Source organism: Emys orbicularis, chromosome 20 (genome assembly GCF_028017835.1).
Source record: "Emys orbicularis isolate rEmyOrb1 chromosome 20, rEmyOrb1.hap1, whole genome shotgun sequence".
Lineage (NCBI taxonomy): Eukaryota > Metazoa > Chordata > Testudines > Emydidae > Emys > Emys orbicularis.
The window spans coordinates 21,694,083-21,765,211 of record NC_088702.1 but is presented as its reverse complement, the minus strand read 5'-3'; the positions used below and the strand labels follow the sequence as shown (position 1 = coordinate 21,765,211).

General features: G+C 47.9%; 4 protein-coding genes and 1 pseudogene across 4 annotated transcripts; 4 read left to right on the top strand and 1 right to left on the bottom strand.

Moving 5' to 3' along the window:
• Window positions 1-10,850: 10,850 nt before the first annotated feature.
• On the bottom strand, window positions 10,851-12,122 carry LOC135892744 (interferon-inducible GTPase 5-like). Its single transcript, XM_065420541.1, has one exon. It carries the CDS (start codon window positions 12,120-12,122, stop codon window positions 10,851-10,853), a length of 1,272 nt encoding a protein of 423 aa, XP_065276613.1.
• Window positions 12,123-24,677: 12,555 nt separating this feature from the next.
• LOC135892418 (interferon-inducible GTPase 5-like) lies at window positions 24,678-53,018 on the top strand (annotated as a pseudogene).
• LOC135892417 (chemerin-like receptor 1) lies at window positions 33,463-37,928 on the top strand. The gene is made up of 2 exons (XM_065420196.1): window positions 33,463-36,385; window positions 37,316-37,928. Exon 1 carries the CDS (start codon window positions 33,753-33,755, stop codon window positions 34,911-34,913), a length of 1,161 nt encoding a protein of 386 aa, XP_065276268.1. The 5' UTR covers window positions 33,463-33,752; the 3' UTR covers window positions 34,914-36,385; window positions 37,316-37,928.
• A 9,053-nt stretch (window positions 53,019-62,071) lies between the features above and the next one.
• Window positions 62,072-63,331, top strand: LOC135892369 (interferon-inducible GTPase 5-like). Its single transcript, XM_065420136.1, has one exon. It carries the CDS (start codon window positions 62,072-62,074, stop codon window positions 63,329-63,331), a length of 1,260 nt encoding a protein of 419 aa, XP_065276208.1.
• Window positions 63,332-66,877: 3,546 nt separating this feature from the next.
• On the top strand, window positions 66,878-68,104 carry LOC135892577 (interferon-inducible GTPase 5-like). Its single transcript, XM_065420374.1, has one exon. It carries the CDS (start codon window positions 66,878-66,880, stop codon window positions 68,102-68,104), a length of 1,227 nt encoding a protein of 408 aa, XP_065276446.1.
• Window positions 68,105-71,129: the final 3,025 nt, after the last annotated feature.

Sequence of the window (71,129 nt, the reverse complement as noted above, 5' to 3'; positions counted from 1 at the left end):
TTAGATCAACCTACCCACATTGCACAGGGCTGTGAAAAATGTCACACACAGACCCTGGGCACTGTGGTTAAGTCTCTAATCCCTGGTGTAGATGTGGCTAAATCGATGGAAGAATTCTTCTGTCAACCTAGCTGCTGTCTCCTGGAAAGGATGATTAATGACATCAGTGGAAAAACCCCTTTCGTTGATGTAGGAAGCATCTATTCTATGTTACTACTGCTGCAGTACTGGACCTACGGATCTGTCTGCACTATGGAGACTGTAGCTACATCGCTGTAGCTATGTCAGCATGGAAACAACCTCAGAATTCCAACGAGGCTGTGGAAACTTTGAACTTGCTCTTTAACCTCTTGGGGAACATGTGGCAGGGAAGCAAAACACACAGGCTTTGGCAAAGGAAATTCTTAACCACAGACACCAACCAGCAATCTGTGCTCCTATTGCGAAACTCTGCCCCCCACCCACTGTTTCATAGGGGTGGGCCAACCGTTAAGAGTCATTACAAAGCCAGTAGACAGCTCTCTGTTTTAGTGCTCTATGGGTTATGTGTTACGCTCCCCTCCCAGCAGGGGAGACATCTCGGTATTGCCTGACAACAGGCTGTCCATAAACTAGATTAAATTGGATTTCAGCCCAGGTAAACAGAATCCAACATGGAAGCCTGCAAACAAAATGGATGGTGTATAGCTGACACAGACATACAAAATGGCCGATATAACTTGGTTCAAAACTTCCACAATCCGTCACATCCATATTCTGAGCAGCAAGACGATAACAACTTGGGAGCTGTAGCCTGCTCAGTGACCCAGATGTCAGCTCTTGCTGCTTTAACGCAAGACCCTGAGCACAAGTCAGAGTCTGTCTACATTTGGAGCTAGGGGCGTGATGCCCAGCTCACAGAGACATCCTGACACTCACTTTCATGAAGCTAGCACACAAAATATAGTGGTGTAGCCACAGCAGCATGGAAAATGGTGGCATGGGCTAGATGTACTGAGTGCAAACCCGCCTGGACCCCCAGATCCAAGAGTAGATGTGGCCTGAAATGGATTCTCTGAGAAACTCCTGGGACCAGATCCCCAGCTGCTGTGAATGGATGTAGCTCCATTGATTCAATCCCATTTACACAGCTGAGAATCTGCTCTTCCATGCACAGCCATTTACCCAGCCTCTCCCTGGGGTTGGCTAAAGTTTCTGTACTCTAGCTATGGCACTGAAACTCAAGGCTGTTATTAACCCTGTAACGAAGTTGTACCCTGAGCAGGGTTTGGAAGCATCCGGCTGCTAAACCTGTATCAGAGGCTTAATAGTTAATGAGAATCTCACCTCTGCAATGGACAACCCTGAGCTGCGGTTTGAGCTACTGCTGTCGCATTTAATCCCTGATTTGCTTGATTGATGCTGAGTTTAGATTTGCCTGGGTGTCTGGGAACCACCGACCCCGCTCAGACTGAGCTGAGGTGCTGCGATTGTAATCACAGGGTGTTTGTTTCTCATGACAATTGGTTCATGTGATGCTATGTGTAGCGCCCCCTCTCCACCCGGTTACCTTCTTTAATGCCAATCTGCTTACAGGTTTTGATGGACAGGTCTGGGTTCTTCTGGATCCCGCCACCCACTCAGCAGGGTGTATCTTCTTTATTTTTTCCTATGAATTTATTTGGCAGTGCCTCCACCCCCCTTGCCCCTTCTTGGCAGGGTCATCAGGGCAGATTGGGAGGAAAATTCTAAACACAGGGTAACCCCCACCTACTCGCCAGATAGTTGGAGACTTCCAAGAAATAACCCAAACACCCACAGTATCTTCAACACAGTATTTTTATTAAACAGGTGATAAATAGAACAGAACAGGGTAAAACACTATTGTTAGGTTCGCCGGTGCCCACGCTGCTAATACCTGTGACTTTCCCTAGTCACGTGACTTGATGTAGCAAATGTTAGATTACTGTCTCATTGTTACACGTACTTTGTTGGGGCCCTTGATGACCTATGACCACAAAATTATTCTCTGCAGTGGTTTAGCCGTGTGGCTGACGGGTTCAGTACAGCCCAAAGGACTCACAAGTGGGAGGAGGTGGTAAGTCCCTCCACAGGTTTAATACGCAGCAGGTTATAAAATCCCCAAACCCTCAGTCCCTGGCTCGAGGACACAGTGCAGGGAGTAGGGGGTCCCCAAAACAATTTCCCCGACTGACTGACTAAAAGATGGTGCACTCACAAACTCCATGAATGATCCTCAGGTTCAGAGCTGACTCTGGACTCCTCAGTCACTGCAGAGGGGCTGATCTCTGCTGGCAGGGATCCTCTTCAGGCAGGAGTCAGGCTGCTTCTGGTCCCAGGATTTCCCCTCCCCACAAAGGGGTGCAGGGCTCAAGGTGCAGGTTACACAACTACACTAAAATCCAAACTGTCATCTCCTAGCCCAGCGTCCAGACACACTCCCAGCAGGCAGCAGCCCTGGACTAGCAGGCAGAGCAGAGCTGAACATGTGGGGACTGGTCTCCCCTAGGGAGCTTGGGGGTGAACTGAGCCTGGCTGGGGAAGTTTCCCAGCAAAACTCTACAAACTGGGAATCATCAGTGAAGATGGAAAAGCCCAGCTGAGGGATCTTGCTGTCAGGTCCCTAGAGGCCAGTTCTCAGGGGGAACCCTGCATGCAGGCCTGGGACTTATTTGCTGCCCACACAGCCAGTCCTGCCCTTGTCCTGGCTGGCTCCTGACTGACTCAAAAATGGCTTCTCCCCTTTCCTGAACTCCCTGGGTGGGGCATCTCACTCCCTATTGGTTGCTGGGCAGACTCTGAGTTTGCCTTGGCTCCCCCTCCCTACCAGGGACAGTGCCTCTCCCTGAGCTGCCAGCAGACAGAGTCCCAGGAATCTAGGTAATCTCTTTGGGGGTTACATATGTATCAACCTGTCGCTATTGATTTGCTCAATGTTCCATGTTTGATAACCAATGTAGATTCAATCTCACTGCTCCAAGTACTCATTGCTTGTGGTTTGATCATCATTCCAAACCTTGTAGAAGTGCATTTATCCTTCAATAAACTGCTGTAGAATTTAATCTGACACTTTGTGCATCTGAGCTTTATTGCTCTTAGGAAAACATGGATGAAGGGGCATAAACTGGATCCGTGCTTGGACTCCACTCCTGTAGGTTGGGTATTCAGATTGCATATTTATATCTTGGGAAGTGGGTGTGACCCAGTGTGCCTAGGACAGCCCTCTCTGAAAATTCCAAGCTCAGGGCAGGCTGCAAAAAGGAGAGCAGATTCTCTCAAAAACTGGTGGTTAATACTAAAGTTAGACTTGCCAACCAGTCACACACTGTACTCCTGATCCCCCACACTGGTTAGCAAGAAGCTAAAAAAGAAATCCCCCCACCCATTTTATTGCATTCCAGTTCTCTGGCTCCCAGTCATCAAACAGGTCCAGTACAGTGAGAAGTTATTTAAAAACTATGCTCACTATACAAAATGTTCTTCTGAAACCAAAGGGCCAGCCACATTACCAGGTCAATATTAGTTTGGATCTTACCCAAAATACCACGCTGCCAGGCAATCCGTTATTATCTAAAACTAAAGGTTTATTATAAAAGAAAGGAACAAAAAGGGAGTTGGTAAAATTGCCAAAGCAGTCAGATATATACATAAGAAGTCAAAATCCATATATCAGGTTTTTAGTAGTATTGGTGAGTTTAGTGGCTTGAAAGTCCCCCGGGAACAGATCCACAGTTTGGATGTGTCTTTCAGTCATTTGTTCAGAGCTTCAGTTTGTAGAAAAGTCACTTCAGAGGTAAGAAGCAGGAATGAAGACAAAATGGAGAAAATGCAGCTGCCCTTTATATTCCTTTTGCCATGTGGCTTGTGCTTCCTGTGTCCCAAACACAAGCTTCACAGCACATGGCATGGAAAAGTTCTCTGTCCTCTGGCCTGCCCCTACATGCCTTGCTGACTCATAGGGTGTATCGCCTGCTACCTTTCAATCGGTTCATTGTACAGCTGATGACTCTTGATGGACCATTGAACAGGCTAGGCAGTGCTGATGCCAGTCTGTCTGGGGGTGTCACCCAGAAACACAGCACAAGTTTGGAAATACAGACATACCCTACATATCTATTATTCACAATACAAAGGTGACACAGACATAGAAACAAGATTATCATACTTGGCAAACTATAACATTTTCACAGATACTTTACATGGCCTATCTGGTCAGATTCATTGCAATTTATAATATTGGTATCAATAATATCACAAAGTGTCCGACATATTCCATACAGCAGCATCACAGGGGGTTGGATGTTTAGTTGGATATAAAGAATAGCCAGAGTTGTCAGAAAGAATCATAATGAAAAATTTTGGTGGCGGCATTAAACTTCTAGCTTCGGAGTTTAAGCTGATCTCTAACTATTAGAGACTAAAGCATGGGTAGCCGGGGACAGATGATTCCACATTTGCTACTGTAGGTTCTTACCCTTCTTCTGGACCATCTGGTCCCATCCACGATCAGAGACAGGAGACTGCACTAGATGGACCTTGGGCTGGATCCAGTCTGGCAATTCCTACGTTCAGTGATGAATTTGGGTATCAGTGTATTTTATTCATTTATTTGATTCAAAGTGACACAAGAAGCCACTTCTCCCTGCACACAATGCAAATATAAACACAACAGTATTGCCAATTTCCATGAGTTCATCACGAGTCTCACAATGTTTGGTGTTTTCCTTAAAGTCCCAGTTCCAGGATCAGGTGATGATGTGAGAATCTTGGCTTTAATTTTTTTTTAAAGTAACTGTGGAGACAAGCTTGAACACATGGCCTATAATGGCTAAGGCACCAGAGAACAAATTAAAAGAACCTCACATTGATTATTTGTTTATCTCATGATTTTGGGGGCCCTGTCCCATTGTTTTTGAATGCAGGGATCTGGCAATACCCAGACAAGGATAAATCTTTAAAAAAAAACACCTCAGTGGCAATAATATGCACAGCAGAGTGCAGGAAAATCAATTAGTGAATGAAATTCCAGCTACATAACAGACTCTTTCCCTTCCCTTTTAATGACTGGAGGAGGTGGGGGGAGGTGCTGGTTTGGCAGCTCCTGAAGCCCAGCTGCTCTGTCTGACCCCAGAGCGGGGGCAGCAGTAAGTAGAACCCCCACACCAAAGAACGCCACGCCCCTCCCTCTTTCCCCCTGTGCCAACCTTCCTTGGAGGAACCCTTCTAGGAGAGAGAAGAGCATTCAGTCTTTGCAGCCTAGTCAGGCCTTGTGGCCCAGTTGATCACACTCCCTTCTCAGAGCTGGTGACAGAACCTAGGAGTCCCGTTTCCCAACCACTCTTCCCCCACTCTAGCCACTAGACTCCACTCCCCTCCAGTATCTGACTCCCAGCCCCTTCCCCACTCTAACTATGGAGACCACGCCAAGGAGGACTCTAACCACAGAGAGACCCCCACCTGAGCAGCACGGCAACCACAGAGACCCTGCCACAGAACGTCTGTAACCATGGAGCCACCCCCCACTACAGCAGGATGGTACCCACATTTACACAGCACCCCCACTCAGCAGGGTTTAATTTCTTTATTTCCTCCCATATTAATTTATTTGGCAGTGCCTCCACCCCGTAACTCCTTCCTGGCGGGTTCACCAGGGCAGTGTGGGAAGAAGATTCTAACCACAGGGTAACCCCCACTTACTTGCCAGAGAGTTGGAGACTCCCAAGAAATAACACAAACACCAACAGTATCTTCAACACAATATTTCTATTAAACAGGCGATAAATCAAACAGAACGGGGTCAAACACGACTCTCTGCGTCACTGGTGCCCACGCCGATAATACCCATGAATTTTCCCAGTCACGTGACCTGATATAGCAAATGGAAAGTTAGTGTCCCGTTGGCATGTGTACTTTGTAGGGACCCGTGATGACTGGTGACCATGATACCTTCTGTGCAGCAGCTAGTGATGTGGCTGCCTGGGTTCGGAACAGCCCAAAGGACTGACAAGTGGGATAAGTTGGTAAGGCCCTGCACAGGTTTAATAGGCAGCAGGTTATAAAATCCCCAAACTGTCACCTCTGGCCTGAGGACACAGTTCAGGGAGTTGGTGGTCTCCCAAACAACCTCCCTGATTGACTGACTAAAAGATGGTACACTCACGACTGTGAATGATCCTCAGGTTCAGAGCTGGCTCTGGGCCCCTCAGTCACTGCAGAGGGGCTGACGATCACTGATGGCAGGCGTTCTCTTCATGCAGGAGTCAGGTGCCAGGATTTTCCGTCCCCACCCAGGGGCGCAGGGCTCTGGATGCAGATTACAAAACTGTACTAAACTCCAAACATGGGCGGTGCATGGCTTCCGCCTTTTCAGAGGGTGGAGCCTGGACTGTAGCTCCGCCACCTGCTCAGTCCCAAAGCTCGCCCTCACTAGGCCTCCTCCCTGCAAAGCCCTGCCCATGCTCCACCCCTGTCTGACCCAGGCCCCGCTACCATTCGGCTCCCTCTTTGCCCCTCCCCGTCCTGCCGCTCATCGGCGTTGCTCACGCCTCTAATCCACTGTGGAGGAGAGGAGCGACTAAGCAAGCAACGGGTGGTGGGGCCCTGAGGGGGAATAGGCAGAGCGGGGACAGGGCCCAAGGGGAAGAGCAGGGGTGGAGCCCAGGAGTCCCTGCTCTCAAAGGCGGGGGGCCAGCAGCTGTTTGGGGAGGTTTAGCCTCCCCTGGCCTATTAAACCCACCACCCATAAATTCAAACCTTATTCTCCTTCCCCAGCACCCAGACACACTCCCAGCTGGACTAGCAGCCAGAGCAGTGGTGCCATGGGGTGACTCATCTCACCTAGGGAGCTGGGGAGCTCACTCAGCAGGGCTGGGGGGAATTTTCCCAGCCAAACTCTACAAACTGGGAGTCACCTTGGACTGGGAAAGGCTCAAGCTGCGGGATCTGGTTTTCGGGTCCCTATAGACCAGTTCTCAGGGGGGACTCTGCATGCAGGCCTTGGACTTCCCAGCCCCCCACACAGCCAGTCAACTCCCTCCCTGGCTGGCTCCAGACTGCTCCAAAACGGCTTCTCCCACACTCCTCAGCTCCCTGTGAGGGACATCTCTCTTCGCAGCCGAGCAGACTCGGAGTCTGCCTTGGCTCCCCCTCCTTCCCAGGGACAGCGCGTGCTTCTCTGTGAGCAACCAATGCACAGAGCCCCACTGCCTAGGGACCCAGATAAGCTCCTTGGGGGTTACAATGGGATAGCAGGAAATTAGATGTTGGGAAATGTAGCAAAAAATACTTCAAAAAATTTAAAAAATTCCACAGACCTCCCTCTATGTCAACAGGAGTTAAAAAACCGAAATCAACTGAGAGATATTTTGTGACACCTGCCCTAGAACTAAAAATGACAAATTGCAAGAACTTGGGAGAACAAGTGAGGTCGCTCTACTCCGAATACTTACTGGACACTGTGGCTTAACCAGTAACTTGGCTTTAATTAATAAACCCAGAGATGGGCTGTGAGAGACAGGCCGGGCCACAGAAATGGCTGATCACATCCTCTGGGAGTGCAGAGTGTCACACTGAGAGTGGGGATCTGTGTGACAAGCTCAGGCACCTAAAATACCTGCTAAGAGCATCAGGGCAATGGGGCACCATTCACAAAGCAATATTACAAATTTTAAAAATGCTGGGTGGGAATAAACGTTGGCTGAACAGAGACAGGGTCCCGGGATTGGCTCACGGAAGTACAGGGAGGGCCTGGGTTCCCTCACTGTAGGGATAATACCCCCTTTTTCTATTTCTTAATAAGTTGACTCCCTTGCTTTCCATGAGTTGCCCTGTGGAAGCTTTGGTTGTCCTATGATGTCTATTCTGCCTAGAAACAGAGAGAGAGAGAGACCCCAGAGAGAGGGTTTCTGATGGGCGATTCGGGGGGGGGGGAATATCGAGGGAGTACAAAGGGATCAAGGTGGCTCCTCACGGGAGAAATTCCAGTTTTCTGGACACCTCTAGCATCAATTAATTGTCTAGGATGATTAAATGGACATTGTCATGAGCGACAGCTCCAGCACAAGGCTGCAAACCCTAATGCAGGCTACCGTGGTGTGTGGCATAGTGCTGGAGAACCAGACACCCCCTTCTGAGACTTGAGCCAACCCCCGGCGTCTCTGGACCCCTTGGGGTTGTGCAGGCCATCCCACTGCAAGGGGAAGAGGATGCAGCACAGGAGACACCGTCCCAACCCAGTAAGTCCCTTGCATGCATTAAAATTCTCTGCTTGGGCTCCGTGGGGAACGAGACTCCAGGGGTTCAAAGAAGTGGCTATTATTGTCTGTGAAATGGAGTATGAGGCTCCATTCAAGGGTGGAAGCATCCACTTCTCTCCATGCTCCATTTCTCCTCTGCCTCTATTTTCCCCTTCCCTTCACCACCTCCAAGGTCCTTCCAAATCCACCCTGGCCCCAATCCCATTCCCTGCTTGTAAACCGGGATCCCTGCCTTCTTCCCAGCCCATCATCACCTTCAACACCGAATCCTCTTAAAAAAGGCCCTTTCCTTTGCCCTGGTGTCTCCATCCCTCAACTTCATACGTGATGAACCCCATGTTGTTGGTAGGTATGCCATTTCCAAGCCGGGAAAAATAGGAATTTCCTGTAGGAAAAATCCCCAAATGAAGCTTTCCAATTGGGAAATCAGAGTTTTCTTGCAGGAAAATTTGAAAAGTTAAAATGTTCCCTTTAAAAGGGTGGAATAACCAAAAGGGTGGATAAATGATGGAAAAACAATTCAGCTTAACCATTGAGAAGCTTTATTGTTGTAACAAAAACAGCAAGTATTAAACCTGCTAATTACGCAGAAGGTGAAAGTAGCATTTCCAAACCATTTAATATCACATTTGCAAAAGCAGCGATCTCTGTAAAATTAGACAGCCACAGTTTTCAAAATCTTTTGACATGCAAGCAAGTAGGATTGTAAAGTTCAGCTCTTTTGTAGTCACTGACTCACCAGATAGTCCAGGTAATTGTAGGCAGGCAACTTCAAAGAGATCCAGAAAAACTGTTAGCCAATGTGAGCTATTTTCAAACATGATAAAAATGGCTATGTTTTCCCACACCATGTCTATAATATCACACTAATTGGACACGATTACCCCTAACATCATGTTGGTTAACCATATCCAGCTAACATACTGCTAAATGCTTCCAGGCCTGATACTCATTTACCCTAAGGCTCTGGCCTCTTCCCACTGAGATCTCAGTGTAAAATGCCCTTAATGTCAATGGGAATCAAGGCCTGAGCATTTGGTTACCACGTGTTCTAACGCTATGTAACTTCCCAGCGCAGACCTGCCGCAGGACAGACACTGGTTACGGGCTATGAAATATGGTGCACATCAGTAGTGTCATGGTGGTGTGTAGCGGGACATGGGCCAACCACCATCTGAGCCCAATACAATCTGATTACAATCCACACACCCCAGGTTAGTCTGAGCCATGATAGTGATTCCTGGACACCCAGGCAAACTGAAACTTAGTGAGAGAAAAAACAAGCAACTAATTACAACTCAAATTACAGGAGAGATATCCGGGGGTCGCTCTGTTCTGATCGCTTTCCTGGACTATTATATTGGCTGCCTAGTTGTTTAGGTCCAGATTCTGTATGTGCTCACTTACACTCTGGAAATCCCTTTGACTTCACTGCAAGTCAGGGCCAAATTTAGTGCGAGCTCTGCACTGTTCTCTGGGTTCACAGGAAAGGTTAAACGTTCCCCAAAGGGACACTTTGTTATGCAGGTTGTTAGACTAGGTGATCCTAATGGTCCCTTCTGGTCTTAAATATCGATGGATTTTCAGCCACTTCAGGCCTGAAATTTAGGTGTGGTTCTTGTTACAAAAATTTCAAACCCTAATCCCTATAGAATGGGTTCATGAGATTGTGTGAAGCACGTTATTCAGGGCAAAGACTTTGATTTGGATTTCAAGATGTCCCTGCTTTGGTGACATCCAAACATCACAGCCTTGTGCTAGCGCATGAGAGCCTAAGAAAGAAAGTGACTCGGTGACCTGCAAAAAGTAAAAGGCCAGATCTTGACTTCAATCCAGTTGGAAATCATTAAAATATTTTAACGATGTGGGTGATTAACCATTGGAACAACCAGGGGCTGTGGTGGATTCTCCAGCCCTGGAAATTTTTAACTCAAGACAGGATGTTTCTCTAAGAGATCTGCTCTAGGAATTGTCATGGGGGAGTTCTCAGGCCTCTGTTATGCAGGAGATCAGACTTTATCATCACAATGGTCCCTTTTGACCTTGGAATCTATGAATCTATGAAAGTTACACTAACTTTACGCCATATGAGGGTGTGGCCCCAGCAGCTTAAATAATGAAAACTGAAGTATGTCTTAAAACTTGTGTCAGGTATTATTAGTAAATAACAGAGCAAAGTTTCGTTACACAGTATTTGTTCTTAGAGTCTCCCTCAAATTTCCCTTCGGGGTGTTCAACAGAAATTGTGGGATCAGAGACCTTTACCTCAATTTTACCCGTTTCCCTACATTAGAAAAGAATATTTGTTTTTAAAGTACACCAAACTCTGGAGATCTTTTTTGAGAGTGTCTTTTTTGCACTGTAGCTGAGAACAAAGGGAAATGTCTCTCCCCACAGGAGAATCCAAAGAAGTGGGCTGTAGCCCACGAAAGCTTATGCTCTAATAAATTTGTTAGTCTCTAAGGTGCCACAAGTACTCCTGTTCTTTTTGCGGATACAGACTAACACGGCTGCTACTCTGAAATCTCCCCACAGGGTGGCTCTGATCTCCAGCTGCCATGAGATATCAGGTACCTTGCTCTTTTGTGGCTGTTGTTAATCTGTTATCGCTGCTCTCTCCAAAGCCATTTCTAGGACTCTTTGAGCATCTTCTGCAACTCGAGCCACAAATGTACGTAGCAATCTGCCCGTGACTCTGTAAGACGTCACTCCTGCTATCACAGTACCAATCCCTGGGATCATGCTGATGAAATACTTAGCTATCATCATAACCAGCCCTGTAGCCTCTTCCAGAAGCTTTAATGCCTCATCTCTTGATCTCTCTTTGGCCAGCGGGAATTGTATCTCAGTTTTCAGCTCACCAGACTCACCCATGGATTTTTCAAGTGCTTTGATGGAATCGTCGTCCAGGCCAAAGCTCTCACAGAACTTGGTCATGTTATCCACCAAGATGCCAACATCCCACCAAACAGATAGAAACGGGAGCGGAATAGTAGCGATAGCACCTGACTTAATGGCTTGCTTCCAGATCTGCTGCTCCACAGCCTCTTTCTTCCAGTTTAAGTGTTTTTCAGCCTGGCTGAGCAGATCACGAAAGATGACATGTCTCCTGTGAGTGTTGAGTTCATTTGAAAAGGTCTCCTGAAGTTCAGGAGCATCGTACTTCTCAAAGTCCCAACTCGACACCAGGAAAACCTGTGGGGAATGGAAGCCTGCATCTTGCAGGTTCCTGATGCAATCGTTTCTGATTCTCTGCAGGACTTCCTCCTCGTTGACCTCCGTTCTTCTTCTTTTTTCATTACGCAAGTCCTCGTCCACCCTGGAGCGGACAAAGTAAAACTTCTTCCTCATCCTCTGTATCTTCTGGGCCAGGTTGGCATCTGACTCTCGAAACCGTTGTGATGTGATAATGATGAAGAAATCATAAAAAGCAAGGTCCATCTTCTCCACATCTGTGTTTGCTGAATAATTTGGCGTCCCAATCCCAGGCAGGTCCCACATCGTGACATTTGGGTGCTTGGGATGTGGATAAGGAGTTGACTTCTTTGCTGATTCCGTCACGTCGGTCTCAGCTGCATCTTCATCATCGTCAGCTCGGCTTCTGATGGCGTTGATGAAAGATGACTTGCCAGAGCCGCACTCTCCGGTGATGGCAACGTTGAGCTTTGTTTTTTTTAACAACTCATCAGATTTCTTCACCACTGTGATGGCTTCAGTGAGGTTTCCTGCACAGACAGCAGTCTGGACTTTTTTAGATTCCTCTGGGGACAGATCGCTAAGGTTATTGCCCCATTCTGAAATTAAATCAGCCCAGAAAGTTCTTGAACCTGCCATTTTCCTGGGGAAAGAAACACCAATTCCAGCCATGATCAGTACTTTGTGCCCAGAGACAATTTATTAACCTGCACACAGTAAACATATAGAGATATCACTTATTAGTGTGCACGTAAACCCACCGAGTTGTAAGAAAAGGATCTTTGGTTACAAATTGCAAGAAGTCAAATAATCTACGGATGACTTCTCAGAGTGGCCAGCAGGGAAGGGTTCATTTCCACACACACTGATTCGCAGCCCCCCAGTGTGACACTAGGGGGGGCTCTGCTGCAGGGTCTGTGTTCTGGGTGGCAGGAGAGGCTGTGTGCCCCTCAGTGCTGACCCCAGTGCCCAGCCCGGCACTGTGCAGCAGGGAGCAGGGCGAGGGGCACAGTCGGGTGTCATCTCCCCGCGGAGTCAGTGCTGATCCTGATGTCCCAGCATGGGGCTGTGGGGCACTGTGCTGCACAGAACAGGGTGAGAGACAATCCCCGCGGAGTCAGACCTGACCTGAGTGCACCAGCAGGTTGTCAGGGAGAGCTCGTCTGCAGGGACAATACTGGGGGGGGGGGGGGAATGCAGCACTTTTAAGTTTCTGAAATAACAGGAAATCTCTCCTCTGTCCAAGAAACTGAACCTGGTCTGACCCTGTGATTTCGAGACACAACTTAACTTCCTTGGTTCTGTGGGTCTGGACTTGGGGAATAGCATGGGAGAGTCTTTTGTCTCCTCTCTTTTACCTTCAGCTGAATCCTGCGTCGAGGAGAGCTCTCATGCGGGGATGAATTTGCACGCCTGGAATGAATTCTCAATTAATATAAGAACGGGCAGACTGGGTGAGACCAAAGGGCCATCTAGCCCAGTATCCCGTCTTCCACAGTGGCCAATGCCAGGTGCCCTAGAGGGAATGAACAGAATAGGTAATCATCAAGTGATCCCTCCCCTGTCGCCCATTCCCAGCTTCTGGCAATCAGCACTTTAGAGCTATGGCTACACTACAGCGCTTACAGAGGTGCAGTTGCACTGATGCAGATGCTCTAAGCCAATGGGAGAGAGCACTCTGGTCGGATTAATAACACCAGTAGTCCCAGCTGACAACACCTTTTATTCTCACTCCTGCTGGGAAATAATGCAAATAGAAATGAGACTCTCCTTTCAGGGGTGGTATTCTGGGTTCAATAAAAGACCAGGGGAAAGAAATGGTGTGTGTACAGGGTTCATGGAGAAGAGGTGGCACTGGGGTGTGGTCTCGGGGGATGGGGCAGTGCAGGGCAGGAGCCTTGTAGAGAATAGGCGGGAGGAGAAGCATGGGGTGATGGGGGGGGCAGGGCCACGGTTTGGGTGCTAGTGGCCCTCCCACTTTTAGAGAGCTTCGAGCACAGGAGGGGCTCTGGGCTGGGGTAAGGGAGTCGGTGTGTGGGAGGGGGTGCGGGCACAGGAGCTGGCTCAGTACTGGGGATTGGGGTTGAGGGTGCTAGCTGTGGGAGGGAGTTGGGGTGCAGGAGGGGGCTCAGTGTGAGGCAGGGTGTTGGGGTGCAGGAGGGAATTTGGGGTACAGGCTCCAGAAGGGGGCTCAGGGCTAGGGTAGGGTGTTGGGGTGCAGGAGGTGGTTCGGGGTGTGGGAGGGTTTCAGGGGTGTGGGATCCAGCCGGGCGCGGCTTACATCAGGCAGCTCCCGGTCAGCGGCGCGGCAAGGCTAAGGCAGGCTCCTTGCCTACCCTGGTCCCACGCTGCTTCCGGAAGTGGCTGATGCATCCCTGCGTCCCCTGTGGGGGGAGCAGTGGTCTCTGTGTGCTGCCCCTGCCTGCAGTCTCCACCCGCGCAGCTCTCATTGGACATAGTTTCCAGCCAATGGGAGCTGCGGAGTCAGTGTTCGGGGTAGGGGCAGCACACGGAGACCCCCTGACCCCTGCCCCAGGGATGTGCCAGCCACTTCCGGGAGTAGCGTGGATCCAGGGCAGGCAGAGAACCTGCCTTAGCGCTGCTGCGCCACTGGACTTTCAGTGGCCTAAAATTTCCCCGTTTGGCTTCTGGAGCCTCCGGGAGATAGAGCCCGGTTCCGGGAGTCTACCAGCTAAAATGGGAGGGTTGGCAACCCTAACCCCCACCCCCAGTGCCCTGATGCCTCCCCAGGGAAGAGAAGCACAAAGAGAAGCCCCCATTTGGTTAGTGGTTCAAGCGCATCCAACCCCCAAGAGCAAGCTCCCCTCTCCTCTGGCAGCATCGTGGTGCAGCCGATCTAGGGACGAACCTTACGCAGCCCGTGCTGAAGCACCGTCCTGTGTCCTCCTCTTTGCTGCTGGAACAATATCAGTTGCTGGGGGGAAAAAACTCTCCTGGACTTTGCTGCAGGGGCTGAAATGAAGAGAAGGGTCTGACTTCTCTAATGATTAAAGAGTTTCCTGTTTTATCGAGGCAGGGGTCAGGGCTGAGCAAGGGGTGGAACAGGATTCGGTCCCTCCCCTACTGGGAACAGATCCTCGATAAACCTGTTCAGTTTTTCTGCTATTTTCCCCATTCTCTATCCACAGCCGCAGAGTGAATCATTCCATCCTCAGCCATTGCAGGCCCTCTTCTCTTCTCCCCAGGGCAGCCCAGTAACCCCTGTGATGGGTTGGATCACAGAACCCCCCATTGGGAGCTGCCACCTGATGTGCCAAGACTACCCCTGCTCCTGCTTTCCCTGCCAGCTCGGGACCCCAGCACCCTGTCTTGCTGAGCCAGACATGCCCGTCTGCTCCAACAAAGACCCAGGGTCTGAATTACTTGTCCCAAAGTTGCAGGCTTCACTGAAAACAGCTCACAGAAGTGTTCCTGTCTTTAACACTCAGATGCCCAACTCCCAATGAGGTCTAAACCCAAATAAATCCGTTTTACCCTGTATAAGGCTTATGCCGGGTAAATCCATAAATTTTTCTCCCTCTATAACACTGATAGAGAGATATGCACAGCTGTTTGCCCCCCCAGGTATTAATACATACTCTGGGTCAATTAATAAGTTAAAAGTGATTTTATTAAATACAGAAAGTAGGATTTAAGTGGTTCCAAGTAGTAACAGACAGAACAAAGTAAAGTCACCAAGCAAAATAAAATAAAATGTGCAAATCTATGTCTAATCAAAATGAATACAGATAAGATCCTCACCAGTCCCAGAATGCTCCCTTTTACAGACTAATCTCCTTTTAGCCTGGGTCCAGCAATCACTCACACCCCTTGCACACTGTCCTTTTTTCCAATTTCTTTCAAGTATCCTGGGGGGTGGAGAGCTATCTCTTTAGCCAACTGAAGATAAAATGGAGGGGTCTCCCATGGGTTTAAATAGATTTTCTCTTGTGGGTGGAGACCCCCTCCTCTCTCCTACGCAAAGTCCAGCTCCAAGATGGAGTTTAGGAGTCACCTGGGCAAGTCACATGTCCATGCATGACTCTCAGTTTTTACAGGTAGCATCCATTGTTTACATGCTACCTTGAACTTCCTCAAGTAGACTTCTTATGTGGATTGGAGCATTCCAAGATTCATTGTCCTTTAAGTGTTTCTTGATTAGGTAATTAATTTCAACATTCCTTTCTCCAGGAACTGACCAAATGCTCTACTAAGGTTATTTAGAAATCAAGCCAGTACATAGCCAACCTTCATAACATTCATAACTTCGAATACAAAAATGATACATGCATACAAATAGGATTAATACATTCAGTAGATCATAACCTTTATGGAGATATGTTACATGGCACATTGGGTGGCAGCTCCCAAGGGGGGTTCTGGGATCTAACCCGTCACAACCCCTTCCTCAGCCCTCTGCCAAGTAGAGCATATACTTGAAACCCTGAACTCTCTGCCCCCAACCCCTGCCTGGTGCACAAAGAGACACATGGGAAATTGTTCCCCTCCCATCTGTCTCCCCCTTTTGGAGAGATGCTGAGATCAGGCATTGGGCTGATTCTTCACCATGTTGTATCATCATTTACACCAGTGCAAAATGGGTCTAGAATACTGCTATTCTGGATCAATAGAACTGCACACCCGCATTACACTACTGTGAATGACTGTGACGAAGTGGGGGATTTTCTTTTTTTCCCCTTGTTTTTCCAGTGGTTTGCATGCAGAAGGGGTGGGACTCAGTTTCCCTGGGTGTTACTGGTTTAACGAGGTGAGGGGAGAGGGAGTTTGTTGTTACAGAGGACCAGCAAGGGAATTTGGGACCGCAGCCAATTGCCTGGAGAATGGTGACCCCAGCGACTGGTGACCTGGTGGCCCAGCTCGGGAGTGGCAGCCGGTTCTGGCCAGTGGGAGGACAATGGGCTGTAAAGAGAGGACCATAATGACCTAACCAGCTGATTCCAGCCAGAGGGGCCAGAGGACAGAAGAGGGGAAAGGAGGCTCAGGTGACCCTGTTTACCTGGAGAGAAGTCAAAGGACAGAGGCGGGGGTTGGGGCCGGTGATATCAGATGCCCAGCTGGGAAGCAGGGGGGCTGGGGCTGGAGAAGGGGAGCAGGCAGAGGAGACTTGGATGTGCTGTGCTAAGGAAGGCCAGGCCTGAGGCCCTGAGAGTTTCCTGTGCTGTGTTCAACGCTCAATAAACCCTCCTATGTTACGCTGGCTGAGAGTCACTCCGGTCTAGAGAACAGGGTTGCATCAACCCCTTTGGGAGTGGAGGCCCCGGGGGTCCAGAGCGAGGGGACTCCCTGAGGGGGCCCACGGTAGAGACAGATGTGTTAAGGCTCAGAGAGGTGCGGCTCCAGGAGCTGGAAGGGCTTAACCCAGAGAGAGAGTGGATCCCTGGGGAAAGGGCTGTCTCACTGAAAGGGGCACCCCCTACGGACCGCACGGGGCCAAGAATGGGCACGATCTGTGAGTCCGTGACAACAACTTTGCCACATGCAGGCAATGGAGAATCTTTCATGGCTCAAACAGCCCCATCTAATTTACAAGGAGCTTTGTGACAGTCTCAGGAGCGGGTTTGGATCCTGTGCTCCTGGAAACCGAAAGCAACAGGCTGAGCTGCCCCTTTCCCAGTAATGGGAGGAAGCCAAGAAGTGGGGCTGACTCTGAGCCACCAACCTGCAAAGAAAATTCCTACAGCCCTTAACTCTTGCAAGGAAACACAGGCGAGGGCCTGGCACGTGGAGCTGCTTAGCCGGCAGCCACCCGACAGCAGCTCGAAAGCTTGTCTCCCTCCCCCATGCAGGTTGATCCAATTCAAGATATTAGCTCACCCACCGTGTCTCTCATAACTGGGTTTGGTCTTGCTGTTGTGGGGAACTTTCCTGGCTTCTGCACTGCCCTGGTGGAATCGGACAGTGACAGGATCTGAGTGCTCGCTGCCTTCACCCAGAATCTGGCCGGCCCTTGAGGGCTCCCCTTCCTCCCTCTTTGCAGCAGAGTCCTCGTAACCTCAAGAAGGCTGGGCCTAGGATCCCTGGGGGAGGGGGGCACTCCTCCAGGTGGGGAAGCACAAACAGAAGCCCCCATGTGTGCGGGTGGCTGGTCCCCAAGGGGCCCCCAAAGCTGCCTGTGCCTAACGCTAAAGGAAACAGTTAGTGGTTCAAATGTGTTCAACCTCCAACAGCAAGTCCCCTGTCCTCTGGCAGCATTGTGGGGCAGCCAATCTGGGGACGTACCTTATGCAGCCTGTGCTGAGGAACTGTCCTTTGTGGTCCTGGAGCCCCTGGTGGGTGGGGTCGGGGAACCAATCTTTGCTGCTGGAACAAAAACAGCTGTTGGGGGAAAATTCTTCTAGACTTTGCTTCAGGGGCTGAAACCAAGAGAAGGGATGGACTTTTCTCTACTGATTACAGAGTTTCCTGTTTTAATGAGGTGTGGGTCAGGGCTGAGCAGAGAGAGGTTTCATGTAGCCTGGGCTGGAACAGGATTTGTCCCTCCCATTCTGGGAACAGATCCTAGATTAACCCTGTTCAGTTTCTATTATTTTCCCCATGTGTGACTGGCTGGTGAATGTAACGACTGTGTGAACCACCAGCTGTGGGAGAATCTGCTCTCCTTTTCTGCAGCCCGCCCTGCCCTGGGCATTTTCTGTGTGTGCTGCCCCAGGAACCCTGCGTCACACCCCAAAATATTAATTTTTCTAAAGAATTAAAACTCTTTCACCTTTTCCAGTTGAAATGTTGGGAGTGGGGGTTAAGTTTGGAAAAGTCTTCCCTTCCCCACCCACCCACATGTTTACAGACTTTGTAAACATTCCCCCCCACACACAACTTTTTAACTGTGCTCCTGGCCCAGCCCCTGGAACAACTAATTGCTCCCATCCTCGTGATCTCCCTTTGCTTTGAGTCATCTATGCTCCTCCTGTGCTCCTGCCTTAAAACCTCCTGCCCCCAGGCAACCTCTCGCCCCCTGCACTCCTGTGATGAATTTGGGGAGGTCATTAATTTGTTATACCTTGGCAAGGCTGGTGGGGCCAGCTCCGGGCCCGCAGAAGGGGCAGGGCGGGGGGCTAGCCTCCCCCAGCCAGCCCTTCAGTGCCGCTGTGCATGCGCTGCCTGGGGCTTCGGTGGCAATTTAAAGGGCCCGGGGCTCTGGCCGCTACCATGGTAGCAGTGGCAGTGGCCAGGAGCCCTAGGAACCTTTAAAACACTGGGACCTGAGGCAGCTGCCCCTTCGTCCCCCCCATTGGTGGGCCTGTGCACAATAAAAGATTCTCCATTGCCTGCACCTTGCAAACTCATTCACACCAGTGCAAAGTGGGTGTACAACTCCACCGAGCCAGAAGAGCAGCTCTAGACCCATTTTGCACAGGTGGAAATGACGACACAACATGGTGGAGAATCAGCCCAGTGCCTGATCTCAGCATATCTCCAAAAGGGGGCGACAGCTTGGAAGGGGGAAAATTTGAGGTTTCTCTTTGTGCACCAGGTAGGCATTGGGGGCAGGGAGTTCAGGGTTTCAGGTATATGCTTAACTTGGCAGAGGGCTGAGGAAGGGGTTACCAGGCTGCCCTGGGGAGAAGAGAAGAGAACCTGCAATGCCTGAGGACTGAATGATTCGCTCTGCGGCTGTGCATAGAGAATGGGGAAAATAGCAGAAAAATTGAAGAGGGTTAATCTAGGATCTGTTCCCAGAATGGGAGGGACCGAAACCTGTTCCACCCCAGTATACAAGAAACCTTTCCCTGCTCAGCCCTGACTTGCGCCTCACTAAAACCGAAAACTCTGTAATCATTAGAGAAAAGTCCGTCCCTTCTCCTTGTTTCAGCCCCTGAACCAATGTCCAGAAGAAGCAGGAAAGATTAGATTCCCCAACACACCAGGGGCTCCAGGACCAGGAAGGATGATCCATCAGCACAGGCAGTGTAAGGTACGTCCCCAGATTGGCCGCACCACGATGCTGCCACAGGACAGGGGAGATTGCCGTTGGAAGCTGGACACCCTTCAACAACTAACAGTTTCCTTTACCTTTAGGCACAGGTAGCTTATGAGGTTCCTGCATTCCCTTGGGGACCAGCCACCCGCACACATGGGGGCTTTTGTTTGGGCTTCCACTTCATGTGGGTATCAAGGGTGATGGGGGAGGGGAGCTGTCCCATTGTCTGATTTTATGGGTGGGCTTTTCTGGGAACCCTTTTGTTGAATTGTCTGAGCGAGACAACACATGGGCGTGGCCGGCAGAAGCAGGGGGCTGTTGGCCACTCACTGAAACTTAGTGGGGTGTATTTTGATTTTTTGTTGGCCCTTGCTCAATACCAAATGAAGGGGATGGGCTGAAGAGACGTCAGGATCCTGTGACTGACAGTCCCCAGGACCAAGGGGGAGAGGGCAGTGTTCCAGGATAGCTCGATTGACAGGGCTGCAGACCAATGAAGGAATCAGGAGCCTAAGGTCCTGTCCTCCGTGTGACCTGGGGCTGCCTGAGCCAGGGCAGGGCAGAGCTAAGGGGAGAGCAGCAGCCTGAACCAGAAGAGGGGGAGTCAGGGGCTGGGCAGGCAGGGTCAGCTCTAGCGTTTTTGCCGCCCTAAGCGGGGGGGGGAGGGAGCCGCGATCGCAAGCGGCAGCAGCTCTACCGCCACTTCATTCTACAGCGGCAGGTCCTTCGCTCTGAGAGGGAGTGACGGCCCCGCCACCAAATTGCCGCCGAACGGACGGACATGCCGCCCCCCTCTTCACTGGCCACCCCAGACACCTGCTTGCTACGCTTGTGCCTGGAGCCAGTCCTGTGGGCAGGTGAGGCGCAGACCAGACGCGCCGACAGGGAGCCAGGGCCGAGCTGCAGGGGGAGCTGGGGGGCCAGAGATGGGACGGCGGTTATCAGCCCTGCCACATGTAACCCTGCAGCCAAGCGCCATGAATGGCTGGGGAGAGCCAGGGGGCCTTGGGCAGAGGCCCAGTGCTGGGAGATGTTGCCAGACATGAGACCTTGCAGACTGGATTCAGAGGGGGAGACATGACCCCGATGGGGGGGCTGATACTGGGGAGAAGGATCCTGTCCCCTGGAAACTGAGAGCCTGTGGGCACTGCCAGAGCAGGGTCTGACCGTGGTGTCACCACAGCGCAGCCAGGGCCTGGGAGGGAGGTCTGGGATGTGAGAGGAACAGGCGGTGAACTTTCCTTACATCCCAGAGATGGCTGGTGTCCCCATGCCCACAAGGCAGAGTCCCTGTTCCTTTAACCTTTTCCGTATATTTCTTACAATTGATGTTTAATAAATTGTATTTGAGTTGAATTTAATGCACTGATCAGGGCGTCAGGGAAATGGCTGATGTGTAGAGAGACCCCTGTCCTGAGTGATCATGACAAGAGTGGGGTTTCAGGCCCCCAGGGATCCTGGGCCTAACCTTGTCAGGGTTACGAGGACTCTGCCGCGTGGGAGGGAGGAAGGGGAGCCCTCAAGGGTGGCCGGCCTCCGGGTACAGGGAGCTGGAGCGAGGACTCAGATCCTTTCACTATCTGATACCACCAGGACAATGCAGAAGCCAGGAAAGTTCCCCTTATTCTTATCTAAAAAAACCCAACAAATCCCAAACATTTTCCCCCACCATGTAGCACTTTGACATAGGTGCTTTAACAAAGGTTAAAACCATAAGCCCTTAGTAACAACCAGTTGTTAAAAGTTTTCCCCTATGTTGTAGAATAGCATTGATCATTTTTTAGTGAGGATGATTTGAACCTGCAGCAAAGTCACCGTTAGGAAAAACAGCATCTGTGAGTCAGTGGATAAGAGAGAAGAAGGCTGCTTCTTCCCCGCTTTTTAACAAATAGAGGTGAAAGTTATATTAAGTCTTGTAAAGGAATAAACACTTTAAAAGGCAAGCCTATGGAGACACATCCCTTCATTTAGCACTTTTGCATATGTTTCAATAAAAAGTGAGCATGCAGAAATATCCCAGGATTAAGAACACAGAGAACCTATTTATAAAAAGAACAGGAGTACTTGTGGCACCTTAGAGACTAACAAATTTATTAGAGCATAAGCTTTCGTGGGCTACAGCCCACTTCTTCAGATGCATATAGAATGGAACATATATTGAGGAGATATATATACACACATACAGAGAGCATGAACAGGTGGTAGTTGTCTTACCAACTCTGAGAGGCCAATTAAGTAAGAGAAAAAAAAACTTTTGAAGTGATAATCAAGATAGCCCAGTATAGACAGTTTGATAAGAAGTGTGAGAATATTTACAAGGGGAGATAGATTCAATGTTTGTAATGGCTCAGCCATTCCCAGTCCTTATTCAATCCTAAATTGATTGTATCTAGTTTGCATATCAATTCCAGCTCAGCAGTCTCTCGTTAGAGTCTGTTTTTGAAGTTTTTCTTCTTGTAAAATAGCCACCCGCAGGTCTGTCATTGAATGACCAGACAGGTTAAAGTGTTCTCCCACTGGTTTTTGAGTATTATGATTCCTGATGTCAGATTTGTGTCCATTAATTCTTTTGCATAGAGACTGTCCAGTTTGGCCAATGTACATGGCAGAGGGGCATTGCTGGCACATGATGGCATATATCACATTGGTAGATGTGCAGGTGAACGAGCCCCTGATGGTATGGCTGATGTGATTAGGTCCTATGATGATGTCACTTGAATAGATATGTGGACAGAGTTGGCATTGGGCTTTGTTACAAGGATAGGTTCCTGGGTCAGTGTTTTTGTTCAGTGATGTGTGGTTGCTGGTGAGTATTTGCTTCAGGTTGGGGGGTTGTCTGTAAGCGAGGACAGGTCTGTCTCCCAAGATCTGTGAGAGTTAGGGATCATCTTTCAGGATCGGTTGTAGATCTTTGATGATGCGCTGGAGAGGTTTTAGTTGGGGGCTGAAGGTGACGGCTAGTGGTGTTCTGTTATTTTCTTTGTTGGCCCTGTCTTGTAGGAGGTGACTTCTGGGTACTCGTCTGGCTCTGTCAATCTGTTTTTTCACTTCAGCAGGTGGGTATTGTAGTTTTAAGAATGCTTGATAGAGATCTTGTAGGTGCTTGTCTCTGTCTGAGGGGTTGGAGCAAATGCGGTTATATCTTAGAGCTTGGCTGTAGACAATGGATCATGTGGTGTGTCCTGGATGGAAGCTGGAGTGTGGTTTTAAACCTGGAGTGTTTCTGCATGCTCATTTTTTTTATTGAAACACAGCTGTAAAATGTTAAATAAAGAAATGTGTCTTCATACAGGCTTGTCTTTTAAAGTGTGTATTCCTTTAAAAAACTTAACATAACTTTCACTTGTATTTGTTAAAAAGTGGGGGAAGAAGCAGCCTTCTTATCTCCGATCCACGGATACACAGATGCTGTTTTTGCTAACGGTGGCTTTGCTGCATCTTCAAATTGTCCTCACTAAAAAATGACCCATGTTAGTTTAAAACATAAGGGAAAATTTTTAAAAATTGTTTGTTACTAAGGACTTATGGTTTTAATCTTCATTAAAGCACGTATGTAAAAGGGCTACATGGCAGGAAAGATGCTTGGGATCTGTTTTTTTAGATAAGAATAAGGCAGTTAAAGGGGAGGGGAGTAGTGAAGGGCGGGGGGGGAGTTGGCTCTTGTTTAAAAATATTGGCACCAGAGGATTGGTTCAGGAAAATGTATTCTATGATGCAGCTGTAGAACAGCGTCAGATTGGTCCGATCCAAAGGCAGAGATAACTAACCTGAGGGGTTGTGAGCCTTGGGAGCTCCTTCATTCCCCAGGAACAGCTGCAAGGGTAAGATCTTTCTCGCTGACTCAACCACGGGCTGTCTATCTTTGCCCTTTGCAAAGGGGTTTCGTTTCCCTTTTCTTGCCCTGTTCTAACTTTTAACTTATCTTTATATGTTTCTCTTTTATTTAACTTTTTTTATATTCTCTTTTCTTAACCTACACTTATATTTAATATTTTAAATGCTTCTTTATTAACCAGCCTCTATATTTTTACCATGTGCTCTCTAAACAGTCTCCGCTTTATAAAATTCCCTTTTTTGCCATGTGTTCTTTTTTAACCTACCCTTATATTTAATATACCTTTAAAATTTATCTTAAAAATTGTTTATTCTTTAATAACATGCCAAACTATATCTTTAAAATCATCTCTCCTTACTAAACCTAACCAAAAATCTTTCTTTCATTTAATAATTTCCCTCTAGTCTTTCAAACGAAAACAAAAGCTTAATATAACTTTCACTTGTATGTGTTAAAACGTGGGGGAAGAAGCAGCCTTCTTCTCTCTGATCCACTGACTCACACAGGCTGTTTTTGCTAACAGTGGCTTTGCTGCAAAAGCATGCTGCTTCAAATTGTCCTCACTAAAAAATGCAATGTTAGTCTAAACCATACAGGAAATCTTTTTTATCATTATAATTACTTTTATAAACAAGTTTTCTGTGTTTTTTAACCTTGGGAAGTTTCAGTATGGTAACATTTTATTGAAACATATGCAAAAGTGCTAAATAAAAGGATGTGTCTTCATATAGGCTTGTCTTTTAAAGTGTTTATTCCTTTACAAGACTTAATATAACTTTCACCTCTATTTGTTAAAAAGCGGGGAAGAAGCAGCCTTCTTCTTTCTGATCCACTGACTCACAGACGCTGTTTTTGCTGCAGCTTCAAATTATCTTCACTAAAAGCACAGGGGAAAGCTTTTTAAAACAAAACTTTTTGTTAGTAAGGGTTTGTGGGTTTAACCCTGCGGTGTTTCTGCACGCTCATTTTTTTATTTAAACACCTATAAATGAAGGGCTGTGTCTTCATATAGGCTTGTCTTTCCAAGTGATTATAAAGCAGAGCTTTATTCCTTCACAAAATTTAATATAACTTTTACTTGCTTTTGTAAAAAAGTGGGGGAAGAAACACCCTTCTAATCTCTGATCCACTGACTCACAGACGCTGTTTTTCCTAACGGCGGCTTTGCTGCAGCTTCAAATTATCCTCACTAAAAAATGACCCATGTTAGTCTAAAGCATAGGGGAAAACTTTTAAAAACTGTTACTAAGGTTATTATGGTTTTAACCTTTATTAAAGCCCCTATGAAAAAGTGCTACATGGCAGGAAAGATGCTTGGGGGAGGGGGTCTGTTTTTTTAGATAAGAATAAGGCAGTTAAAGGGGAGGGGGTAGTGAGGGGCGGGGAGGGAGATGGCTCTTGTATACAAATCTTGGGACTATAGGATTGGTTCAGGAAAATGTATTCTATGATGCAGCTGTAGAACAGCATCTGATTGGTCCGACCCAAAGGCTAACCTGAGGGGTTGTGAGTGTTGGAAGCTTCCTTGTTCCCCAGGAGACGTCACAAAGGTAAGACCACTCTCTCTGACTCAGCCACGGGCTGTCTGGCTTAGCCCTTTGTAAAGGGGTTTTTGTTTCCCTTTTCTTGCCTTGTTCTCTCTCTTAACTTCACTTTATATGTTTCTCTTTTATTTCACTCTTTTTAAATGCTCTTTTCTTAACCTACCCTTATATTTAATATTTTAAATGCGTTTCTATGAACCTGCCTTTATATTTTTACCATGTGCTTACTAAACTGTCTCTTCTTTATAAAATTCCTTTTTTGCCACGTGTGTTCTTTTTGACCTATTTTTAAATATTATTTAATATTTTGAAATGCTCTTTTTCTTAATGTACCCTCATATTTAATACACCTTTTACATTTATCTAAAAAAATTATTCTTTAATAACATACCAAACTAGTCCTTTAAAAACACCTCTCCTTACTAAAATTAATCAAACAATCTTTTTTCTCTTTAATAACTTGCCTCTATTCTTTGAAACTAACCCTTTAAAAACAAAAATCTCCATTTTTTAAAAAAGTTCTCTCTTTCTATTCTTTAATAACATGCCAAACTACTCCTTTAAAATCATCTCTCCTTACTAAACCTAACCAAAAATCCCTCTTTTCTTTAATAACTTGCCTCTATCCTTTCAAACTAACCCCTTAAAACACAAATCTTAATTTTTCTTTCAGTTGTCTTTCAATTCTTTAAAATCATGTCTCCTTACTAAACCTAACCAAACAATCTTTCTTCTCTTTAATAACCTTTCTTTCCTTTTTCCTCTCTAACTTACCAAAGCTTTCTTTTTTTCACCCTTAAGCTCTCTCACTCTAGTCACACCAGTGCAAAGCAGGTGTAGAACACCATGATCCCGGATAGCAGCATTCAGGACCCATCATTTTGCACTGTTGTAAATGATGACACGACATGGTGGAGAATCAGCCCAGTGCCTGATCTCAGCATATCTCCAAAAGGGGGACACAGCTTGGAAGGGGAACAATTTCCCATGTTTCTGTTTGTGCACCAGGTGGGGGGTTGTGGCAGGGAGTTCGGGATTTCATGTATATGTTCTACTTGGCAGAGTGCTGAGGAAGGGGTTACCAGGCTGCCCTGGGGAGAAGAGAACAAGACGAGCAATGGTTGAGGATGGAATGATTCATGCTGCAACTGTGACTAGGGAACAGGGAAAATAGCAGAACAACTGAGCAGGATTAATTTAGGATATGTTCCCAGTAGGGGAAGGACCGAATCCTGTTCCACCCCATGTTACAAGAAACCTCTCCCTGCTCAGCCCTGACCCGCACCTCACTAAAACAGGGACCTCTTTAATTATTAGAGAAAAGTCAGTCGCTTCTCTTCATTTCAGCAAAGTCCTGGGGAGTTTCCCCCTAAGAGCTGTTTTTGTTCCAGCAGGAAAGATTGGTTCCCCTGACCCACCAATCACTCCAGGTCCAGGAAGGACGGTGCCTCAGCACAGCCTGCATAAGGTACATCCCCAGATCGGCTGCCCCACGATGCTGTCAGAGGACAGGGGTGTTTGCTGTTTGGGGTTGGATGTGCTTGAACTACTGTACTAATGGTTTCCTTTAGCTTAGGGGCTCCCTGCATTTCCTTGGGGACCAGCTACCCCCACACATTGGTGTTTCTCTTTGTGCTTTCCTTGCCTGGGGAGCATGGGAGCAGTGGGGGAGGAGACCAGCCCATTTTCTGATTTTTTTTTAATGAATAGGCTTTTCTGGGGAACCTCTTTGGTTGAATTGTCTGTGCGATCCTATACATGGGCATGCAGGTAGAGGGATAAAATTGCGGGAAAGGTTTTTTTCCCCTACTACCTGAGTTATTTTTTCCTTACATTATTTTTCACCTGGGAAAATGTGACAAAAGAAAATGATGTTAAAATTATGAGGGAGACAAGGAGGGTGAGGTGAGATCTTTCATTGGACCAACTTCCGATGGTGAAACAGACAAACTTTCAAGGTCCTCAGAGCTCTTCTTCAGGTCTGGGAAAGATGCTCCATTTCATAGCTAAATACAAGGTGGAAGAGATTTTTTAGCATAAGTAAGTAACATATGTTGTATGAGGTGAAGTTGCCATTTAACACCTCTGCAGGGAACAGACAAACACCCATGGTTAATAGGTTACAGATTAGAACATCAGATCGGCCATACTGGGTCAGACCAATGTTCCATCAAGCCCAGTATCTTGTCTGCCGACAGTGGCCAATCCCAGGTGTGTCAGAATGAAGGAACCGAAGAGGGCAATCATCAAATGCCCTGTCGAGCAGTCCCAGCTTCTGGCAGTCAGAGCTTTTGGAACACCCAGAGCATGGGGTTGCATCCCTGGCCGTCTTGCTAATCGCCATCGATGGATCTATCCTCCAGGAATTTACTGAATTCTTTTTTATTCCAGTTTTAGTTTTGGCCTTCACAAAATCCCCTGGCAACAAGTTGCACAGGTTAACTGTGCAGTGTGTGACAAGGTACTTCCTTTTGCTGGTTTTAAACCTGCTGCCTATTCATTTCATTGGGTGATCCCTGGTTCTTGTGTTATGTGAAGGGGTAAATAACACTTCCTTATGCACTTTCTCCACACCGGGTGTGACTGGGGCTCCAGGGGGTCACGCTGAGATTGCTCAATTAGGGCAAACTGTCAAGAATGGGGCAGACAATCCCCAAAGCTGACAGTTATTCTCATCCTTAGATCCACCAAGCTAGCCACAAATCAGCTTCTACAATACCTCATTGGTTACCCAGAAGCCAAAACCCCAGTTCCCTTAAAGCAACACAGCCTTTGGGCTCCCACTCAGACAGCCAAGTCAAATATGATGAGGATTATTGAAAATCTTATTCATCATATAAAAAGTTCTACCAATTCCAAAGGATCATAAACATTGCTCCCCAGGTCAAAGAATATTTGACCATTTACCCAAATGCACTTACCCAAATGCACGCTGACAGCCAATTCTTATTAACCGAAAAAGATTTATAAAAAAAAAAGAGAGAGAGAGAGTGTTGGTTAAAAGATCATTCTACATACAGACTAGAACAAAATTCTTAGGTCAGTTTCATTGTAGAGATGGTGGATTTAGGAGTTGCACAGAGTTCTTTCAAAATTAACGCATACGTTCAGTCCAATGTCCAGTATCAGGGAGATCCAGATGAGACTGGAGACTTCAGACTTGTGACTCAAACTTTCCCCTGATGAAGCTTAAGCAGCTCTGAGATAAAAGGATCAGGTTCCAAAAGCCCTTTATACAGTTTCCAGGCACCCTCTTGACAGCATGCAGACCTTGGGTGAACAATAGTATCTTTAAAGTAACCTCCTATTTCCTAAACATCACTGGTAATTAGCTGCATGGATTAACATAAGGCAACTGCCTATCTCCCACCATTTGCAGGTGATTTGCTATATACCTCAAAAAGAAATCAAGACAGCGATATCATGGCATTCACAGTTCATTTGAATGTTAATATCTCTGAATTATCAGAATACAGAAGTAGACAGGAACTGTTTGGTTACATTGTTAACCTCTAACAATATATATGTAAACACACAAACACACAACCATTCTCTACTAATTTGTTTCTACAGTTTGAATCAGGGTCAATTACCCTGCTAGCTGTGTAACCCTTTCTGGCCCTGTGTCACACCAGTCATGATGATATAGACTTTATCATATCCCCCCACGCCCTTGGTCGTCTCTTTTCTATGCTGAACAGTCCCAGTCTTTTTAATCTCTTCTCATATGGGAGCTGGTCCATTCTTCTAATCATTTTGGTTGCCCTTCTTTGTACCTTTTCCAATTCTAATAGATCTTTCTAAGCCGGGGCCATCAGAACTGCTGGCAGCATTCAAGGTGCGGGCGTACCATGGATTTATATAGAGACATTATAATATTTTCTGTCATATTGTCCCTCCCTTTCCTTAGGGTTCCTACCGTTCTGTTACACTCAGATCTCTTCACCTTGCTCTGGAAGCACAGACGTCCTGGGATTTACTTGTGCCAGAGCAGGGTAAAGGGGCCTTAGCGCAACTGAGATGAGGCTGGAGAGTCTGCGATGAAGGTAGTTAGTTTGGAATTGCTATAAACGCAGTGCCAGCTTCTGGGAGCCTGGCAATTGGCAAATTACTTGCAATCTGCTAGATATGGGAGCCCTGTGTGAAGCTTGTTACGGAGGTTAAGGGAAAGGGGACTAATATGAGTAGCACCTAAAACACCTGCAGCACCCACCACAATAGAACCTTGATTCCAAGGGGTGCTTCAGTGTCTTTCTGCAATACAAACGCTGGTCAGTAATAGCAGCTCACCAGCCCCTGAGCTGTTAGGAAAGCCTGGGGCATGGAGTCAGGAGGGATGTTGCTGGTCACTGGTTTTTCAGTGAGGTGAAAGCTGCTTTCCCTGCTCTGTGATCAAAGTGCAGTGGGAGGCAGAGAAGGGGCCCTACCTACACATTACGGGCAACATTTCCAAATCCCAGGCAGGGGCAATGAGCCATATCAGAGCAAGCCAGGGTCCCTGCTACAGCTAAGGGCACAGCTAGTTTCCTGCTTTACCCACCTGCTGACCTGGATTGGCTTGAAACGTACTGTGCATCACTGGGGTTTGGGATAGTACCACCCCACGCGCCATAGGTGCTAACTTTTGGTTTTGCCAGTGGGTGCCCAATTGAATCCAATAAATGACTCATTTGTGCTGATGCCCAAATTGATCACTGGAATGTAGGAACTGCCAGACTGGATGTACTACCACAGCCACATTACTATTTTCTAGCTTGCTAGCTCCATGGGAGTGAGTGTGAGGATGTCTCTGTCAGTTGGGCATCGCGCTCCTAGCTCCAAGTGTAGACAGACTCTGACTTGGGCTCAGGTCCTGCGTTAAAGCAGCAAGAGTTGACATCTGGGTCCCTGAGCAGACTACAGCGAGGTTGTTATCATCTTACTGCTCAGAACGGGGATGTGATGGATTGGGAAGGTCTGTACCAAGTTAGGTCATTCATTTTGTATGTCTTTATACACTATACAGCATCCATTTTGTGTGTCTGGTCCGCTATACCTCATCCATTTTGTTTGCAGGCTTCCATTCTGTTCACCACTATTTTGTGGCCTGGGCTGAAATCCAGTTTAATCTTGTTTATGCACAGTTTTGTGAGGCAATACCGAGACATGTCCCTGCTGGGAGGGGAGCATAACACCCCGTAGAGCACTAGAACAGACAGCACTTGAGATGACAAGCAGGGTCTACTGGCTTTGTAATGAATCTTCATGGCTGGCCCACCCCTATGAAACAATGGGGTGGTACCGAGCCCTGCATGGCTGGGGATGGAGTTTTGCAACCAGAGCACATGGTTGCTGGTTGATGTCTGCGGTTAAGAATTTCCTTTGCCAAAGCCTTTGTGTTTTGTTTCCCTGCCACATATTCCCCAAGATGTTAAAATACACGTTCAGAGTTTCCACAGTTTTGTTGGAATTCTGAGGTTGCCGACAAGCAACTTGGATGTCTCAGCACTGGATCTGGAGTGCAGGGCAGGTGGCCAGCTGTGCCCCACCTCCCAAGGAAGGACGCCAAAGAAGAGGTCTGGCCCCAGGAGTGGTTTAGGAGCCCCAGAGTTAGAAACTGGTAGATTTGTCCCAGATCTGGCACCCCCCTGACCAACGTAGCTATGCCGACCTAACCCCAGTGCAGACGCAGCTATGTTGACGGAAGAAACCATCTCTCAGGGAACTGGTGTTCCCTACAGCGATGGACAAACACTTTCCATGTGCATAGGATGCAACTACGTATCTATGCTGCCATAGCTACGGTGATGTACCTACACGGCTATACCATCTTCGAAGTGCAGACAGACCTGTGTCTCCACTCAGGATGCTCCAGTACTCAGGGCCAGATTAACTCTTCTGGGTGCCTGGGGCTACTAGATTTTGTGGGACCCCCTAGGATCTGGGGTGGGGCCAAAAATTGGGGGTTCAGTATGTGGGAGGGGGCTACGGGTTGAGGCAGGAGGGTGAGTGCCATGTGGGAGGGGGTGCGGGCTCCGACTGGGGGTGCGGGCTCAGGGGTGGGGCTGAGGCATTTGGGATGCAGGGGCCTCTGGGCTGGGGCCAAGGGATTTGGCGTGTGGGAGAGGGCTCAGGGCAGGAGGTTGGAGTGTGGGTGCAGGGTCTGGGCAGGAGTTTGGGTGCGGGGGGGGTGCTCAGGGTTGGTGTGTGGGGTGTGGGAGGGAGTTAGGGAGTTAGGGTGCAGATGAGGGTTGGGGGTGCAGGGTCTGGGAGGGAGTTAGGGTGCGGGATAGGGCTTGGTCAAGAGCTTGGGGTGCAGGCGCTTACCTGGGGGCTGGGCAGCTCCTCTCCCATTTTGTGAGTGGGGGGGAAACAAGCAGCTCCGTGCAGCCCGCGCTCGCTTGCAGGCACCTCCCCCCGCAGCTCCCATTGGCTGGGAATCGCAGGCAACGGGAGCTGCGGGGGCGGAGTCTGCATGCGAGGGCAGCGACTGGGACAAGGCTTCCCAGTGCGGTGCTTGTTGTGGCGGGGGGCAGTGATGGAGGCATGGGGGGGAGAGGAACGGCAGCGCGGGGAGCCGCCTCACCCACACCCCTGCCAGCAGAGCCGGCCTGGCACACAACACACAGGGGCCTTAGTGGCTGCAGCATATGGTCCCAGGCTAAGGGGGCTCCCCTAAACCCGGGGCCCTGGGCTGCAGCCCCCAAAGCCCCTGTCTTAATCTGGTCCTGCCAGTACTGCAGCTTTAGTGACATAGTATAGATACTTCCAACACCAATGCAAGGGCTTTTTCCATTGATGTCGTTAATCCGCCTTTCCAAGAGACAGGAGCTAGATTGACTGAACAGTTCTTCCATCGATCTCGCTACGTCTTCGTCAGAGCTTAGGTCGACCTAACTACAGTGCTCAGGGGCTGACATTTTTCACAGGCCTGTGAAATGTGGTTAGGTCGACCTGATTGTTACGTGTAGGCCGGGCTGTAATGTTGCTGAGAATTCACACCTCTGCCCGGTGTTATTAGTGACACAGTTGAGGAGTGTGTGTTTAATACCATATTTCATCGGACAGTGTTCCCTTAAGCTGGGTGGGGACGTTATAGGTCAAATGAGGATGGGAGAGGTGGGGAATCATAGAATCATAGGATTGGAAGGGACCTCGCAAGGTCATCTAGTCCAGTCCCCTGCATTCGTGGCAGGACTAAGTGTTATCTAGACCATCCATGAAAGGTGTTTGTCCAACCTGCTCTTAAAAATCTGCAATGATGGAGACTCCACAACCTCCCAAGGCAATTTATTCCAGTGCTTAACCACCCTGACAGCTAGGAAGTTTTTCCTAATCTCCAGCCTAAACCTCCCTTGCTGCAATTTAAGCCCATTGCTTCTTGTCCTATCCTCAGAGGATAAGGAGAACAATTGTTCTCCTTCCTCCTTGTAACAAACTTTTATGTACTTGAAAACTGTTATCATGTCCCCTCTCAGTCTTCTCTTCCCCAGATTAAAGAAACCCAGAGTCATTAATCTTCCCTCGTAGGTCATGTTTTTTAGACATAAGAATATACGAACGGCCATACTGGGTCAGAACAAAGGTCCATCTAGCCCAGTATCCTGCCAATGCCAGGTGCCCCAGAGGGAGTGAACCTAACAGGTAATGATCAAGTGATCTCTCTCCTGCCATCCATCTCCACCCTCTGACAAACAGAGGCTAGGGACACCATTCCTTACCCATCCTGGCTAGTAGCCCTTAATGGACTTAACCTGCATGAATTTATCTAGTTCTCTTTTAAACATTGTTATAGTCCTAGCCTTCACAACCTCCTCAGGCAAGGAGTTCCACAAGTTGACTGTGCGCTGCATGAAGGAGAACTTCCTTTTATTTGTTTTAAACCTGCTGCCTATTAATTTTATTTGGTGACCCCTAGTTCTTGTATTATGGGAATAAGTAAATAACTTTTCCTTATCCACTTTCTCCACATCACTCATGATTTTATAGACCTCTATCATATCCCCCCTTAGTCTCCTCTTTTCCAAGCTGAAGATTCCTAGCCTCTTTAATTTCTCCTCATATGGGACCCGTTACAAACCCCTAATAATTTTAGTTGCCCTTTTTTGAACCTTTTCTAGAGCCAGTATATCTTTTTTGAGATGAGGAGACCACATATGTATGCAGTATTCGAGATGTGGGCGTACCATCAATTTATATAACGGCAATAATATATTCTCAGGCTTATTCTCTATCCCCTTTTTAATGATTCCTAACATCCTGTTTGCTTTTTTGACCACCTCTGCACACTGCGTGGACATCTTTAGAGAACTATCCACGATGACTCCAAGATCTTTTTCATGACTTGTTGTAGCTAAATTAGCCCCCCATCATATTGTATGTATAGTTGGGGTTATTTTTTCCAATGTGCATTACTTTACATTTATCCACATAAAATTTCATTTGCCATTTTGTTGCCCAATCACTTAGTTTTGTGAGATCTTTTTGAAGTTCTTCACAGTCTGCTTTGGTCTTAAATTTGTCTTGCTTCAACTTCCAGCCATAGGGTCTTGTTAGGCTTTTGGTTGCTAGACCAAAGAGCCCATGGTCAAATATTTGTTTTCCATGTAGGTACTTATAGACTGGAACCCCTTCAACTTCACCCCTTCAACTTCTCTTTGTTAAGCCAGATAGATGGATTTCCTGGAATTTCTCACTATAAGGCAGGTGTTCCAATATTTGAATCATTCCCATCACTCTTCTCAGAGTCCTCTCCAATTTATCACAGTCCTTGAGTTTGAAGACTTTGACCTAATGCAGTGACCGGGAAATAAACAAGTTAATTTATGGTTAGGGGCCAGGAGAGTATCTTGGTCCCATTTCTCTATCATCTTTGTCCAAGTTTCTCATCGAGTGTAAATGTGGTGCAACAGAATACAGGAGTCCCACATTCCCTTGGCCCTTCTGAAGGGTGGAGTTCCCTCCAAGTCACTGGCTGGTCGGGAGGTTGCCAGGGGAGATAACTAATGGACGAGTTTTGTTGGTGTCTGACAGGTGGAGAAAGAGGTAAGACAGAGAGAATTGAAGACATCCCCATGGCTGTGAAGGGCACCTCTCTCCCCACAACTCTGTTGGATGTATCCACTGCCTACTATTATGTTGACTTTGACTACAATCATGAAGATGTGAACCGGAAGCAAGCGCTCCTTAATAGCATGAACATGGTCACCATGGTGATCTATTCCATTGCCTTTGTGCTGGGAGTGACGGGCAATGGGCTGGTCATCTTCATCACCGGCTTCCGGATGAAGAGGACAGTCAACACCATCTGGTTTCTCAACCTGGCCGTGGCCGACTTCATCTTCACCTTCTTCCTCCCCTTCAGTGTGGCCCACACAGCCCTTGGCTTCCACTGGCCATTTGGAAGGGTATTGTGTAAGATCAACACCGCTTTGGCCTTCCTCAATCTCTACGCCAGCGTCTACCTCCTCATGGTCATCAGCATAGACCACTGCATCTCCGTAGTGCACTCTGTGTGGGCCCAGAATAACCGCACACCCCGCCTGGCTTTCCTGGTAGCCTTGGGTGTGTGGGTCGTGGCCTTGGCCTTGTGTTCTCCAAACCTATACTTCCACCACATGGATCCCTCCCCATACAACGAGAACATCACCAACTGCTACAACAATTTCGACACGGCCGGGGAAGGGGCCACCGAGGAGCAGAGAACAAAGAGGGTAAACACTAACCACCGGGCCATGACCATCAGCCGCTTTATCTTAGGCTTCGTTATCCCCTTCACCGTCATCGTGTGCTGCTACGGTGCCATCTTGGCCAAGCTAAAGAGGAACCAGCTGACCCGATCTGGGAAGCCCTTCAAGGTCATTGCCGCTGTGATCATGGCTTTCTTCCTCTGCTGGCTCCCCTACCACATCTTCTCCTTCCTGGAGATGAACCGGACACCCAGCCTGGACACGGCCCTCATTGTTGGCCTCCCCTTGACCGCCAGCCTGGCCTTCATCAACAGCTGCCTCAATCCCATCCTCTACGTCTTCATGGGTCAGGACTTTAAGGGGAAGGTGCGCCGCTCCCTCTTCTCAGCATTCGAAAGTGCCTTCAGCGAGGAGGCCGCCAGCACCACTGCGAACACGAAGAACAAGTCCACAGACACGGACTCCCAGGTCTTCTAGGCACCATGCATCTGCTGAGAGCTGGGAACCTCAGCCGTGTTCGGACAGAACCTCTCCCTCACATCAACAGGGGCAAAATTGACCCAATGAACTCCACCCTTCCATAGACATGATTCCCCGCTCAGCTCTGCTTGTGTTGATATACTCCTGCCAGGGATGGTCTAGGTTCGCTTGATCCTGTCTCGCCATGGTGAAGAGGCTTGAAAGCCTCTTGAGGTTCCTTCTAACGCTACATTTCTGTGTACAGATGCTTCCGTGTGGATGGATAGAAGCCAATGAAAAACAAAATGCCATCACCTGGTGGTGGGATCCTTCACTGATTTCTCTGGAGTAAATGCATTCAGCAAGCATAACTTGAGCAGCGTTTTATATACCTAAGAGTGATTTGGGGGGCAACCAGCTGGAGAGATCTGATGTTCGGAGGGACTTTGTTGAAATGACGTCTCTTTTAAACGGCTCCATTTGGTCTCTGAGAGCAGACACTGAAACCTTGGCTTTTCTCCTTTCCTCCTTAATAGCGTGTCGCTCGGTTTCTTAGGCCTGGTCTACACTACGAGTTTAGGTCGACTTTAGCAGCGTTAAATCGAATTAAGCCTGGACACGTTCACATGACGAAGCCCTTTCTTTCGACTTAAAGGGCCCTTTAAACCGGTTTCTTTACTCCACCTCCGACGAGAGGATTAGCGATAAAATCGGCCTTAGCGGGTCAGAATTGGGGTAGTGAAGACGGAATTCGACGTTATTGGCCTCCGGGAGCTATCCCACAGTGCTTCATTGTGACCGCTCTGGACAGCACTCTCAACTCAGATGCACTGACCAGGCAGACAGGAAAAGGCCCGCGAACGTTTGAATTTCATTTCCTGTTTGCTCAGCATGGAGAGCACAGGTGACCATGCAGAGCTCATCAGCACAGGTAACCGTGATGGAGTCCCAGGATCGCAAAAGAGCTCCAGCATGGACAGAACGGGAGGTACGGGATCTGCTCGCCATATGGGGAGATGAATCAGTGCTAGCTGAACTCCGTAGCAGTAAACGAAATGGCAAAATATTAGAAAAGGTCTCCAAGGCCATGAAGGACAGAGGCCATAACAGGGACGCACAGCAGTGCTGCGTGAAAATTAAGGAGCTACGGCAAGCCTACCACAAAGCCAGAGAAGCAAACGGAAGGTCCGGGGCTGAGCCGCAAACATGCCGCTTCTACGCGGAGCTGCATCCCATTCTAGGGGGTGCAGCCACCACTACCCCAACCGTGTGCTATGACTCCCTCATTGGAGAAACACACAGGGAAGCGGGTTCGGGGTACAAGGAATATGAGGATGGAGATAATGTAGATAGCTCACAGCAGCAAGGTAGTGGAGAAACCGGTTTCCCCAACAGCCAGGATATGTTTATCACCCTGGACCTGGAACCAGTAACCCCCGAACTCACCCAAGGCATGCTCCCAGACCCTGAGGGCACACAGGGGACCTCTGGTGAGTGTACCTTTGTAAATATTACACATGGTTTAAAAGCAAGCGTGTTTAATGATTAATGATTAATTTGCCCTGGCAATCGCGGCCAGTACAGCTACTGGAAAAGTCTGTTAACGTGTATGGGGATGGAGCGGAAATCCTCCAGGGACATCTCCAGAAAGCTCTCCTTCATGTACTCCCAAAGCCTTTGCAAAAGGTTTCTGGGGAGGGCTGCCTTATCCCGTCCGGCATGGTAGGACACTTTACCACGCCACGCCAGTAGCATGTAGTCTGGAATCATTGCATAACAAAGCATGGCAGCGTATGGTCCCAGTGTTTGCTGGCATGCAGACAACATCCATTCCTTATCGCTCTTTGTTATCCTCAGGAGAGTGATATCATTCACGGTCACCTGGTTGAATTGGGCGATTTTATTAAGGGGACATTCAGAGGTGCCCGTTCCTGCTCTGCTGAACAGAAATGTTCCCCGCTGTTAGCCACGCGGTGGGGGGAGGGGTTAAGTGATCATCCCAGAGAATTGGGTGGGGGCGGAGAGGGGGGTTAGTTGGGTTTGTGCTGCATGTTAACCCGGAAACCGCAGCCCCTCCTTTTACATTGCAAACCCATTTTAAATGGCCAACCCAATCGGTGCTTGATATGGGAAATGAGGGCGCTGCTGTTTGAAACCATTCCCACATGTTAAGAAGGTTAAAAAAGCCAAAAGACTGTGGCTTACCATGGCTGCCTGCAAGCCGAAATCTGTTGCCTGGCACTGCGTGAGTGATCTCTCACACCAAACCGGCAGGCCCTCAATATAAGTGGAAAAATGCGACCTTGTAACGAAAGCACATGTGCTGTGTAATGTGAACAGCAAAATTTAATGTGAAAGAGTGTACCCATTGTTCTCTAAAATGTGTCTTTTTTAACCACCTCTCCCTTCTCCTCCACCAGCTGCAAATGTTTCTCCTTCACAGAGGCTAGTGAAGATTAGAAGGAGAAAACGGAGGACGCGGGACGATATGTTCACGGAGCTCCAGATGTCCTCCCACGCTGACAGAGCACAGCAGAATGCGTGGAGGCAGTCAATGTCAGACTACAGAAAAGCACAATATGAACGAGAGGAGAGGTGGCGGGCTGAATCGCGGGATGAACAGAGCAAGTGGCGGGCTGAAGATGATAGGTGGCGTCAGCTTGCAGACAGAAGGCGAGTCAATGCTCCGACTGCTGGAGCATCAAACTGATATGCTCCAGCATATGGTTGAGCTGCAGGAAAGGCAGCAGGAGCAGAGACCACCGCTACAGCCCCTGTGTAACCAACAGCCCTCCTCCCCAAGTTCCATACCCTCCTCACCCAGACGCCCAAGAACACGGTGGGGGCGCCTCCGGCCACCCAGTCACTCCACCCCAGATGATTGCCCGAGCATCAGAAGGCTGGCCTTCAATAAGAGTTAAAGTTTTAAACTGCAGTGTGTCCTTTTCCTTCCCTCCTCCCCCACCCATCCTGGGCTACCTCGGCAATTATCCCCCTAGTTGTGTGATGAATTAATAAAGAATGCATGAATGTGAAGTAACAATGACTTTATTGCCGCTGCAAGCGGTGCTCGAAGGGGGGAGGGGAGGGTGGGGTGGTTGGTTTACAGGGAAGTAGAGTGAACCGGGGGGGGGGGCGGAGGGTTCATCAAGGAGAAACAAACAGAAGTTTCACACCGTAGCCTGGCCAGTCACAAAACTCGTTTTCAAAGCTTCTCTGATGCGCACCGCGCCCTGCTGTGCTCCTCTAACCGCCCTGGTGTCTGGCTGCGCGTAATCAGCGGCCAGGCGATTTGCCTCAACCTCCCACCCCACCATAAATGTCTCCCCCTTACTCTCACAGATATTGTGGAGTGCACAGCAAGCAGCAATAACAATGGGGATATTCTTTTCGCTGAGGTCTGAGCGAGTCAGTAAGCTGCGTCAGCGCGCTTTTAAACATCCAAATGCACATTCCACCACCATTCGGCACTTGCTCAGCCTGTAGTTGAACAGGTCCTGACTCCTGTCCAGGCTGCCTGTGTACGGCTTCATGAGCCATGGCATTAAGGGGTAGGCTGGGTCCCCAAGGATCACGATAGGCATTTCAACATCCCCAATGGTTACTTTCTGGTCTGGGAAGAAAGTCCCTTCCTCCAGCTTTCGAAACAGAGCAGAGTGCCTGAAGACGCGAGCATCATGTACCTTTCCCGGCCATTCCACGTTGATGTTGGTGAAACGTCCCTTGTGATCCACCAGGGCTTGCAGCAGCATTGAAAAGTACCCCTTGCGGTTTATGTACTCGGTGGCTTGGTGCTCCGGTGCCAAGATAGGGATATGGGTTCCGTCTATGGCCCCACCACTGTTTGGGAATCCCATTGCAGCAAAGCCATCCACTATGGCCTGCACGTTTCCCAGAGTCACTACCCTTGATATCACCAGGTCCTTCATTGCCCTGGCAACTTGGATCACAGCAGCCCCCACAGTAGATTTGCCCACTCCAAATTGATTCCCGACAGACCGGTAGCTGTCTGGCGTTGCAAGCTTCCACAGGGCTATAGCCACTCGCTTCTCAACTGTGAGGGCTGCTCTCATCCTGGTATTCTGGCGCTTCAGGGCAGGGGAAAGCAAGTCACAAAGTTCCATGAAAGTGCCCTTACGCATGCGAAAGTTTCGCAGCCACTGGGAATCGTCCCACACCTGCAGCACGATGCGGTCCCACCAGTCTGTGCTTGTTTCCCGGGCCCAGAATCGGCATTCCACGGCATGAACCTGCCCCAGTAACACCATGATTTCCACATTGCTGGGGCCTGTGCCTTCTGAGAGGTCTATGTCCATGTCAATTTCCTCATCACTCTCGTCGCCGCGCTGCAATCGCCTCCTCGGCTGGTCCTGGTTTTGCTTTGGCATGTCCTGGCTCTGCATATACTCCAGGACAATGCGCGTGGTGTTCATAGTGCTCATAATTGCCGCGGTGATCTGAGCGGGCTCCTTGATCCCAGTGCTAGCTATGGCGCCTGGTCTGAAAAAAGGCGCGAAACTAGTATCTGACGGACCAGGGGAAGGAGGGAGGGAGGGAGGGGCGAGTGACAACATGGCGTACAGGTACAGGGAATTAAAATCAACAAAGGTGGCTGTGCATCAGGGAGAAACACGAACAACTGTCACACAGAATGCCCCCCCCCAAAGATTGAACTCAAAACCCTGGGTTTATCAGGCCATTGATTTCACCGAGGGATGGGGAAGCTAATGAATACAGAACAAATCTATTTTTTACTTCTTAAGCTGGCAGCCGACGGTGCAGCATGACTGATAGCCACTGCAGTACGATGACAATGGATACCAGTCGTAATATACCATCTTCTACCAAAAGGCAAGGGGCTGCTGCTGTGTAGCAATGCAGCCCCACGTCTGCCAGCCCCACGTCTGCCAGCACCCAGATCGCCCTCGGCCTCTTCTGGGTGCTTAGCAGAAAATACTGGGCGCTTGGCAGAAAATAGCATACTACGACTGATAGCCATCATCATCAAGACAGTTCAATAGGACTGAGCACATCTGCCCAGGTGCCTCTGATCGAACTGCAATATGACGACGATGGATACCAGTCGTAATATACCATCTACTGCCAAAAGGCAAGGGGCTGGTGCAATGCAGCCCTACGGCTGCCAGCACCCAGATCGCCGATGAAGGCTATCAGTCATGCTGCACCGTCTACCGCCAAAAGGCAGTTAGCTGCTGCTGCTGTGTAGCAATGCAGTCCCACGTCTGCCGGCACCCAGATGACATATGGTGACGGTGAGCTGAGCTGAGCGGGCTCCATGCTTGCCGTGGTATGTTGTCTGCACAGGTAACCCAGGTAAAAAGGCGCGAATCTATTGTCTGCCGTTGCTCTGATGGAGGGGGAGGGGCCTGACGACATGTACCCAGAACCCCCCGCGACACTGTTTTGCATCATTCAGGCATTGGGATCTCAACTCAGAATTCCAATGGGCGGCGGAGACTGCGGGAACTGTGGGATAGCTACCCATAGTGCAATGCTCTGGAAGTCGAAGCTAGCCTCGGTACTGTGGACGCGGTCCGCCGACTAGAGCACTTAGAGCATTTTATGTGGGGACACACACAATCGGCTGTATACAACCGATTTCTATAAAACCGGCTTCTATAAATTTGACCTAATTTCGTAGTGTAGACATACCCTAATTAGTTAACAGAGTTTTATTGAAAGCTGAGGCTGTACGAAATAAAATTCTGGTGCTTGCAGATCCTTGGAGCTGGGAATTGTATCTGAATGGGGGATACAGCCAGGATAATAGAGACAATAGAGTTGTATTGGAGAAAGGTTCTGGTCTCTTCATTAAAAAAAAAAAAGACACCTTCTCAGTAAGGGTGAATTGTTCACTATAAGGGGGAATTCTCTGTAGGGGAGTTTAGTTCATTATAGGGGGGTCACTCAAAGGAGTTATGTGCTCATTATCAGAAGTTATCACTATAGTAAAAGATGACTTGTTTGGAAATAGAGCTCTGAGAGGGGAGTGGGGCATAGTGGGTTAGAGTGGGGGGAGGCGGACGGGGGAGAGGCTGGGAACCAGGACTCCTGGGTTCTCTCCCCTACTCTGAGAGGGGAGTGGGGCATAGTGGGTTAGAGTGGGGGGAGGTGGACGGGGAGAGGCTGGGAACCAGGACTCCTGGGTTCTCTCCCCAGCTCTGAGAGGGGAGTGGGGCATAGTGGGTTAGAGTGGGGGGAGGCGGACAGGGGAGAGGCTGGGATCCAGGACTCCTGGGTTCTATCCAAAGCTGTGGGAGGGGAGTGGGGTCAAGGGTTACAGCAGGCCATGGGTGGGGACTTGGAGGCAGGAGTCCTGTGTGTGATTAAGGGGCAGGTTGCTTTTTTCAGGGGGGCAGGCAGGGGATGAGGGATCGGAAACAGCTGGGCACGGGACAGAAGGGACCCAGGGGAGGAAAAACCACCCGAGACACACGATGGTCCAAGGACAGGGCGCTGGGTTTGGTCAGTTTCACCGTCCTGTCTGATGGCACCAAATTCCTGCCACTTAGAGGCCAGATGCCAGGATAGGCTGAAGCGGATCTTTCTTTGTCGCCTCTGGACCGCCAGATATATCGAGCCTTCATAATGGTGGGATTTAAAACCCGGGTGGGAGCAGGGATGTGACAAGCCCTAACTCCTGTACAAATAGAGTTAATGCACAAGGGACACCCAGGTCTTACTCACTGGACCCCACTCCCCTCCCAGAGCTGGGGAGAGAACCCAGGTATCCTGGCTCCCAGTGATAGTCAGAAGGGCCAGTCTCTGGCTACAAGGGAGCACAAGGCCCATCCTCCTCCCGCTCTGGGCTGGACAGACTGACAGACCGCAGAGCAGCCGGACGAACGCCCTGACTCCTTCCCTGTCAATGTTCCCACCTCCCCATGGCAGCTCTTGACTCCCTGCCAGCCGCCTCCCCCTGCCTGTGTCAGCCTGGCCCAGACTTGTACAGGGGAGAGGATACAGAACTGCCGTCATTGGATCAGCCATATGGGCCCATCTAGCTCTGTGTCCCACCCCCTCCCTGGATCCCAGAGGATCATAAACATTGTTCTCCGGGTGAAAGAATATTTGACCATTTACCCAAATGCACTTACCCAAATGCACACTGACAGCCAATTCTTATTAACTGAACTATGATTTATTTAAAAAGAAAAGAGAGAGAGAGAGAGTTGGTTAAAAGATCATTCTACATACAGACTTGAATAAAATTCTTAGGTCAGTTTCATTGTAGAGATGGTGGGTGTTAGAGTTGCACGGAGTTCTTTCAGAATTAACCCATAGGTTCAGTCCAGTGTCCAGTATCAGGGAGATCCAGATGAGACTGGAGACATCAGTCGTGTGACTCAAACTTTCCCCTGATGAAGCTTAAGCAGATCTGAGACACAAGGATCAGATCCCAAGAGCCCTTTATACAGTTTCCAGGCAGCCTCTTGACATCATGCAGATCTTGGGTGAACAATAGTATCTTTGAAGTAACCTCCTATTTCCTAAACATCCCCTTGTAATTGGCTGCATGGATTAACATAAGGCAATTGCCTATCTCCCAGCATTTGCAGGTGATTTGCTATATACTTCAAAGAGAAATCAAGACAGCAATATCACGGCATTCACAGTTCATGTGAATGTTAATATCTCCTTTTGATCACTGAATGATCAGAATACAGCAATAGATAGGAACTGTTTGGTTACATTGTTAACCTCCAACAATATATATGTAAACACACAAGCACACAACCATTCTCTATTAATATGTCTCTAAAGGTTGAATCTGGGTCAATTATCCTGCTAGCTGTGTAACCCTTTCTGGCCCTGTGTCACACCAGTCATGATGATATAGACTCTGTCATATCCCCCCATGCCCTTGGTCATCTCTTTTCTACACTGAACAGTCCCAGTCTTAAATATCTCCTCATATGGGAGCTGGTCCATTCTTCTAATCATTTTGGTTGCCCTTCTTTTTACCTTTTCCAATTCTAATAGATCTTTCTAACCTGGGGCCACCAGAACGGTTGACAGCATTCAAGGAGGATTTATACAGAGGCATTACAATATTTTCTGCCATATTCTCCCTCTCTTTCCTTAGGGTTCCTACCGTTCTGTTACACTCAGATCCCTTCACCTTGCTCTGGAAGCACAGACGTCCTGGGATTTACTTGTGCCAGAGCAGGGTAAAGGGGCCTTAGCGCAACTGAGATGAGGCTGGAGAGTCTGCGATGAAGGTAGTTAGTGTGGGATTGTTATAAGTGCAGTGCCAGCTTCTGGGAGCCTGGCAATGGGTGAATTAAGTGGGATCTCCTAGATATGGGAGCCCCACGTGAAGCTTATTACAGAGGTTAAGGGAAAGGGGAGTAATATGAATAACACATAACTTAACCTCCTCAGCTGGAACACCCTGCAGCACCCAGCACAATAGAACCTGGTGCTTTGGTGCCTTTCTGCAATATAAACGCTGGTCACTAATAGCATCTCACCAGCCCCTGAGCTGTTAGGAAAGCCTGGGGCATGGAGTTAGGAGGGATGGACCTGGTCACTGTTTTTTCAGTGAGGTGAAAGCTGCTTTCCCTGCTCTGTGATCAAAGTGCAGTGGGAGGCAGAGAAGGGGCTCTACCTACACATTACAGGCAACGTTTCTAAATCCTGGGCAGGGGCAATGAGCCATATCAGAGAAAGCCAGTTCCCCCGCTACAGCTAAGGGCAAAGCTAGACTTCTAATTTGTCTAAGTGCTCTAAAACCCACATGCTAACCTGGATTGTCTTGAACGTGCTGGGCAACATCAGGGCTTGGGATACGGTGAGCAGTCAAAAGTGAGGGTACTTGGAACACGGGGATTCTGAGATATAGCCCCTAAATACAAATCATATGACGTGACAATCTTAGGGTTCTTTGTGTGTGTGTGTCCGTGTGTACACTCTTGAGGTCCAGAGCATGGCTCTGATCTGCTCCAAACTGATCTGGCCTATTCAGAACTGCTGACACTCACTGTCCCTTTGGGGAGCCAATATTTTTAAAATTTATTCAGGGTCCAAGTTGAATCTACTGTGTAGAGCCAAGGGGACAAGCCAGAGCATTTCGCCTGTGCAGCACGACTGGGCTCTGCTGCAAGCCCGGGTGTTTGGGTAATGCTGACCGATCCTGGTCGTCGAGATCAAACCTGTTCCCTTGGGAGCTCAGTGCATGAGCCTCTATTGCAGGAGCTAAAAAACACATTTTTCTTAGCCAGGGCTAGCAGACTCATCAATCTCTAGCTGGTCTAGCTGCCACTAGAAGGAGACAGAGTGCCACACCAAGCAGGCATAGGTTACCTTTGCAGGTAGTTGTGGTGGTGTTTGTCCATGGGGCCCCCTTCCGAACCCCATTCCAAGGCCCCTACCAGTGACCATGCACATACAATGGGGGATCCTGGGTTGCAGGTGCCTAACACCGCTGCTGCTCCATCAGACTAACTGGGGGCTCATGGTGACATTCTGTGGCCATGGAACCTGAGCACCACCCATGTTGCTTTACAATGGCTGTCGTGCACGTCAGTGACTCTGCTCCTGCAACTTGCCAGGGCTCCTTCTGGGTATTTTGGTGCACCGCTAGGGAAATCCTAAGGCTCTGCCTGGGGAAAAAAAGTGGCCTTGTAATTTAAGGCCGTATCATCATAATGTATCTGCACGGGGAGGCTGAGGGGCATGAGAGACGCACTTTGACAGTGAATTTCATGGATACTCGCTGCCAGCAGAGGAATGTTGAGACATAGATTCATAGATTCTAGGACTGGAAGGGACCTCGAGAGGTCATCGAGTCCAGTCCCCTGCCCACATGGCAGGACCAAATACTGTCTAGACCATCCCTGATAGACATTTATCTAACCTACTCTTAAATATCTCCAGAGATAGAGATTCCACAACCTCCCTAGGCAATTTATTCCAGTGTTTAACCACCCTGACAGTTAGGAACTTTTTCCTAATGTCCAACCTAGACCTCCCTTGCTGCAGTTTAAGCCCATTGCTTCTTGTTCTATCCTTAGAGGCTAAGGTGAACAAGTTTTCTCCCTCCTCCTTATGACACACTTTTAGATACCTGAAAACTGCTATCATGTCCCCTCTCAGTCTTCTCTTTTCCAAACTAAACAAACCCAATTCTTTCAGCCTTCCTTCATAGGTCATGTTCTCAAGACCTTTAATCATTCTTGTTGCTCAAGAACCTTAAGTCCCACTCCAAGTTGTGGCTGTCACAGACCTTTCTGCTCTTGTCCTCTCCAGCATCTCTCAGTCCCGACTCTCCCACCCCTCTGTCCCAGTCCCAGCTGTGAGAAGCAATTGCAGGAGAAGTCCTGCTCAGCCCTGGGTTGGAGCATATTCAATACAGACAGTCTTCAGAGAATTTAGTTGCCAAATTCTTAGGCTGCACATCTGCAATCAGGAATTTTATTTGGCGGGCGGGGGGCTGGGTTGCAGTGAAAAGAATTTTAAGTTGGCCAGACTGGGGTGGATTTTCACAGAGGTGGCCAGGGCATCTCCTTGGCATGTCCACCTGCCAACGCCCAGGTGTTGATGTCCCTGCTCCAAAGCTTGGGGGCACTAGAGCTTCTCAGTTAAAACATTTCAAGAATTCTTCATATGGAAAAACAATGTGTTTTTCCCTCCTTTAGCCTCTGTGACAGTGTTCCCCATAAGGCTTTATGGGGAGGGGGTGCTTATAAATGTATGTATGACATAACTGGAATATGTTTTGTGCTGCCTGTGCCAGGTAACATATCTCCGTAAAGGTTATGGTCTACTATATCTATTCATCCTATTTGTACATATATATATCATTTTCTACTTGAGGTTAAGAATATGGGCTGTATGCTTGCTTGGTTTCTAAGTAAGCTTTGGGAGGCATTTGGTCAGCTTCTTTAGGAAGGAATTCACCAGGTTAAGTACCTGATCAGGAAACACTTGGAGAACAATGCATCTTGGAATGCTCCAATCCACATAAGAAGTCTTCCTGGAGACATGCAAGATACCATGTGGACAATGGCGTCAGCCTGTAAAGACTGAGTCATGCAGGGGCATGTGACTTGCCCAGGTGACTCCAAAACTCCATCTTGGAGCTGGACTTTGCATAGGAGGGAGGAGGGGGGTCCCCACCCACAAGAGTCTATTTAAACCCGTGGGAGACCCCTCCATTTGGTCTTCAGCTGGCTAAAGAAGGAACCTCTCCACACACCCCCAGGATACTTGAAGGAGACTGAGACAAAGGGCAGTAACTACAGGGGGTGTGAGTGATTGCTGTAGGGTGACCAGACAGCAAGTGTGAAAAATCGGGACAGGGGTTGGGGGGTAATAGGAGCCTATAGAAGAAAAAGACCCAAAAATCGGGACTGTCCCTATAAAATCGGGACATCTGGTCACCCTAGATTGCTGGACCCAGGCTAAAAGGAGATTAGCCTGTAAAAGGGAGTGCTCTAGAACTGGTGAGGAAATTATCTATATTTAGTTTGATTAGACATAGATTTGCACATTTTATTTTATTTTGCTAGGTGACTTACTTTGTTCTGTCTGTTACTACTTTGAACCACTTAAATCCTACTGTCTGTATTTAATAAAATCACTTTTTATTTAATAATTTACTCAGAGTATGTATTAATACCTGGGGGAGCAAACAACTGTGCATATCTCTCTATCAGTGTTATAGAGGGCGAACAATTTATGAGTTTGCCCTGCATAAGCTTTATGCAGGGTAAAACGGATTTATTTGGGTTTAGACCCCATTGGGAGTTGGGCATCTGAGTGCTAAAGACAAGCACACTACTGTGAGCTGTTTTCAGGTAAACTTGCAGCCTTGGGACAAGTGATTCAGACCCTGGGTCTGTGCTTAGAGCAGACTGGAGTGTCTGGCTCAGCAAGACAGGGTGCTGGAGTCCTGCGCTGGCAGGGAAAACAGGAGCAGAAGTAGTCTTGGTACATTGGGTGGCAGCTCCCAAGGGGGTTTCTGTGATCCAACCTGTCACAGCCTCCCTCTCTGAAATGGCCTGAACCATGCTGCGCTGAAACTTTCCAAAAAAATTCAGCCTGAGGCAGATGCCTGTCCTGGGAAACTTCAGCCTGAATGGTTAAAGTTTGGCAAAGTTATAAGCAACTGAAAACAGGGCTTTATAATGTAAAATGTTAGGTACTGTGACAAAGTTCCTCCTTTATCTTGGTGGGTCCTGTGCTTATTGGTGGATTTTCTTGCCTCAGCGATTCACCATGTGGGTTGGGGAACAGCCCAGAGACCTTCCCCTCTGGAAGAACCCACAGTCCAGGTCAATTGGGAGGTTTGGGGGGAACCCGGGCCCACCCTCTACTCTGGGTTCCAGCCCAGGGCCCTGTGGACTGCAGCTGTCTATAGTGCCTCCTGTAACAGCTGCATGACAGCTACAACTCCCTGGGCTACTTCCCCATGGCCTCCTCCAAACACCTTCCTTATTCTCACCACAGGACCTTCCTCCTGGTGTCTGATAACGCTTGTGCTCCTCAGTCCTCCAGCAGCACACCCTCTCACTCTGCGCTCCTTGTGCCTCTTGCTCCCAGCTCCTCACACTCGCACCACAAACTGAAGTGAACTCCTTTTTAAAGCCCAGGTGCCCTGATTAGCCTGCCTTAATTGATTCTAGCAGCTTCTTCTTAATTGACTCCAGGTGTCTTAATTAGCCTGCCTGCCTTAACTGGTTCTAGCAGGTTCCTGATTACTCTAGTGCAGCCCCTGTTCTGGTCACTCAGGGAACAGAAAACTACTCATCCAGTGACCAGTATATTTGCCCTCTACCAGACTCCTGTACCCCACTGGTCTGGGTCTGTCACAGTACCCATAACTAGGTGGCACTAAGCAGCTCTGGCTGTGGGTACGTCTACAGTTGAGAGGAAAAGTGTCATTTTGAGCTTGAGTAGACATACCCACTCCAGTGTGGACACTCAGGTGCAGGCTTGGAAACACCAAGTCCACGAACTCGGGTCTCACAGACCCAGTTTACAATGCAGTGTAGACGTACCCTCTCGGACCTCGATAGCCCCAGATGCAGCCTCGGCTCCTTAATTGGCCCAGCTGGGAGCTCCAGTTCTGGCTCAGGGGAGGGAGGGGATTGGACCTACTTCAGTTATAAGGGCCAGTCACCCTGTGACAGACAGAAGGGCAAAACATCTGACACCACCCCCATGACAAGGGAGGACTTGATCTGGGTAGAGAACAGGTGGTATTTCCTTCCTTCTCACATGTAAGGCGACGAGAGAGAAAGACTAAGATTTGGGGAGAGGAGGGAACAACTACTTTTTTTTTCTGTTAAATAAAGATGATTGTTAATAAAGCTGGAACAAGACAAATCTGAGGTCAAATTCCCAGCATCTGCAATTTCTTTTGATCACCCTCCAGGAAAAGCTTAAGGGGACACTGTTCGATGAAATACCATATTAAACACACACTCCTCACCTATGTCACTAACAACACCAGGCAGAAGTGTGAATTCTCAGCAACACTACGGCCTGGCCTACACTTAACAATTAGATTGACCCAGATACATTGCATAGGGCTGTGAAAAATGTCACAAACTGAGCACTGTAGTTAGGTTGACCTAATCCCTAGGGTAGATGTGCCTAGATCAATGGAAGAATTCTCTGTAAACATAGCTCCTGTCTCTCGGAAAGGTAGATTAATGACATCAATGGAAAACCCCTTCCTTTGATGTAGGAAGCATCTATACTAAGGCACTACAGCTGCAGTACTGGACCACCCAGAATGCAGACATGGCCTACGGGTCTGTCTGCACTATGGAGACTGAATATCAGCATAGCTTTGTTGCTGTAGTTAGATTGGTATGAAAAAGTAGATACATTCATGCACACGGAAAGGGTTTTTCCATTGCTGCAGGAACACCACTTCCCCACATGATGGTATCTACATCAACAGAAGCAGTCTTCCATCGCTCTAGCAGCTCCTACACTGTGGTTATGTCAGCATAGCTACATTGGTCAGTGGTGTGCCAGATCTGGGAAAAGTCTACCCGTTTCAAACTCTGGGGTTCCTAAAGCACACTCCTGGGGCCAGACCTCTTGTCTGGCATCCTTCCTTGGGAGGTGGGGCACTGCAGGCCACCTGCTCTGGACTCCAGAACCTGTGCTGGGACATCCGGAGCTCCCCATGTTGCTTGTTAGCAACGTCAGAATTCCAGCGAGGCTGTGGAAATGCTGAACTTGTATTTTAACCTCTTGGGGAACATGTGGCAGTGTAGCAAAACTGGCTTTCCAAAGGAAATTCTTAACCACAGACACCAACCAGCAACCATGTGCTCCTGTCGCAAAACTCCATCCCCAGCCCCACACGGCTTGGTATGACCCCATTGTTTCATAGGGGTGGGGCAGGTGTGAAGGATCATTACAAAGTCAGTAGACCCTGCTCCTCATCTCGATGGCTCTCTGTTACAGTGCTTTACGGGGTATTATGCTACCCTCCCAGCAGGGGAGATGCCTCAGTACTGCCTCACTGTTGGCTGTGCATAAACAAGATTAAACTAGATTTCAGCCCAGGCCACAAAATGATTAATAGAATCCACCATGGATGCCTGCAAACAAAATGGTTGGTGTACACCTCACACAGACATACAAAATGTCTGATGTATCGTTGCTACAGACATACTAAATGTATGATGTATCGCTGACACAGACACACAAAATGGCAGACATAACTTGGTTCAGACCTTCCACAATTTGTCACATCCACATTCTGAGCAGCAAGACGATAACAACCTGCTGCAGCCTGGTCAGTGACCCAGATGTCATCTCTTGCTGCTTTAACACAGGGCCCTGAGCCCAAGTCAGAGTCTGTCTACACTATTAGAGACCGACAGGGGGCAGTTATCCGACATCTGCTATTGTCAGACTCTTACACCTTCCTCTGAAGACTCCGGTCCTGACCACTGTCAGAGACAGCAGAATGCACTGGGTGAACCCTGAGTCTGAGGCAGTTGTTGTCAGTTGGCTGGTCTGTGTGTGTTCTTTCCATGTGCTGTCCAGTTGATAGATGGTTCTGCAGGCCTCGATAGTACTACTTAGTACTGTTAAGTGCTGAAGGCTGGAATGCTGTTGCCTTAGTAATGCTGCCCAGCGCGCCCAGTGCTTCGGTCCTCGGAGCTCCAGTGTTATCAGTATTAACAGCAGATAAGGCAGCCTACTCATTCAGCAGACCACTATGTTACTCATTAAAAAAAGACCACAGGCATGGTCCAGTGACAAAGGCACTCTGACAGGTTTATTGTCCCCTAGGCACAGCACCCTGGCTCCATGGTTACAGGTACACTGACACCTGAGTGCCTAGTGCAAGGAGTGTCTCAGTCAGTAGTGGGAATTTTTTTTGTCCCCTCCACACACAGGGTTAAGGTGAGGAAACCTGATATTTATAGGCTGAGCCAAATGCCTGGAATACACACCTTACACTCCACCTTACAAACATATTTCTTGACATCTGTTTGTTACCTCCCCTTGTTCCTTATATCTTGAATAAAACATCCCTATTCATTATTTTGCCAAACCATCTTATTTTGTACTAGATTGGGATGTACCTGTACTAGCTGAAATATATTTATGTAAATACCTATTGCATTGTACACTAGCATCATCTTTGGTAAGTTCATGTACTGGATGCTTATCTGCTTTAATACATAGCCTGACTGTGGTTCCCAGCCTCTGATTCAGGCCTTAGATCTTGCACGAGGCCCAGTACTCCAGGCTCTCTCTCTCTGCTACACTTGGTTCCACTCAGGATCTATGGTCCAATCCAGAGACTGCTATAGGGCACCCTTAACAGAGGCATATTCCCTGTGGTACCATGTGTCAGTCCTTCAAATACCTCCTGGGCTTCACCTTGGAGCAGCAGGCCAAGGAAATCCAGCTTGGCAGCCTCACCCCAGCCATTTGTTTGGGCAGCTCATACAAATAGGTTGATTCAGCCAGCCCAACCCTAGCCAACCCCAATATCAGCTCTGGGCATGAAGCCGGGTGGCCACATCTCTCACCCGCACTGCCCTATTTCTGCTCTCGGAGCTCAGGGGAACACTTTGATTGTCAGGGTTGGTCATTTCCACCCAACAAGTAGCCCTCGGACCTATGGTACCTTCCCCTTAAACCTTGCCAGGCAAATCTGCCAACCAGCATTCCACCTTGGACACCAGTGTAATTAGTGTGTTGCCCCAAGTACATCAGACCCCTAGGTACCTGTAGTGTGCCACATGAACCCCAACTCCGACTCCAGCACTGTAGGTGCTTTTGCAGCTAGGCCTTGTCGATTCAAGCCCTGGTGGGTCCTAGTGGGTCCTAGTAACCACTCAGACACGTGGCTGAGGGAAACGTTTTTACTAGGGCTCACTGGTAAGGGGAAGGCTGCAGAGACCCTAGGTACAGAGGGTTAAACTGTTACAGTGCAGAGTGAGCCACGGTGGTTGTGGTTCCTGTCTGAGTCCCTGGGGCAGTCCCGCTGACAGCCAGGGATCTTCAGGGTCAGTGCCTGGGCCACCCTCGCCAGTCCAGTCTCTAGCCCTGCAAACAGGAGTTTGTGGGTTTCAGGCCAGGTTCAGTCAGTGTCTGTCATTGGGGCCCCTCTGCCCTGGCTCCCTGCCCAGCTGCTGTTACTCCCACTCAGACCAGCCTGTTCCACATGCAGTTCTGATAGTAAATAGCCCTGGGGAGAAACCCCTAGCCCTGACTGGAATTTATGTTTCTTCTCCCAGGATGACGGAAGATTCAAAAACTCACTGGGCTGATGTGTTTTCAAAATGGGACAGTAAACTTTCTGGTCTGTCTGAGGAGGAAAATGAAGAATTCCAGACTGCTGTCAAAGTTGGGAACATCTCAAAAGCCATTTCTGTGGTGAAGAAGTCTTATGAGTTGATAAGAAATATCAAACTCAACATCTCCATCACAGGGGACATGGGCTCTGGGAAGTCGTCTTTCATCAATGCCGTAAGGAGCCTGAATGATGATGACACTAGTGCAGCTGAGACTGGGGTGAATGAAACAACAAAGGATCCAACTTCTTACCCCCATCCCATTCACCCAAATGTTATTGTGTGGGATTTACCTGGGATTGGAACACCAAAGTATCTAGCAGAAACATATGTCAAAGATGTGAACCTTGATCGTTATGATTTCTTCATCATCATCGCAGCCGTGCGCTTCACAGAAGCTGATACCAGACTTGCCAAAGAAATCAAGAGGACGGGGAAGAAGTTTTACTTTGTCCGCACCAAGGTGGATGTGGACTTGGCTAATGAACAAACAAACAAAAAAAGAGAGATTTCAAAGAGTAGAAAACTCTACAGGCAATGAGAAATAACTGCATGGGGAACCTGCAAAAATCAGGCATCATCTCCCAAAAGGTTTTCCTGATGTCAAGATGGGACTTTCACAAGTACGATTCTCCCCTACTGCAGCAGACTTTCGCAAATGACCTCAACACTCACAAGAGACACGTTCTCATCTGTGCCCTGCCCAGCACCTCTGAAAAAATCTTGGAAGAGAAACAGAAGGCCCTGCAGGAACAGATCTGGAAACAAGCCCTGAAGTCGTGCGCTCTCGCTGCTGTTCCTCTCCCATATCTCTCGGTTAAGTGCGATGACGACATCTTGGTGGAGAACATGAGAGAGTATTGCAAGTCCTTTGGCCTGGATGATGATTCCCTCGAATCACTTGCTAAACAAGTTCGGATGTCTGCTGATGAGCTGAAGTGTGTAATAAAGTCCCCTCTGGCCAAAGATATAACAAGAGAAGTGGCTTTGAAGCGGCTCAGAGAGGCTACAGGGGAACCTATGATGAGAGTTAAATATTTTATCAGCCTGATACCACTGATTGGCACTGGGATAGCAGCAAAGAAGTCTTACAGTGTCACCTCTGAAGTGTTACTTAGGTTTTTGGATGAAGTTGCAAAAGATGCTCAACGAGTCCTGAAAAAGGCTTTGGAGGGAGCAGAGAATAACCAATAACAGTGTCCCAAGGCAGAGCTTCTCCCCAGCTTCCCAGGATAAACTGCCACAGCCCCGGTCTCCTTTCTGCAGTTTGATTGTCCCAAACTTAAACAAACCAAGAGCCAAAACCATTTCTTGGCTCACCCTTGCATTACCGACTTTCACTGTCTCCGCTTCCAGGGGTCTCTGGCAGTCCTGCTGCTCCTGTTTCCACTCTCTCTCTCTCAGCCAGTCATCCCTCAGTGGGTCCCTGGTCTATCCACACTGCACATTAAGCCTGGGCTCTGACTCAGGTTTGAGCCTAAGTCCTGCTTCCTTCCACACCCAAATCAGTCTGACTCGGGTCAGTGAGCACTTGGGAATGGGTCCTAGGACCCTGCTGGGGGGTGGATCAGAGCCCAAGTCCTGCTGTGACTCAGGTCCAACCCCTTTCATTCTGCAGTGTGGACACAGCTCAAGCTGCAGACCCAATCAGAAGCTCTGCATAGTGCAGTGTGGACACACTAGGACAGCCCTGAGACCCGGGTCCAGCACTTGTAAACCCAGGTTTCCAGTGCAGTGTGGATGCTCAAGTGCAGGCTTGGAAACACTGAATCCACAAGCTCGGGTCCCGCAGGCCCAGGATTACAATGCAGTGTAGACGTATCCTCTTGGACCTGTATTACCCCAGTGCAGCCCCATCCCTTAATTGTCCCAGCTGGGAGCCTCTGTTCTGGCACAGGGAGGGAGAGGGGATGTTGGACCCACTTCAGTCACAGGGGCCAGAAATCCTGTGACAGAGAACAAAAGAGCAGCATGTCTGACACCAACCCCATGGCAAAAGGGGATTGGATCTGAGTAGAGAGGAGGTGGCATTTCCTTCCTTTTCACATGTAATATGACAGAAGAGAGAAAGACTGACTAAGATGTGGGGAGGGGAGGGCACAGCTAGGTTTTTTTCTGTTAAATGAAGATGATTTTTAATAAGGCTGGAAACAGACAAAACTGAGGTCGAATTCCCAGCTTCTACAATTACTTTTGATCATCCCACAGGAAAATGGGACACGATTCGATGAAATACCATATTAAACACACACTCCTCACCTGTGTCACTAATAGCACCAGTCAGAGGTGTGAATTCTCAGCACCATTAAGGCCTAGCCTACATTAGACAGTTAGATCAACCTACCCATGTTGCACAGGCCTGTGTAAAAATGTCACTAACCCCTGGTGTAGATGCGGCTAAATCAATGGAAGAATTCTTCTATCAACCTAGCTCCTGTCTCTTGGAAATGAGGATTGCCATCAATGGAAAACCCCTTTCATTAATGTAGAAAGCGTCTGTACTGTGGCACTGCGGTTACAGTACTGGATGTATGGGTCTGTCTGCACTATGGAGACTATATAATCGTAGCTACATCGCTGTAGCTATGTCAGCATGGAAACAACCTTAGAATTCCAGCGAGGCTGTGGAAACTCTGAACTTATATTTTAACCTCTTGGGGAACATGTGGCTGGGAAGCAAAACACACAGGTTTTAGCAAAGGAAATTCTTAACCACAGACACCAACCAGCAATCTGTGATCCGATTGTGAAACTCCGCTCCACACCGACTGTTTCATAGGGGTGGGGCAACCGTTAAGAGTCATTACAAAGTCAGTAGACCTTGCTTGTCATCTCAACAGCTCTCTGTTCTAGTGCTCGACGGGGTGTTATGCTCCCCTCCCAGGAGCGGAGATGTCTCGGTATTGCCTCACAACAGGCTGTGCATAAACTAGATTAAACTGGATTGAGCTGAGGCCTCAAAATGGCAAACAGAATCCAACATGGAAGCCTGCAAACAAAATGGATGGTGTATAGCTGACACAGACATACAAAATGGATGATGTACAGTGGACACGGACACACAAAATGGAGAGTGAATAGCAGACACAGACACACAAAATGGCTGATATAACTTGGTTCAAATCTTCCACAATCCGTCACATCCATATTCTTAACAGCAAGACAATAACAACCTGGGAGCTGTAGCCTGCTCAGCGACCCAGATGTCAGCTCTTTTTTCAGATTGTCCCAGATGAAAAAAATGTAAAATAAAGTCCGAGACAGTGGGGGAAAAACCCCTTTCCCTCAGTTTTATCCCCCTGCTCTCCACGCCCATGTATTGGATCACTCAGACAACTCAACACAAGGGGTCCCCAGAAAAGCCTCCCCATACAATCAGACAATGGGCCAGATCCCCTCCCCCACCACCCCCTTACTCCCCCAGGCAGGGGAAGCACAAACAGAAGCCCCCATGTGTGCAGGTGGCTGGTCCCCAAGGGGCCCCCAAAGCTGCCTGTGCCTAGAGCTAAAGGAAGCCGTTAGTGGTTCAAATGTGTCCAACACCCAACAGCAAGTTCCCCTGTCCTCTGGCAGCATCGTGGGGCAGCCGATCTGGGGACGTACCTTATGCAGCCTGTGCTGAGGAACTGTCCTTTCTGGTCCTGGAGCCCCTGGTGGGTGGGGTCGGGGAGCCAATCTTTGCTGCTGGAACAAAAACATCTGTTGGGGGAAAACTCTTCTAGACTTTGCTTCAGGGGCTGAAACCAAGAGAAGGGACTGAATTTTCTCTACTGATTACAGAGTTTCCTGTTTTAATGAGGCCCAGTCAGGGCTGAGCAGGAAGAGGATTCATGTAGCCTGGGCTGGAACAAGATTCATCCCTCCCATTCTGGGAACAGATCCTAGATTAACCCTGTTCAGTTTCTGTTATTTTCGCCATGTGTGACTGGCTGGTGAATGTAACGACAGTGTGAACCACCAGCTGTGGGAGAATCTGCTCTCTTTTTTTGCAGCCCGCCTTGCCCTGGGCATTTTCCATGTGCGCTTCCCCAGGCACCCCACGTCACACCCCAAAATACATATTTTTCTAAAGAATTAAAACTCTTTTTCAACTTTTCCAGTTGAAAAGTTGGGGGTTTTTTATGTTTGGAAAAGTCTTCCCTTCCCCCACCCACCCACGTGTTTGGAGACTTTGTAAACTTCCCCCCCCCACACAACTTCTTCACTGTCCTCCTGGCCCAGCCCCTGGAACAACCAATTGCTCCCACCCTTGCGATCCCCCTTTGCTTTGAGCCATCCCAGCTCCCCCTATGCTCCTGCGTTAAAACTTCCTGCCCCCAGGCAACCCCTCACCCCCTGCACTCCTGTGATGAATTTGGGGGTCTCATTATTTTGTTTGTTATACCTTGGCAAGGTTGGGGGGGCCGGCTCCGTACCCCCAGAAGGGGCAGGGCCTCGGGAAGAAGGGGCAGGGCGGGGGGCTAGCCTCCCTCAGCCAGCCCTTCAGCACCACTGGGCATGCGCCGCCCAGGGCTCCGGTGGCAATTTAAAGGGCCCGGGGCTCTGGCTGCTACCATGGTAGCAGTGGCAGCGGCTGGGAGCCCCAGGCCCTTTTAAAGCCCTGGGGCCCCGGGCATCTGCCCCTTCATCCCCCCATCGCTGGGCCTGTGCACAATAAAAGATTCTCCATTGCCTGCACATTGCAAACTGTTTCACACCAGTGCAAAGCAGGTGTACAACTCTAGTGATCCAGAAGAGCAGCATTCTGGACCCATTTTGCACTGGTGGAAATGACGACACAACATCATGGAGAATCAGCCCAGTGCCTGATCTCAGAGCATCTCCAAAAGGGGGAGACAGCTTGGAAGGGGAACAATTTCACGTTTCTCTTTGTGCACCAGGCAGTGGTTGGGGGCAGGGAGTTCAGGGTTTCAGGTATATGCTTCATTTGGCAGAGGGCTGAGGAAGGGGTTACCAGGCTGCCTGGGGGAGAAGAGAAGAGGACCTGCAATGTCTGAGGACTGAATGATTCGCTCTGTAGCTGTGGATAGAGAAAGGGGAAAATAGCAGAAAAACGGAACAGGGTTAATCTAACATCTGTTCCCAGAATGGGAGGGACGAATCCTGTTCTACCCCAGGATACAGGAAACCTCTCCCTGCTCAGCCCTGACCCGTGCTTCCTCACTAAAGCTGAAAACTCTGTAATCCTTAGAGAAAAGTCCATCCCTTCTCCTTGTTTCAGACCCTGAAGCAAAGTCCAGAAGACGCAGCAAAGATTGGTTCCCCCGACCCACCAGGGGCTCCAGGACCAGGAAGGACGGTGCAACGGCACAGGCTGCGTAAGGTACGTCCCCAGATTGGCTGCACCACGATGCTGCCAGAGGACAGGGGAGATTGCTGTTGGGTGCTGGACGCGCTTCAACCACGAACGGTTCCATTTAGGTTTAGGCACAGGTAGCTTATGGGGTTCCTGCATTCCCTTGGGGACCAGCCACCCCTAAACATGGGGGCTTCTATTTGTGCTTCCCCGGCCTGGGGAGCAAGGGGCAGTGGGAGAGGGGTTGTGGCCCACTGTCTGATTTTATGGGGAGGCTTTTCTGGAGAGCCCTTGTGTTGAATTGTCTGTGCGATCTAACAACATGGGCGTGGAAAGCAGAGGGATAAAATTGCGGGAAAGTGGGTTTTTCCCACTGTCTCTGCCCCTTTTTTTTTTTTTTTACATTTTTTCATGAGACAAGGACAAGACTGACAGACCCTGGGGCCAATGAGGAGAGGGCAACGCTCCAGGTCAGTGTGCTAGATAGGGCTGCAGGCCAATGAGGGAGTCAGGAGCCCACGGTCCAATGCTACGTATGAGCTGGGGCTACCTGAGCCAGGGCAGAGCTAAGGGGAGAGCAGCAGCACAGAGCCAGAAGAGCTGGAGTTGGAGAGCTGGGGCAGCGCAGACCGGCCATGTGGATGGGTCCAAACTGCAGCTGAGAGCTGCGGGGCCAGAGCCAGAAAAGCAGAAGCCAGGAAAGTTCCCCACAATAGCAGGACCATTCTCCGCTTACATAACGTTTCTGAGAGAGATGAGGTGGCTGAGCGAATATATTTATTGGCGACCAACTTCTGTTGGGGAGAGAGACAAGCCTTCAAGCTGCTGTTGGATGGCTGCCAGCTAATCAGCTCCACATGCCAGGCCCTCGCCTGTGTTTCCTTGCAAGAGTTAAGGGCTGTAGGAATTTGGTTTGCAGTTTGGTGGCTCAGAGCCAGTCCTGCTTCCTGGCTTCCTCCCATTTCTGGGAAAGGGGCAGTTCAGCCTGTTGCTTTCAGTTTCCAGGAGCACAGGATCCAAACCAGCTCCTGAGACTGTCACGAAGCTCCCTGTGAATCAGATGGGGCTGTTTGAGTGATGAAAGATTCTCCATTGCCTGCACCTCGCACACTCATTCACTCCTGTGAAAAGCAGGTGTGCAGCTCTAGTGATCCAGAAGAGCAGCATTCTGGACTCATTTTGCACTGGTGTAATGACGACACAACATGGTGGAGAATGCGCTCAGTGCCTGAACTCAGTATATCTCCCAAGTGGGGAGACAGATGGGAGGGGAACAATTTCCCATGTGTCTCTTTGTGCACCAGGCGGGGGTTGGGGGCAGAGAGTTCAGGGTTTCAGGTATAGGCTCTACTTGGCAAAGGGACGGGGAAGGGGTTACTGGGCTGCCCTGGGGAGAAGAGAAGAGGGCCTGCAATGGCTGAGGAAGGAATGATTCACACTGCAGCTGTGGGGAGAGAACGGGGAAAATATCAGAAAAACGGAACAGGGTTAATTTAGGATCTTTTCGCAATAGGGGAGGGACCGAATCCTGTTCCACCCCAGGCTACAAGAAACCTCTCCCTGCTCAGCCCTGAAAACTGAAAACTCTTTAATCCTTAGAGAAAATCCATCCCTTCTCTTCGTTTCAGCCCCTGAAGCAAAGTCCTGGGGAGTTTCCCCCCGCAGTTGATTTTGCTCCAGCAGCAAAGATTGCCCCCCCCCCCGCCCGGCCCACCAGGCCCGCCAGGACCAGGAAGGACGGTGCATCAGCACAGGCTGTGTAAGGTACGTCCCCAGATCAGCTGCACCACGATGCTGCCACAGGACAGGGGAGCTTGCTGTTGGGTGCTGGAAGCGCTTCAACCACTAACGGCTTCCTTTAGCTTTAGGCACAGGCAGCTTGGGGCCCCCCCTGCATTCCCTTGGGGACCAGCCACCCCCACACATGGGTGGTTTTGTTTGTGCTTCCCCTGCCTGGGGAGCAAGGGGTGGTGGGGGAGGGGTTGTGGCCCATTGTCTCATGTTATGGTGTGACGGAATAGGGAGTATTAACCTGGTAATGTTGCATGGGAGTTTTGCTGGTACTGTCTGCATTGGTGCTGGATGGTGGTGGGATATCAGAGTGTGACTTCATTTGCGTGATGATACATGGGTGTGGGGTTGGGACCAGGTGACACCTTCTGCCCGGGAAACTGGACAAAGGCTGGAGGAGGAGCCAGGGGGTGTGGCTAGGTGAGATGGCTGGAGGGGGATTCAATTTGGAGCTGGCTGGGGAAACGAAGGGAGACCCAGTACCGGGGTCTGGGCTCCCTGTCCCCCAAGATGGACCGGACTGAGGGGCCCTGGTTTCTGTATCTACAAGCTCTGTTTTGGGGCTGTGTTCCTGTCATCTAATAAACCTTCTGTTTCACTGGCTGGCTGAGAGTTTTGGTGAATCGCAGGAAGTGTTGAGTGCAGGGCCCTGACTCCCCCACACTCCATGACATATGGATAGGCTTTTGGGGGGCACCCTTTTGTTGAATTGTCTGAGTGATCCAACACATGAGTATGGCAGGCAGAGGGATAAAATTGATGGAAAGTGGGGATTTCCCTACTCTCTCTGACTTTTTTTTTTTTTTTTTACATTTTGTCACCTGGGAAAATGTGACAAAAATAAGAAAATGATGCTTAAATTTATGATAGAGACAAGGTGGGTGAGGAAACATCTTTCATTGGACCAACTTCTGTTGGTAAAAGAAACAAACTTTTAAGCTCCTCAGAGCTCTTTCTTCAAGTCTGGGAAAGGGGCTCCGTGCCACATCTAAATGCAAGGCGGAACACATGTTGGTTGTAAGAGACCATTCAAGGTGAAGTGGCCATTTAACACATCTTTAGGCATAGGACAAAAAAGGAGGGTTAATGGGTTGTGGATTAGAACATAAGACTGGCCAGACTGGGCTACACCAATGGCCCATCTAGCCCAGTATCCTGTTTTCTGAGCGTGTTTGGTGCCAGATGTTTCAGGAGGAATGAATAAAACCGGGCAATTATCAAGTGACCCTCCGCTGTCGTCCAGTCCCAGCTTCTGGCAGTCAGAGCTCCTACCCTCATGATTCACTATTACTCAAGCCATCCCTTGTCTCCCATTCTTCTGCCCCCAACCTCCCAAGCCCACACAGGGGATCCCCCACCCCCATCCTCTGATTGCATCTGTGTGGTAAATGAATATTACACTTGTTGTGAAAAGAGGAAAAGACAGGACCAAGTATGCAACCCTTCCCCCACTTGACTCCTGAATGTCACCCATTGAGCACCACAGTACTTGGCATATGTGTTGGTCCCATCTTGGCTGGAAATGGGGATTGAATTGCCCAGTGGGTTACACATACAGTTAGCAAATATTTTAAAGGCACTTGATTGTCTGATTGCCTTTGATTATTGATAGTAATTGAAATCTTGATGTGCCAGATATAAAAATCAAAGGACAGATCATATTTCTGTTCACTGTTATTTTATTAAAGGATTTGGTGACTTTTTCTAAAACGTCCAATGGAGAATTGAGGGACTCACAAGTTTCATGGCTGGCTTGGAAGGGAATGAGGGCTCCAGTAGGGTGCTCTGCTGCCCAAAGAAGTCTTCTCATTGGCTCAGGAAAGGGGTGGAGCTAAAGCAGGACTTCCTGTTTTGTCAAATAGACCTGAAATTGGCCAGCGAAGCTCCACAAGACGGCAGTACTGATGAGGGTCAAGGGTGTTGCAATGCTCCAGGTGTAACTTGTACCAAGTTCTATCCATAAATACACCTCAGTTCTCCCTGTCAGAAATGTACATCTGTCCTTCCCTGGTGCACACATCATACTCCTGAACGTAACACATGCTAGAGGTGAAGAGATCAGAGATGCACTTTGCAAACTCTATGTCAGTGGAGGAGAATCTAGTCCTGGTTCTGTAGGTTACAAAAATGAGCTGATGATTTTATGTTCCCTGTAAAAAACAAAACAAAAACAAAACAAACCACTAGAGCTGGTGGAAAATTTCCCAACAGAACAGTTTTCCATTGGATAATGCTGATTGGACAAAATCAAAACTTTGTGGAGATATATCTGACCAAAATATCTGACCAAAAAAGGATCAAAACATTTTGTTTTGATAAGTTCAAAGCACTTCATTTCAATGTTATTTAAATTTGTATACATTATATTAAGTATTTTAAAGTTATGAGTTTAACCACCGCCCTTCAAAGGTAACTGTAAGAGATAATTAAACATATGTTGCCTCCCAAAACAAAGGGCTGAGTTAGCTCAGGAATTTATGAACTGGGTGGAGGGACTTGGCTCAGTATTGTTTTGGCTAAGGGCTGGTCTACACTACAGTTAGGTCGACCTAGCTGTGATGCTCAAGGGTGTGAAAAATTCACTGCCCTGAGAGACATAGTTAAAGAAACCTATGCCCTGGTGTAGACTCTGCTAGGTCAATAGACAAATTCTTCCATCAACCGAGTTCCCCCCTTTCGGAAAGGTGGATTTACTACAGTGATGGAAGGACCCCTTCTGTAGCTGAAGCTGTGCCACTGTAGCATTTCTATTGTAGGCATACTCTAAGAGCATGCACACATGTGTGAGAGAGAAGCACAAGACACAGAGAGACAGCCAGAGCCTGGAAGTGTCATGGGGTCCTGGGAAAAGCCTAGAGAAAGCCTGAATCAAGAGTGCTGGATGAAAAGAATTTGGACTTATGAGCAAGGATGCTATCAATTTCTCCTCCTAATGGAAACACCCAGGGCCCTAAACTTTAACTAGATAGGTCAAAAGGGGTATCTAAAAAAATTAATTAATAATTATATAGTCTATTATTTTTATATTACAATTAATAGTTGAAATGAAGCACTTTATCAAAATAAGGTCATTTCAATAAAGCCCTGTGGATATTTTCACAACTAATTGTTTTGGAATTTTTGTTACATGGGAAATTTCAAAATTTGAACTTTTTGTTCTGATTTGGGACAAATAGAAATTTTGAAATGTCAGAATTTCCTGCCAAATGGAAATTCTGAGTTTTGACCAACTCTAGCGAAGGCTGAATGAAATTTCCCTTTTTCCTCTTCCTTCTCTGGGCCAGATGACATCTTTCAAATCTCTCATGGAGTCCATGGAGTCTCTCTCTGCACTCATGAAGGATGTGGATATAGAGTTAGACCCAAAGGCATTGTTCAATGCAGCTATACAAGTATATGAGAAATTCATGCATCTCTTCAAAGATGGAAGCCCTGAGGTAGCTGCTTTGAAAGCTCAGGAGGCGCTGGAGTCATTTGAAAATACGATGCTCAACATTGCTGTTACAGGAGAGACGGGTGCAGGGAAATCATCCTTCATCAATGCCATCCGGGGACTGGAGACTGAGGACAAAAGGGCTGCCCCAACTGGTGTGACAGAAATGACAACAAAGCCAACTGCTTATCCGCATCCTACCTACCCTAACGTGACATTGTGGGATTTGCCAGGGATTGGGGCAATGGATTTTCGGCCAGAAAGGTACCTCCAGCAGGTGAAATTCAGTCGCTATGACTTCTTTATCATCATCGCCTCAGAGCGGTTCCGTTCCAGCCATGCCGCCCTGGCCCGGGAGATCCAAAAAATGAAGAAGAAGTTCTATTTTGTGCGCTGCAAAGTGGATGAAGATTTGGCCAATGAAAGAAGGGCTCATCCCAAAATTTACAGTCAGGACAGTGTCTTGCAGAGGATCAGGGAGAACTCCGAGAAACATCTGAGACACCAAGGGGTGTCCAACCCACAGGTCTTTCTTCTCTCCAACTGGGAGTTCGATCAGTATGATTTTCGCCTACTGGAGGATACGCTGGAGAAGGACCTCCCCAGTCTACAGAGACTTGTGTTTCTGCTCAGCTTGCCCAACCTCTCCCCTGAAATCATAGAGAAGAAGAAAGCTGCCCTGAAGAAGCATTTATGGAAAATATCCCTGGTGTCAGCTTGTATCAATGCTGTTCCCCTTGAGAGAGTCTCTCTCGCGTGTGACATTGGAATCCTGCTGGTCTCCATGATCACCTTCTACAAGCGATTTGGCCTTGATGATGACTCCCTGGCTAAGCTTGCCAGGCAGGCTGCAAAGCCCGTCACAGAGCTCAAGGCTGTTATCCTATCGCCGCAGGTGGAAGAACTCACCAGGGACTTCTTACTGAAGAAATGTGTCAGGGTTGGGTGCGGCATCGCCAGGTCATTTGAACGTCGCTTTAAGCTGGTATCAGTGGTTAGCACCGTAGCTGCAGCAGCGTTGTCTTTCATTACCACATATTCCATACTGTCAAGCTTCCTGGATAAAGTTGCCGAAGATGCAAAGAGAATTCGCAAGAAAGCCCTGGAATAAGAAGGGACAACTTCAAGATAACCACAACATAATCCACAGACCTGTCACTGTAGGGAAGGCAGATAACCTGAGGGTGTCTATTGTATAGATAAAGAGACAGAAGGCAGGATTTTCCTTTTTTGTGTGTTTTATATGGCAAACAAAGAGGAAAATCCTGACTCCGCTTTCTGGAGGGCTCTGTTGGGCTTTATATTTGATCCAAAATTATTGTCGTATACTGGAAAATCAACAAAATTGAAGTGAAACTGCTAGCTCTGACAACATGTGAGACTTAATGGAAAGAGAGCCCGAACAAAGCAGACCCTGAACAAAATCTGTGGAATGGTTTGGCCTCTTATGGTATTGTTTGGCCTGTTCTCCTCATTCTCCCAACTGGGAGCTCAGTTAAGGCTACATGTGAGTTGCTGAATTGCTTGAGCAAGAGGACATGACTATCTCTTCAGTCACTCTTATTGAGATGTGACGCAAGAAGAGTTAGAAATATCTTGCTACCAGATATCTATCACTGATTCCATGGGAGACGGATGGGCTTATTGTTAAGGTGCTGGACTGGCAATCAGGCAAGCCAGACCCCGGAGTAATGTAGTTAATCTGACATAAGCCCTGGTATAGACAGCATTAGGTTGACGAAAGGATTCTTGTCTCTACAGCTGTGCTACGGTAGCAGTGTAAGTGTAGACATAGCCTAAATGTGACCTTGGGCAGGTCACTTAATTTCTCTGTGCCTCGGTTTACCCATTGCAAAATGTGGAGAAGAATCCTTCCTTTGTGTTGTCTATTTAGCCTGTAAACTGTTAGAGACAGAGACTGTCTCTTGCTAATTTTGTCCAGTACCCTGCACACTGGGGCCCATGATCTTGGTTGGGGCCTCTATGAGCTTCTGTAATAAAGATGATGATAATTACATTAAAAAAAACCTTCATTAAATCTTCCTTGCCTCACAGGCCTGAGGATCAATCCATGAAAGACCCACAATAAAGGAAACAAAATTCATGCAGGAAATTTAAAATTTGGTGAGATTCTTTTTGTCAATGCAAACAGATATTTCTAGACACTTTATTTATGATGTTAATAATTTTCAACAATGCAATTGTGAGGCCACCAAATTTGTGTGGCACATCGGAGCTTCTGGACTAGAATGAGTGTCCTCCCTCCTCAGAGATGTCAGTGTGAATTTGGAGTCACTAGGTGTGGTAGTTCCTGGTTTTCACTCGAGTAACTGAGTTCAAAATATGGCATTTAGGCCTTCATTTTAAGACATGGACACTGCCTGACCTTGAATGCCTTAATTTTTGGGTACCTAGCTTGAGAGTTCTTCAAGGAACTTGATTTTCAGAGGCTATGAGCCACTCCACACTTCTGAAAAACAGGCACTAAAAACAAGGTAGTCAAGATCAGAGGCCCACTAGAATATTTATGTCTTAGAAGCCAGTTTTTAAAAAGATTCATATCCCACTGAGAACAGTGGAGAGGCCCTGCCTTTGCCCTATTGAGAGTGGAACTGGTCAAAAAGGTAAATTGTCTCACAGGTAATTCCAATATTTCAGCATGTGCTGTCATGCTGAATCAGGATGAAAAGTTGAAATACTGGAAAGATTTGCAGAATGAAAAAATGTGTCTAGGAAATGTCAAAACATTTTGGAGAAATTCAACACTAATCTGCATCCTCCTGAGCTGCACAGTGCATCATGGGAGTCCCATGACTGTGGTGCATCATGGGAAAGGTAGTCTGGCTGGGGAGTTTAGCCAATAAGGGGAAATGGGGGGAATGAAGAAACTACAGCTCTCAGTCATGACTGCTCAGGCAGAAATGCAAAATTTAATAGTGAAACATTTAATTTAGATTTTTCCCAACACATTTTTAAAAAAAAATAACATTTTTCCATGAAAAAGAAATGCTTTGATGGAAAATTTCTGACCATCTCCAACTGCAAGCTGGTCCATAGTGATGCTTTTTGAAAATCTAGCCTCTAATATGGAAGGGAAAAAATATGATTAAAACTGGGATAACTCAAACCAGCCTGTGAAAAACATGCACAGAAAAATCTCTTCCAAGCACTTAGAGAATCAGCTGATGAAATATTCATTTTCTTCCTTCAGAAATGATGCATAATATCGAAATAATAAAAAACCCTTTATTTCTTCACAAGCTACTTTCTTCACCACAGAGTTCTGAGGCATGACTTGTTCTCATTTCTCTTTCCCCCCTTTGTCCCCCCATCTTGAGTGCTGATTGTAACACTGACAGACCAGCTTAGGTCAGAACAATAGACCAATTGAGTTGTGTGTGAATATCAACAAAGTGTGAAATGTTTAAGTATGTGTGCACAACAATTCACTTGTGTTAGTTTAGTTCAAAGGGAATGTTAATGGCATTGTCTTCAAACTTATCTAGAAACATATTGATTGCTATCACATTACCTTATGTATGGCCCTGTAATTAAATAACCCCAGATCAAAGTGTGTTTATATTCAGGTGTTAGAACTTCATGAATACTAATGAATGATATTTGCATTGTTTTCACTTATCTATCCCTATTATAATGTAATGGAAGGCAATTGTATGATGTATATCACTGTAACTGAATTACTTGTGTATGCAAAGGAAGTAGAATGTTAACTTCAAAGCAAGGGTCATTGAGTTCAACAATGGAAGTTCACAACTCATTCTGCAGCTGCTACTCATCAAAACTTATGTGGGTGAAGACATTGTTCAGATTTTCTTCTGTGAGCAGGATCTATAAATATTGGTTTGAGGGAATGATCCTGCTTCTCTGGACTGTTTGGACACTCACAAGGGAGCACTCCAGATGCAGTCCAGAGATCCCCAAAATCATTTTGGGTACCCTGAGAGACTTATGCAAAACTAGCAGATTACTACTTCTCTGCTGTCATTTTGGATTTACAATCTTAGACTCACCTGTTAATCTAATGTACCTGCTTTAACCTCTCAATAATGTTCATTTCTTTTCTTAGCTAATAAACTTTTAGTTTACTAGAAAAATTGGCTGCCAATGTTGTCTTTGGTGTGAGATCGAGAGTATCCATTGATGTGGGGTAAGTGACTGACCCTTTGGGGTTGGGAGTAACCTAATGTGATGTGATATTTGGGATAAAGGACCATTATCACAAAGTCCCGTTTGTCTGGGTGGTAAGATTGGCTGGAGAGTCTCAGGAAGTCTCAGGGGACTGTCTGTGGCTCCATGGTACAACTGATATAGTGATCCAGGAGTTCACATTTATTACGGGCTTGGTGAAATCTAATGATAGAATATAGGACCAGTTTGGGGTGTCTGCCCTGTTTTCTGACAGTCTGACCTGAGATTGGCACTCTCAGTGGTGAGTCACTTCAGACAGTGTGACACCGATAATCAAACATTACTCTTGATACATTTTCTCTCTGTTGACATTATAATAGCCTTATGAAGAGGCAGGAACAATTCTGGACTCATGAAGTTCTTGGTAATGGCAATTTCTGTTTCCCAGCTTGCCTTCCCCTTTTCTTTCTACACTGACTGACATCCTTCTTTTTTCCCCCCCAGAAAGATGGCGTTACCAAGAGGTGCTTTGGATGATAGATTTCAGGATACGGATTTTAATCTCTCCACTGTTCCCAAAGAGGATCTCGAAGAGCTAATGGCCACTGTTGAAAGAGGGAATATTTCAGAAATTGTTTCTAAAGTACAGGAATCCCTAGAGCAGTTGGAAAACATGAAACTCAACATCGCCATCACGGGGGAGTCGGGATGTGGGAAATCATCCTTCATCAATGCCATGCTGGGTCTGGATGATGAGAATGAAGATGCAGCCAAGGTTGACGTGATAGAAACAACAATAGAGCCAACTCCTTATCCTCATCCCAAACACCCAAATGTTACCATGTGGGACCTGCCGGGAATGGGGACACCAAGTTTCCGGCCTGACAGTTACCTCCAGCAGGTCAATTTTGCCAGTTACGATTTCTTCATTATCATCGCTTCTGAGCGGTTCAAATCCATCCATGCTGACCTGGCCCAGGAGATCCAAAGAATGGGGAAGAAATTTTACTTTGTGCGCTCCAAGGTGGATGTAGACTTGTATAATGAAAAGAGAAGGGAAAACTTCAGTGAGGAGACCACCCTGAAGAAAATCAGAGACGATTGCATGAAGAAGTTGCAGGGAGCAGGGGTGACCTCACCACAGGTTTTCCTTGTCTCCAGATGTGAATTTGGCAAGTACGATTCTCCTCGACTGCAGGAAACTCTGGCAGATGAGCTTGACTCTCACAAGAGGCACGTTTTCCTTCTTTCCCTGCCCAGTATTTCCAGACCCATCCTGGAAAGGAAGAAGGAAGCCCTGCTGAGTCAGATCTGGAAACAAGGCCTGGTGTCCAGCATCATTTCTGCATTTCCTATTCCAGGTCTTTCTTTTGCTTATAATGTTTGTCTATTGAGGCACTGCATGGCAAGTTACCGCAAGAACTTTGGCTTGGATGATGACTCCCTGGTTAACCTTTCCAAGATGGTTGGGAAGCCCATTGCAGACTTGAAGGCAGTGATAAAGTCTCCGCTAGAAGAAGAAATGTCAATCCATGATATTTTACGTCTTCTGGGCAAGGCTGAAAATCATTACATGACGTTAACTGAGCCCGTCTTCCGTATGATATTTAATATCCATGTAATATTAAGGTCTTTTCCAGTCACATACGCCACACTGAAGCGCATTCTAAATGATGTTGCAGAAGATGCCGAAAGGGTCCTGACCAAAGCTTTGGAGGCAGAAGAGAAAAATTAAATGTAACAGCATCAAAAGTTCAGTACTGCCCAAGCAAAGAGATCAGATGCCAAAGGTCCCAATCCACTGGAGAGAAGGCAGCATCTCAAAACTGATACCACTATGGAAAAAGTATTGGATACGAGACACATGCAATGTGTGTGAATTCTTTGATTACAGCACTCATGCTTTCTGTTCAAGCAGCAGGAACATAGGAATACATATAGGACCCGATTGTCAGTCATACAGGACCACTGGGTCCATCTGCTCCAGTATCCCATATAAGCAGGGATGCAAATTGAGTGTTGCTAAAACACAAACATACCAGGAGGGGGGTTCTGCTTTCTTACACTGTGCTCTGTTTTCTATTTCCTTCTTTGTGGCTTCTCCTCTTGATTAGCAAGGGGAGTGGCAGGTGCTCCCAAACGTGGGTGGGATTCTGAACCTGGGGAATGTTACTAATCTAGGCCAGTTCCCCGGGAGTGGTGGTGTATGAAATGCCGAACTGGACAGAGGGTGCATGGCAAGAGATGGGGATGATGGGGGAGGTGAACTGGCATCTGGGGGCAAGATGGACAGATCAATAACCTGGAGTGATCATCTGTAGAGCCTGTGGTGTATTAAGGACTCCATTGGAATTGAAAGCTATCACTTTAAGAGTGGGTGGAGGGTACCGCTGTCCTGCTTGCAGTTAAGGGGCTCTGTATTAAATTGTGAGAGCACAGGTGGTTTGCAGACAGGCAGTTTAAAGCAAGGTCAGATGAGCTGTCCCTGCTTGTTTAAGGCAGCAGCCTGATTTTCTCTCTGTTTCCGGGTTCCTGTGTGTTCTGAAATTGAAGAAACAAAGTTACAAGGGTTGTCTTTATCTAACTTCTCTCTGTGTGTGCTATGAACACAACAGAGCCCAGTGTTTGAGAAGTTTGCTTGGTGCACAGAGGACACTGATGGCTAACTTCCTGTTTTCTAGCTCAGGTTTAATGCCAGCTCATGTTCTCATCATTGAAATCAGGACTGTTAGGCTATCCTTGGGAGGAGGGATAGCTCAGTGGTTTGAGCATTGGCCTGCTAAACCCAGGGTTGTGAGTTCAATCCTTGAGGGGGCCACTTGGGGATCTGGGGCAAAATCAGTACTTGGTCCTGCTAGTGAAGGCAGGGGGCTGGACTCAATGACCTTTCAAACATCCCTTCCAGTTCTAGGAGATGGGATATCTCCATTAATTTCATTTTTTTCATTTCTATCCTTATCTTCTCCATTTTTACAAAACTACGATACATTTAGTACAAAGTCTGCCTTGTGAGGGAACATTTGAAAACTCATAATTTGCTGATTATTATTGTCCTGGTGAAATATGTGTGGCAACATTGTATGTGAAATTATAAGATTCTACTATATGACAATACTTATTTCAAGTTTAGAAAAGGAGGCACAAACCAGTTCTTCAAAGACAAAGACAAACTGATGCCTCAACCAGGTGTCAACTAAACGAAATAAACTACCACCTGGCTAAGCAGCCATTCTTTGGAAAGAAGGAGAAAGTGATTGAAATCTACATGTGAGAAAGGACTCAGACATTCGGGGTCCCAGAGCCCAGCTGGAAATTACTCTTGAGCAAGAGAGAGGGCTATAAAGGGACAAAGCAATGGCCCCAAGTTACCTTTCTCCTCTCACCTCTACTCACGGCATCAACAAAGTAAGAAAAACAAAGGAAACATCCTTGAACTGGGGGAGAGGTCCTGCCTGAGGGAATTCAGCCAGCCTGCTGTATGCACATGGTGAGAGAGACCTTTTTGCTTTAAATTCACTTAGCTCATTAAGTTTGGTATTAGTCTATGTTTTACCTTTTATTTCTTTGTAACCAATTCTGACTTTTATACCCCCATTACTTGTAGTCACTTAAAATCTTTCTTTCTGTAGTTAATAAACTTGTTGTGCTGTTTTATCTACACCAGTGTGTTTGGACTGAAGTGTTTGGGAACCTTCACTTGAGATAACAAGATGTGTGAATATAATTTCATATTATTGAAATGACAGACTTTCTTGTGTTGTCCAGGAAGATGCTGGGCAATATAAGATGCACATTACTGGGATAAAACCGGGGTGGGAGCTTGCTGGTGTAAGCTGTGAGTGGCTGGCTTTAGCATTCAGACAGTATAGCTGGGAGTAATTTACCTGCTGGAGGCCATGTGTGAGCAGACCAGAAATGGCTGTTTTCACAGCAAAGCAGTGTAAAAGGCATTCCAGGTTAGAGAATTGAGGGGACACAGCAGTCCAGGTTATACCCTGGGGAATGTCACAATGCCTGTACTGCAATAAAATACCCGTGGCTGACCCATGTCAACTGTCTTGGGCTGCGCAGTTATCAATTTTCACTGTAGATGTTCAGGCTCTGGCTGAATCCCAAGGGTCCCAGAGCTCAGGCTCCAGCCCGAGCCCAAACATAGCCCCCCAGTCCGAGCCGCACGTCCCCAAGTCAGATGACACAGGGCAGCCCCAGGTGTTTTATTCCAGTGTAGACATAATCTAAATGAGAGCAGAGTCTTGTTGTTAATCTTGTCATTAGCGGCTGTAGCATAACACATACTCAGGAGGAGGGCAGGGGTAAAAAGGAACACTGGTCTTTAATTAAACTGGTGCAGACCTCAGTGTGAACAGCCTCATTTTGGTTTGAAAATAGCTTCTTTCAGTTGAGTTTAAACCAATTCCCAGCTGATTTTCAACTAATCAGAATTAGCCACTTCTACATCAGCATAATACTGTTCACACAAGGGTATGTCCTCATTTATTTAGATTCATTTAAACAGATTTCATTAAACTAGTGTAAAGTTGTATCTATTTGTATATTATTGTGAGAGTTACTAATGACCCCCCTTAACAGAGCAGTCGTTATGTCAGCCAGCGGCCATTAGGGGGAAGCAGACACCTTAAGAACACAGTAGCCTGAACTTTTCAACTGTCTTCCCTTCAAGGCTTTAAGGTAGTTGGAGCTGGTCCCAAGCCGGTTTTCACTGAGCAGATAGCAAAAGCACGGGTCTGACAACCACCAAT

What these genes read in the sequence shown, in the direction of transcription:
- LOC135892744 (XM_065420541.1), bottom strand. Translation starts at nt 12,122, where the DNA reads ATGGCTGGAATTGGTGTTTCTTTCCCCAGGAAAATGGCAGGTTCAAGA.
- LOC135892417 (XM_065420196.1), top strand. Translation starts at nt 33,753, where the DNA reads ATGGACGAGTTTTGTTGGTGTCTGACAGGTGGAGAAAGAGGTAAGACA.
- LOC135892369 (XM_065420136.1), top strand. Translation starts at nt 62,072, where the DNA reads ATGACATCTTTCAAATCTCTCATGGAGTCCATGGAGTCTCTCTCTGCA.
- LOC135892577 (XM_065420374.1), top strand. Translation starts at nt 66,878, where the DNA reads ATGGCGTTACCAAGAGGTGCTTTGGATGATAGATTTCAGGATACGGAT.